Source organism: Garra rufa, unplaced genomic scaffold (assembly GCF_049309525.1).
Source record: "Garra rufa unplaced genomic scaffold, GarRuf1.0 hap1_unplaced_001, whole genome shotgun sequence".
NCBI lineage: Eukaryota > Metazoa > Chordata > Actinopteri > Cypriniformes > Cyprinidae > Garra > Garra rufa.
Genome location: NW_027394276.1, coordinates 17,492,482 through 17,564,570, shown reverse-complemented (window position 1 = coordinate 17,564,570; position 72,089 = coordinate 17,492,482).

The following is a 72,089-nucleotide window of genomic DNA, read 5'->3' as shown; positions in this document are numbered from 1 at the left end:
GCCTCTAACCACAGGTCACGTACGAAAAATAATGCCCAGTTTAAGCCATTCCACTACACTGAAGGGGTGGAGCGGAAAAAATGAAAATAAATACGGCCTTTTAAAATTTAAATGTTCCAGCGATTTCATTCTGTCAACCCCTTAGAACACACCAAGAGCTAATTTCAGGAGTTTGCAAGCAGTTTAATTTAAAACGGAGAGAGCTGCCTTCAGCCAGTGTTTTCTGTTGTACTGACATGAGAGTCAAGTCTCCGAGCTCTTGGTCTGCGAACTACATCACTAAGCCTCTTTTAAAAGCATTTAAATAAAAACACTCCAGCGACTGTACACAATGTAAACAGAATATCATTTTAAAGAGCTATATTAAGCGCATATGAGCTGTTTTATGTGGTTTACGAATGAGCTTCGGGGCTGGCGTTTCTTCGTCCGTGTTCACAAAACTACATATTTTAAAGGCATTAAAAATATATAAAATAAAAAAACACTCCAGCGATTAAACAATAATAGTAGATTAGTGTATTTAAAACGTTAAAATACTTGCTTATTTGTGCTGCATTTTTGTGGAAACGAATAAGCTAGTAAAGACTGTTTCATGAACATGGTCTCATCGTTTGAACCACGTTAGTTCAACAAAGTACGGCTGTTGTTAAAGACCTCACCAACTAATATTTTCTGCTATTTAACTGATTAGAGTTCTCAAAAAATTCAACTGTATTGAACAGAGCACCTAATCACTCATTTAATATTTTTTTCCCCCCTGTCATTTCGCTGTATTTTATGTTTGATTTAGCACGGGTTCCCTCTTACGTCATACTCCCCATACTCCAAAGTTCCCTTAGGCATTTGTGCGCATGCGCACTAACCATAAATGGTGCTTTATAGAGGACGCACAAAAATAGTGAATAAAATCATTTATATTCAGGTTAAAAGTAGGAAATAGCTTATACTGCATGTTAGCTTGCAAATTATACCCAAGGACATAATTTATTAAGCCATATGTCTTACTAACAAGAAACAATGCCTCTAACCACAGGTCACGTACGAAAAATAATGCCCAGTTTAAGCCATTCACCTCCACTGAAGGGGTGGAGCGGAAAAATGAAAATAAATACGGCCTTTTAAAATTTTAATGTTCCAGCGATTTCATTCTGTCAACCCCTTAGAACACACCAAGAGCTAATTTCAGGAGTTTGCAAGCAGTTTAATTTAAAACGGAGAGAGCTGCCTTCAGCCAGTGTTTTCTGTTGTAGCCTACTGACATGAGAGTCAAGGCTCCGAGCTCTCGGTCTGCGAACTACATCACTAAGCCACTTTTAAAAGCATTTAAATAAAAACACTCTAGCGACTGTACACAATGTAAACAGAATATCATTTTAAAGAGCTATAGTAAGCGCATATGAGCTGTTTTATGTGGTTTACGGATGAGCTTCGGGGCTGGCGTTTCTTCGTCCGTGTTCACAAAACTATATATTTTAAAGGCATTAAAAAAATATAAAATAAAAAAACACTCCAGCGATTGAACAATAATAGTAGATTAGTGTATTTAAAACGTTAAAATGCTTGCTTATTTGTGCTGCATTTTTGTGGAAACGAATAAGCTAGTAAAGACTGTTTCATGAATATGGTCTCATCGTTTGAACCACGTTAGATCAACAAAGTACGGCTGTTGTTAAAGACCTCACCAACTAATAACTTCTGCTATTTAACTGATTAGAGTTCTCAAAAAATGCAACTGTATTGAACAGAGCACCTAATCACTCATTTAATATTTTTTCCCCTGTCATTTCGCTGTATTTTATGTTTGATTTAGCACGGGCTCCCTCTTACGTCATACTCCCTCTTATATTAAAAAGTTCCCTTAGGCATTTGTGCGCATGCGCACTAACCATAAATGGTGCTTTATAGAGGACGCACAAAAATAGTGAATAAAATCATTTATATTCAGGTTAAAAGTAGGAAATAGCTTATACTGCATGTTAGCTTGCAAATTATACCCAAGGACATAATTTATTAAGCCATATGTCTTACTAACAAGAAACAATGCCTCTAACCACAGGTCACGTACAAAAAATAATGCCCAGTTTAAGCCATTCCACTCCACTGAAGGGGTGGAGCGGAAAAAATGAAAATAAATACGGCCTTTTAAAATTTAAATGTTCCAGCGATTTCATTCTGTCAACCCCTTAGAACACACCAAGAGCTAATTTCAGGAGTTTGCAAGCAGTTTAATTTAAAACGGAGAGAGCTGCCTTCAGCCAGTGTTTTCTGTTGTACTGACATGAGAGTCAAGTCTCCGAGCTCTCGGTCTGCGAACTACATCACTAAGCCTCTTTTAAAAGCATTTAAATAAAAACACTCCAGCGACTGTACACAATGTAAACAGAATATCATTTTAAAGAGCTATATTAAGCGCATATGAGCTGTTTTATGTGGTTTAAGGATGAGCTTCGGGCTGGTTTTTCTTCGTCCGTGTTCACAAAACTACATATTTTAAAGGCATTAAAAAAATATAAAATAAAAAAACACTCCAGCGATTGAACAATAATAGTAGATTAGTGTATTTAAAACATTAAAATGCTTGCTTATTTGTGCTGCATTTTTGTGGAAACGAATAAGCTAGTAAAGACTGTTTCATGAACATGGTCTCATCGTTTGAACCACGTTAGTTCAACAAAGTACGGCTGTTGTTAAAGACCTCACCAACTAATAGCTTCTGCTATTTAACTGATTAGAGTTCTCGAAAAATGCAACTGTATTGAACAGAGCACCTAATCACTCATTTAATATTTTTTCCCCCTGTCATTTCGCTGTATTTTATGTTTGATTTAGCACGGGCTCCCTCTTACGTCATACTCCCTCTTATACTCCAAAGTTCCCTTAGGCATTAGTGCGCATGCGCACTAATCATAAATGGTGCTTTATAGAGGACGCTCAAAAATAGTGGATAAAATCATTTATATTCAGGTTAAACGTAGGAAATAGCTTATACTGCATGTTAGCTTGCAAATTATACCCAAGGACATAATTTATTAAGCCATATGTCTTACTAACAAGAAACAATGCCTCTAACCACAGGTCACGTACGAAAAATAATGCCCAGTTTAAGCCATTCCACTACACTGAAGGGGTGGAGCGGAAAAAATGAAAATAAATACGGCCTTTTAAAATTTAAATGTTCCAGCGATTTCATTCTGTCAACCCCTTAGAACACACCAAGAGCTAATTTCAGGAGTTTGCAAGCAGTTTAATTTAAAACGGAGAGAGCTGCCTTCAGCCAGTGTTTTCTGTTGTACTGACATGAGAGTCAAGTCTCCGAGCTCTTGGTCTGCGAACTACATCACTAAGCCTCTTTTAAAAGCATTTAAATAAAAACACTCCAGCGACTGTACACAATGTAAACAGAATATCATTTTAAAGAGCTATATTAAGCGCATATGAGCTGTTTTATGTGGTTTACGAATGAGCTTCGGGGCTGGCGTTTCTTCGTCCGTGTTCACAAAACTACATATTTTAAAGGCATTAAAAATATATAAAATAAAAAAACACTCCAGCGATTAAACAATAATAGTAGATTAGTGTATTTAAAACGTTAAAATACTTGCTTATTTGTGCTGCATTTTTGTGGAAACGAATAAGCTAGTAAAGACTGTTTCATGAACATGGTCTCATCGTTTGAACCACGTTAGTTCAACAAAGTACGGCTGTTGTTAAAGACCTCACCAACTAATATTTTCTGCTATTTAACTGATTAGAGTTCTCAAAAAATTCAACTGTATTGAACAGAGCACCTAATCACTCATTTAATATTTTTTCCCCCCCTGTCATTTCGCTGTATTTTATGTTTGATTTAGCACGGGTTCCCTCTTACGTCATACTCCCCATACTCCAAAGTTCCCTTAGGCATTTGTGCGCATGCGCACTAACCATAAATGGTGCTTTATAGAGGACGCACAAAAATAGTGAATAAAATCATTTATATTCAGGTTAAAAGTAGGAAATAGCTTATACTGCATGTTAGCTTGCAAATTATACCCAAGGACATAATTTATTAAGCCATATGTCTTACTAACAAGAAACAATGCCTCTAACCACAGGTCACGTACGAAAAATAATGCCCAGTTTAAGCCATTCACCTCCACTGAAGGGGTGGAGCGGAAAAATGAAAATAAATACGGCCTTTTAAAATTTTAATGTTCCAGCGATTTCATTCTGTCAACCCCTTAGAACACACCAAGAGCTAATTTCAGGAGTTTGCAAGCAGTTTAATTTAAAACGGAGAGAGCTGCCTTCAGCCAGTGTTTTCTGTTGTAGCCTACTGACATGAGAGTCAAGGCTCCGAGCTCTCGGTCTGCGAACTACATCACTAAGCCACTTTTAAAAGCATTTAAATAAAAACACTCCAGCGACTGTACACAATGTAAACAGAATATCATTTTAAAGAGCTATATTAAGCGCATATGAGCTGTTTTATGTGGTTTACGGATGAGCTTCGGGGCTGGCGTTTCTTCGTCCGTGTTCACAAAACTAAATATTTTAAAGGCATTAAAAATATATAAAATAAAAAAACACTCCAGCGATTGAACAATAATAGTAGATTAGTGTATTTAAAACGTTAAAATGCTTGCTTATTTGCGCTGCATTTTTGTGGAAACGAATAAGCTAGTAAAGACTGTTTCATGAAAATGGTCTCATCGTTTGAATCACGTTAGTTCAACAAAGTACGGCTGTTGTTAAAGACCTCACCAACTAATAGCTTCTGCTATTTAACTGATTAGAGTTCTCGAAAAATGCAACTGTATTGAACAGAGCACCTAATCACTCATTTAATATTTTTTCCCCCTGTCATTTCGCTGTATTTTATGTTTGATTTAGCACGGGCTCCCTCTTACGTCATACTCCCTCTTATACTCCAAAGTTCCCTTAGGCATTAGTGCGCATGCGCACTAATCATAAATGGTGCTTTATAGAGGACGCTCAAAAATAGTGGATAAAATCATTTATATTCAGGTTAAACGTAGGAAATAGCTAATACTGCATGTTAGCTTGCAAATTATACCCAAGGACATAATTTATTAAGCCATATGTCTTACTAACAAGAAACAATGCCTCTAACCACAGGTCACGTACGAAAAATAATGCCCAGATTAAGCCATTCCACTACACTGAAGGGGTGGAGCGGAAAAAATGAAAATAAATACGGCCTTTTAAAATTTAAATGTTCCAGCGATTTCATTCTGTCAACCCCTTAGAACACACCAAGAGCTAATTTCAGGAGTTTGCAAGCAGTTTAATTTAAAACGGAGAGAGCTGCCTTCAGCCAGTGTTTTCTGTTGTACTGACATGAGAGTCAAGTCTCCGAGCTCTTGGTCTGCGAACTACATCACTAAGCCTCTTTTAAAAGCATTTAAATAAAAACACTCCAGCGACTGTACACAATGTAAACAGAATATCATTTTAAAGAGCTATATTAAGCGCATATGAGCTGTTTTATGTGGTTTACGAATGAGCTTCGGGGCTGGCGTTTCTTCGTCCGTGTTCACAAAACTACATATTTTAAAGGCATTAAAAATATATAAAATAAAAAAACACTCCAGCGATTGAACAATAATAGTAGATTAGTGTATTTAAAACGTTAAAATACTTGCTTATTTGTGCTGCATTTTTGTGGAAACGAATAAGCTAGTAAAGACTGTTTCATGAACATGGTCTCATCGTTTGAACCACGTTAGTTCAACAAAGTACGGCTGTTGTTAAAGACCTCACCAACTAATATTTTCTGCTATTTAACTGATTAGAGTTCTCAAAAAATTCAACTGTATTGAACAGAGCACCTAATCACTCATTTAATATTTTTTTTCCCCCTGTCATTTCGCTGTATTTTATGTTTGATTTAGCACGGGTTCCCTCTTACGTCATACTCCCCATACTCCAAAGTTCCCTTAGGCATTTGTGCGCATGCGCACTAACCATAAATGGTGCTTTATAGAGGACGCACAAAAATAGTGAATAAAATCATTTATATTCAGGTTAAAAGTAGGAAATAGCTTATACTGCATGTTAGCTTGCAAATTATACCCAAGGACATAATTTATTAAGCCATATGTCTTACTAACAAGAAACAATGCCTCTAACCACAGGTCACGTACGAAAAATAATGCCCAGTTTAAGCCATTCACCTCCACTGAAGGGGTGGAGCGGAAAAATGAAAATAAATACGGCCTTTTAAAATTTTAATGTTCCAGCGATTTCATTCTGTCAACCCCTTAGAACACACCAAGAGCTAATTTCAGGAGTTTGCAAGCAGTTTAATTTAAAACGGAGAGAGCTGCCTTCAGCCAGTGTTTTCTGTTGTAGCCTACTGACATGAGAGTCAAGGCTCCGAGCTCTCGGTCTGCGAACTACATCACTAAGCCACTTTTAAAAGCATTTAAATAAAAACACTCCAGCGACTGTACACAATGTAAACAGAATATCATTTTAAAGAGCTATATTAAGCGCATATGAGCTGTTTTATGTGGTTTACGGATGAGCTTCGGGGCTGGCGTTTCTTCGTCTGTGTTCACAAAACTAAATATTTTAAAGGCATTAAAAATATATAAAATAAAAAAACACTCCAGCGATTGAACAATAATAGTAGATTAGTGTATTTAAAACGTTAAAATGCTTGCTTATTTGCGCTGCATTTTTGTGGAAACGAATAAGCTAGTAAAGACTGTTTCATGAAAATGGTCTCATCGTTTGAATCACGTTAGTTCAACAAAGTACGGCTGTTGTTAAAGACCTCACCAACTAATAGCTTCTGCTATTTAACTGATTAGAGTTCTCGAAAAATGCAACTGTATTGAACAGAGCACCTAATCACTCATTTAATATTTTTTCCCCCTGTCATTTCGCTGTATTTTATGTTTGATTTAGCACGGGCTCCCTCTTACGTCATACTCCCTCTTATACTCCAAAGTTCCCTTAGGCATTAGTGCGCATGCGCACTAATCATAAATGGTGCTTTATAGAGGACGCTCAAAAATAGTGGATAAAATCATTTATATTCAGGTTAAACGTAGGAAATAGCTAATACTGCATGTTAGCTTGCAAATTATACCCAAGGACATAATTTATTAAGCCATATGTCTTACTAACAAGAAACAATGCCTCTAACCACAGGTCACGTACGAAAAATAATGCCCAGTTTAAGCCATTCCACTACACTGAAGGGGTGGAGCGGAAAAAATGAAAATAAATACGGCCTTTTAAAATTTAAATGTTCCAGCGATTTCATTCTGTCAACCCCTTAGAACACACCAAGAGCTAATTTCAGGAGTTTGCAAGCAGTTTAATTTAAAACGGAGAGAGCTGCCTTCAGCCAGTGTTTTCTGTTGTACTGACATGAGAGTCAAGTCTCCGAGCTCTTGGTCTGCGAACTACATCACTAAGCCTCTTTTAAAAGCATTTAAATAAAAACACTCCAGCGACTGTACACAATGTAAACAGAATATCATTTTAAAGAGCTATATTAAGCGCATATGAGCTGTTTTATGTGGTTTACGAATGAGCTTCGGGGCTGGCGTTTCTTCGTCCGTGTTCACAAAACTACATATTTTAAAGGCATTAAAAATATATAAAATAAAAAAACACTCCAGCGATTGAACAATAATAGTAGATTAGTGTATTTAAAACGTTAAAATACTTGCTTATTTGTGCTGCATTTTTGTGGAAACGAATAAGCTAGTAAAGACTGTTTCATGAACATGGTCTCATCGTTTGAACCACGTTAGTTCAACAAAGTACGGCTGTTGTTAAAGACCTCACCAACTAATATTTTCTGCTATTTAACTGATTAGAGTTCTCAAAAAATTCAACTGTATTGAACAGAGCACCTAATCACTCATTTAATATTTTTTTTCCCCCTGTCATTTCGCTGTATTTTATGTTTGATTTAGCACGGGTTCCCTCTTACGTCATACTCCCCATACTCCAAAGTTCCCTTAGGCATTTGTGCGCATGCGCACTAACCATAAATGGTGCTTTATAGAGGACGCACAAAAATAGTGAATAAAATCATTTATATTCAGGTTAAAAGTAGGAAATAGCTTATACTGCATGTTAGCTTGCAAATTATACCCAAGGACATAATTTATTAAGCCATATGTCTTACTAACAAGAAACAATGCCTCTAACCACAGGTCACGTACGAAAAATAATGCCCAGTTTAAGCCATTCACCTCCACTGAAGGGGTGGAGCGGAAAAATGAAAATAAATACGGCCTTTTAAAATTTTAATGTTCCAGCGATTTCATTCTGTCAACCCCTTAGAACACACCAAGAGCTAATTTCAGGAGTTTGCAAGCAGTTTAATTTAAAACGGAGAGAGCTGCCTTCAGCCAGTGTTTTCTGTTGTACTGACATGAGAGTCAAGGCTCGAGCTCTCGGTCTGCGAACTAAATCACTAAGCCACTTTTAAAAGCATTTAAATAAAAACACTCTAGCGACTGTACACAATGTAAACAGAATATCATTTTAAAGAGCTATAGTAAGCGCATATGAGCTGTTTTATGTGGTTTACGGATGAGCTTCGGGGCTGGCGTTTCTTCGTCCGTGTTCACAAAACTACATATTTTAAAGGCATTAAAAAAATATAAAATAAAAAAACACTCCAGCGATTGAACAATAATAGTAGATTAGTGTATTTAAAACGTTAAAATGCTTGCTTATTTGTGCTGCATTTTTGTGGAAACGAATAAGCTAGTAAAGACTGTTTCATGAATATGGTATCATCGTTTGAACCACGTTAGATCAACAAAGTACGGCTGTTGTTAAAGACCTCACCAACTAATAACTTCTGCTATTTAACTGATTAGAGTTCTCAAAAAATGCAACTGTATTGAACAGAGCACCTAATCACTCATTTAATATTTTTTTCCCCTGTCATTTCGCTGTATTTTATGTTTGATTTAGCACGGGCTCCCTCTTACGTCATACTCCCTCTTATATTAAAAAGTTCCCTTAGGCATTTGTGCGCATGCGCACTAACCATAAATGGTGCTTTATAGAGGACGCACAAAAATAGTGAATAAAATCATTTATATTCAGGTTAAAAGTAGGAAATAGCTTATACTGCATGTTAGCTTGCAAATTATACCCAAGGACATAATTTATTAAGCCATATGTCTTACTAACAAGAAACAATGCCTCTAACCACAGGTCACGTACGAAAAATAATGCCCAGTTTAAGCCATTCACCTCCACTGAAGGGGTGGAGCGGAAAAATGAAAATAAATACGGCCTTTTAAAATTTTAATGTTCCAGCGATTTCATTCTGTCAACCCCTTAGAACACACCAAGAGCTAATTTCAGGAGTTTGCAAGCAGTTTAATTTAAAACGGAGAGAGCTGCCTTCAGCCAGTGTTTTCTGTTGTACTGACATGAGAGTCAAGTCTCCGAGCTCTTGGTCTGCGAACTACATCACTAAGCCTCTTTTAAAAGCATTTAAATAAAAACACTCCAGCGACTGTACACAATGTAAACAGAATATCATTTTAAAGAGCTATATTAAGCGCATATGAGCTGTTTTATGTGGTTTACGAATGAGCTTCGGGGCTGGCGTTTCTTCGTCCGTGTTCACAAAACTACATATTTTAAAGGCATTAAAAATATATAAAATAAAAAAACACTCCAGCGATTAAACAATAATAGTAGATTAGTGTATTTAAAACGTTAAAATACTTGCTTATTTGTGCTGCATTTTTGTGGAAACGAATAAGCTAGTAAAGACTGTTTCATGAACATGGTCTCATCGTTTGAACCACGTTAGTTCAACAAAGTACGGCTGTTGTTAAAGACCTCACCAACTAATATTTTCTGCTATTTAACTGATTAGAGTTCTCAAAAAATTCAACTGTATTGAACAGAGCACCTAATCACTCATTTAATATTTTTTTCCCCCCTGTCATTTCGCTGTATTTTATGTTTGATTTAGCACGGGTTCCCTCTTACGTCATACTCCCCATACTCCAAAGTTCCCTTAGGCATTTGTGCGCATGCGCACTAACCATAAATGGTGCTTTATAGAGGACGCACAAAAATAGTGAATAAAATCATTTATATTCAGGTTAAAAGTAGGAAATAGCTTATACTGCATGTTAGCTTGCAAATTATACCCAAGGACATAATTTATTAAGCCATATGTCTTACTAACAAGAAACAATGCCTCTAACCACAGGTCACGTACGAAAAATAATGCCCAGTTTAAGCCATTCACCTCCACTGAAGGGGTGGAGCGGAAAAATGAAAATAAATACGGCCTTTTAAAATTTTAATGTTCCAGCGATTTCATTCTGTCAACCCCTTAGAACACACCAAGAGCTAATTTCAGGAGTTTGCAAGCAGTTTAATTTAAAACGGAGAGAGCTGCCTTCAGCCAGTGTTTTCTGTTGTAGCCTACTGACATGAGAGTCAAGGCTCCGAGCTCTCGGTCTGCGAACTACATCACTAAGCCACTTTTAAAAGCATTTAAATAAAAACACTCCAGCGACTGTACACAATGTAAACAGAATATCATTTTAAAGAGCTATATTAAGCGCATATGAGCTGTTTTATGTGGTTTACGGATGAGCTTCGGGGCTGGCGTTTCTTCGTCCGTGTTCACAAAACTAAATATTTTAAAGGCATTAAAAATATATAAAATAAAAAAACACTCCAGCGATTGAACAATAATAGTAGATTAGTGTATTTAAAACGTTAAAATGCTTGCTTATTTGTGCTGCATTTTTGTGGAAACGAATAAGCTAGTAAAGACTGTTTCATGAAAATGGTCTCATCGTTTGAATCACGTTAGTTCAACAAAGTACGGCTGTTGTTAAAGACCTCACCAACTAATAGCTTCTGCTATTTAACTGATTAGAGTTCTCGAAAAATGCAACTGTATTGAACAGAGCACCTAATCACTCATTTAATATTTTTTCCCCCTGTCATTTCGCTGTATTTTATGTTTGATTTAGCACGGGCTCCCTCTTACGTCATACTCCCTCTTATACTCCAAAGTTCCCTTAGGCATTAGTGCGCATGCGCACTAATCATAAATGGTGCTTTATAGAGGACGCTCAAAAATAGTGGATAAAATCATTTATATTCAGGTTAAACGTAGGAAATAGCTTATACTGCATGTTAGCTTGCAAATTATACCCAAGGACATAATTTATTAAGCCATATGTCTTACTAACAAGAAACAATGCCTCTAACCACAGGTCACGTACGAAAAATAATGCCCAGTTTAAGCCATTCCACTACACTGAAGGGGTGGAGCGGAAAAAATGAAAATAAATACGGCCTTTTAAAATTTAAATGTTCCAGCGATTTCATTCTGTCAACCCCTTAGAACACACCAAGAGCTAATTTCAGGAGTTTGCAAGCAGTTTAATTTAAAACGGAGAGAGCTGCCTTCAGCCAGTGTTTTCTGTTGTACTGACATGAGAGTCAAGTCTCCGAGCTCTTGGTCTGCGAACTACATCACTAAGCCTCTTTTAAAAGCATTTAAATAAAAACACTCCAGCGACTGTACACAATGTAAACAGAATATCATTTTAAAGAGCTATATTAAGCGCATATGAGCTGTTTTATGTGGTTTACGAATGAGCTTCGGGGCTGGCGTTTCTTCGTCCGTGTTCACAAAACTACATATTTTAAAGGCATTAAAAATATATAAAATAAAAAAACACTCCAGCGATTAAACAATAATAGTAGATTAGTGTATTTAAAACGTTAAAATACTTGCTTATTTGTGCTGCATTTTTGTGGAAACGAATAAGCTAGTAAAGACTGTTTCATGAACATGGTCTCATCGTTTGAACCACGTTAGTTCAACAAAGTACGGCTGTTGTTAAAGACCTCACCAACTAATATTTTCTGCTATTTAACTGATTAGAGTTCTCAAAAAATTCAACTGTATTGAACAGAGCACCTAATCACTCATTTAATATTGTTTTCCCCCCTGTCATTTCGCTGTATTTTATGTTTGATTTAGCACGGGTTCCCTCTTACGTCATACTCCCCATACTCCAAAGTTCCCTTAGGCATTTGTGCGCATGCGCACTAACCATAAATGGTGCTTTATAGAGGACGCACAAAAATAGTGAATAAAATCATTTATATTCAGGTTAAAAGTAGGAAATAGCTTATACTGCATGTTAGCTTGCAAATTATACCCAAGGACATAATTTATTAAGCCATATGTCTTACTAACAAGAAACAATGCCTCTAACCACAGGTCACGTACGAAAAATAATGCCCAGTTTAAGCCATTCACCTCCACTGAAGGGGTGGAGCGGAAAAATGAAAATAAATACGGCCTTTTAAAATTTTAATGTTCCAGCGATTTCATTCTGTCAACCCCTTAGAACACACCAAGAGCTAATTTCAGGAGTTTGCAAGCAGTTTAATTTAAAACGGAGAGAGCTGCCTTCAGCCAGTGTTTTCTGTTGTAGCCTACTGACATGAGAGTCAAGGCTCCGAGCTCTCGGTCTGCGAACTACATCACTAAGCCACTTTTAAAAGCATTTAAATAAAAACACTCCAGCGACTGTACACAATGTAAACAGAATATCATTTTAAAGAGCTATATTAAGCGCATATGAGCTGTTTTATGTGGTTTACGGATGAGCTTCGGGGCTGGCGTTTCTTCGTCCGTGTTCACAAAACTAAATATTTTAAAGGCATTAAAAATATATAAAATAAAAAAACACTCCAGCGATTGAACAATAATAGTAGATTAGTGTATTTAAAACGTTAAAATGCTTGCTTATTTGTGCTGCATTTTTGTGGAAACGAATAAGCTAGTAAAGACTGTTTCATGAAAATGGTCTCATCGTTTGAATCACGTTAGTTCAACAAAGTACGGCTGTTGTTAAAGACCTCACCAACTAATAGCTTCTGCTATTTAACTGATTAGAGTTCTCGAAAAATGCAACTGTATTGAACAGAGCACCTAATCACTCATTTAATATTTTTTCCCCCTGTCATTTCGCTGTATTTTATGTTTGATTTAGCACGGGCTCCCTCTTACGTCATACTCCCTCTTATACTCCAAAGTTCCCTTAGGCATTAGTGCGCATGCGCACTAATCATAAATGGTGCTTTATAGAGGACGCTCAAAAATAGTGGATAAAATCATTTATATTCAGGTTAAACGTAGGAAATAGCTTATACTGCATGTTAGCTTGCAAATTATACCCAAGGACATAATTTATTAAGCCATATGTCTTACTAACAAGAAACAATGCCTCTAACCACAGGTCACGTACGAAAAATAATGCCCAGTTTAAGCCATTCCACTACACTGAAGGGGTGGAGCGGAAAAAATGAAAATAAATACGGCCTTTTAAAATTTAAATGTTCCAGCGATTTCATTCTGTCAACCCCTTAGAACACACCAAGAGCTAATTTCAGGAGTTTGCAAGCAGTTTAATTTAAAACGGAGAGAGCTGCCTTCAGCCAGTGTTTTCTGTTGTACTGACATGAGAGTCAAGTCTCCGAGCTCTTGGTCTGCGAACTACATCACTAAGCCTCTTTTAAAAGCATTTAAATAAAAACACTCCAGCGACTGTACACAATGTAAACAGAATATCATTTTAAAGAGCTATATTAAGCGCATATGAGCTGTTTTATGTGGTTTACGAATGAGCTTCGGGGCTGGCGTTTCTTCGTCCGTGTTCACAAAACTACATATTTTAAAGGCATTAAAAATATATAAAATAAAAAAACACTCCAGCGATTAAACAATAATAGTAGATTAGTGTATTTAAAACGTTAAAATACTTGCTTATTTGTGCTGCATTTTTGTGGAAACGAATAAGCTAGTAAAGACTGTTTCATGAACATGGTCTCATCGTTTGAACCACGTTAGTTCAACAAAGTACGGCTGTTGTTAAAGACCTCACCAACTAATATTTTCTGCTATTTAACTGATTAGAGTTCTCAAAAAATTCAACTGTATTGAACAGAGCACCTAATCACTCATTTAATATTTTTTTCCCCCCTGTCATTTCGCTGTATTTTATGTTTGATTTAGCACGGGTTCCCTCTTACGTCATACTCCCCATACTCCAAAGTTCCCTTAGGCATTTGTGCGCATGCGCACTAACCATAAATGGTGCTTTATAGAGGACGCACAAAAATAGTGAATAAAATCATTTATATTCAGGTTAAAAGTAGGAAATAGCTTATACTGCATGTTAGCTTGCAAATTATACCCAAGGACATAATTTATTAAGCCATATGTCTTACTAACAAGAAACAATGCCTCTAACCACAGGTCACGTACGAAAAATAATGCCCAGTTTAAGCCATTCACCTCCACTGAAGGGGTGGAGCGGAAAAATGAAAATAAATACGGCCTTTTAAAATTTTAATGTTCCAGCGATTTCATTCTGTCAACCCCTTAGAACACACCAAGAGCTAATTTCAGGAGTTTGCAAGCAGTTTAATTTAAAACGGAGAGAGCTGCCTTCAGCCAGTGTTTTCTGTTGTAGCCTACTGACATGAGAGTCAAGGCTCCGAGCTCTCGGTCTGCGAACTACATCACTAAGCCACTTTTAAAAGCATTTAAATAAAAACACTCCAGCGACTGTACACAATGTAAACAGAATATCATTTTAAAGAGCTATATTAAGCGCATATGAGCTGTTTTATGTGGTTTACGGATGAGCTTCGGGGCTGGCGTTTCTTCGTCCGTGTTCACAAAACTAAATATTTTAAAGGCATTAAAAATATATAAAATAAAAAAACACTCCAGCGATTGAACAATAATAGTAGATTAGTGTATTTAAAACGTTAAAATGCTTGCTTATTTGTGCTGCATTTTTGTGGAAACGAATAAGCTAGTAAAGACTGTTTCATGAAAATGGTCTCATCGTTTGAATCACGTTAGTTCAACAAAGTACGGCTGTTGTTAAAGACCTCACCAACTAATAGCTTCTGCTATTTAACTGATTAGAGTTCTCGAAAAATGCAACTGTATTGAACAGAGCACCTAATCACTCATTTAATATTTTTTCCCCCTGTCATTTCGCTGTATTTTATGTTTGATTTAGCACGGGCTCCCTCTTACGTCATACTCCCTCTTATACTCCAAAGTTCCCTTAGGCATTAGTGCGCATGCGCACTAATCATAAATGGTGCTTTATAGAGGACGCTCAAAAATAGTGGATAAAATCATTTATATTCAGGTTAAACGTAGGAAATAGCTAATACTGCATGTTAGCTTGCAAATTATACCCAAGGACATAATTTATTAAGCCATATGTCTTACTAACAAGAAACAATGCCTCTAACCACAGGTCACGTACGAAAAATAATGCCCAGTTTAAGCCATTCCACTACACTGAAGGGGTGGAGCGGAAAAAATGAAAATAAATACGGCCTTTTAAAATTTAAATGTTCCAGCGATTTCATTCTGTCAACCCCTTAGAACACACCAAGAGCTAATTTCAGGAGTTTGCAAGCAGTTTAATTTAAAACGGAGAGAGCTGCCTTCAGCCAGTGTTTTCTGTTGTACTGACATGAGAGTCAAGTCTCCGAGCTCTTGGTCTGCGAACTACATCACTAAGCCTCTTTTAAAAGCATTTAAATAAAAACACTCCAGCGACTGTACACAATGTAAACAGAATATCATTTTAAAGAGCTATATTAAGCGCATATGAGCTGTTTTATGTGGTTTACGAATGAGCTTCGGGGCTGGCGTTTCTTCGTCCGTGTTCACAAAACTACATATTTTAAAGGCATTAAAAATATATAAAATAAAAAAACACTCCAGCGATTAAACAATAATAGTAGATTAGTGTATTTAAAACGTTAAAATACTTGCTTATTTGTGCTGCATTTTTGTGGAAACGAATAAGCTAGTAAAGACTGTTTCATGAACATGGTCTCATCGTTTGAACCACGTTAGTTCAACAAAGTACGGCTGTTGTTAAAGACCTCACCAACTAATATTTTCTGCTATTTAACTGATTAGAGTTCTCAAAAAATTCAACTGTATTGAACAGAGCACCTAATCACTCATTTAATATTTTTTTCCCCCCTGTCATTTCGCTGTATTTTATGTTTGATTTAGCACGGGTTCCCTCTTACGTCATACTCCCCATACTCCAAAGTTCCCTTAGGCATTTGTGCGCATGCGCACTAACCATAAATGGTGCTTTATAGAGGACGCACAAAAATAGTGAATAAAATCATTTATATTCAGGTTAAAAGTAGGAAATAGCTTATACTGCATGTTAGCTTGCAAATTATACCCAAGGACATAATTTATTAAGCCATATGTCTTACTAACAAGAAACAATGCCTCTAACCACAGGTCACGTACGAAAAATAATGCCCAGTTTAAGCCATTCACCTCCACTGAAGGGGTGGAGCGGAAAAATGAAAATAAATACGGCCTTTTAAAATTTTAATGTTCCAGCGATTTTATTCTGTCAACCCCTTAGAACACACCAAGAGCTAATTTCAGGAGTTTGCAAGCAGTTTAATTTAAAACGGAGAGAGCTGCCTTCAGCCAGTGTTTTCTGTTGTAGCCTACTGACATGAGAGTCAAGGCTCCGAGCTCTCGGTCTGCGAACTACATCACTAAGCCACTTTTAAAAGCATTTAAATAAAAACACTCCAGCGACTGTACACAATGTAAACAGAATATCATTTTAAAGAGCTATATTAAGCGCATATGAGCTGTTTTATGTGGTTTACGGATGAGCTTCGGGGCTGGCGTTTCTTCGTCCGTGTTCACAAAACTACATATTTTAAAGGCATTAAAAAAATATAAAATAAAAAAACACTCCAGCGATTGAACAATAATAGTAGATTAGTGTATTTAAAACGTTAAAATGCTTGCTTATTTGTGCTGCATTTTTGTGGAAACGAATAAGCTAGTAAAGACTGTTTCATGAATATGGTCTCATCGTTTGAACCACATTAGATCAACAAAGTACGGCTGTTGTTAAAGACCTCACCAACTAATAACTTCTGCTATTTAACTGATTAGAGTTCTCGAAAAATGCAACTGTATTGAACAGAGCACCTAATCACTCATTTAATATTTTTTCCCCCTGTCATTTCGCTGTATTTTATGTTTGATTTAGCACGGGCTCCCTCTTACGTCATACTCCCTCTTATACTCCAAAGTTCCCTTAGGCATTAGTGCGCATGCGCACTAATCATAAATGGTGCTTTATAGAGGACGCTCAAAAATAGTGGATAAAATCATTTATATTCAGGTTAAACGTAGGAAATAGCTTATACTGCATGTTAGCTTGCAAATTATACCCAAGGACATAATTTATTAAGCCATATGTCTTACTAACAAGAAACAATGCCTCTAACCACAGGTCACGTACGAAAAATAATGCCCAGTTTAAGCCATTCCACTACACTGAAGGGGTGGAGCGGAAAAAATGAAAATAAATACGGCCTTTTAAAATTTAAATGTTCCAGCGATTTCATTCTGTCAACCCCTTAGAACACACCAAGAGCTAATTTCAGGAGTTTGCAAGCAGTTTAATTTAAAACGGAGAGAGCTGCCTTCAGCCAGTGTTTTCTGTTGTACAGACATGAGAGTCAAGTCTCCGAGCTCTCGGTCTGCGAACTACATCACTAAGCCTCTTTTAAAAGCATTTAAATAAAAACACTCCAGCCACTGTACACAATGTAAACAGAATATCATTTTAAAGAGCTATATTAAGCGCATATGAGCTGTTTTATGTGGTTTACGGATGAGCTTCGGGGCTGGCGTTTCTTCGTCCGTGTTCACAAAACTACATATTTTAAAGGCATTAAAAATATATAAAATAAAAAAAAAACACTCCAGCGATTGAACAATAATAGTAGATTAGTGTATTTAAAACGTTAAAATGCTTGCTTATTTGTGCTGCATTTTTGTGGAAACGAATAAGCTAGTAAAGACTGTTTCATGAACATGGTCTCATCGTTTGAACCACGTTAGTTCAACAAAGTACGGCTGTTGTTAAAGACCTCACCAACTAATATTTTCTGCTATTTAACTGATTAGAGTTCTCAAAAAATTCAACTGTATTGAACAGAGCACCTAATCACTCATTTAATATTTTTTCCCCCCTGTCATTTCGCTGTATTTTATGTTTGATTTAGCACGGGCTCCCTCTTACGTCATACTCCCTCTTATATTAAAAAGTTCCCTTAGGCATTTGTGCGCATGCGCACTAACCATAAATGGTGCTTTATAGAGGACGCACAAAAATAGTGAATAAAATCATTTATATTCAGGTTAAAAGTAGGAAATAGCTTATACTGCATGTTAGCTTGCAAATTATACCCAAGGACATAATTTATTAAGCCATATGTCTTACTAACAAGAAACAATGCCTCTAACCACAGGTCACGTACAAAAAATAATGCCCAGATTAAGCCATTCACCTCCACTGAAGGGGTGGAGCGGAAAAATGAAAATAAATACGGCCTTTTAAAATTTTAATGTTCCAGCGATTTCATTCTGTCAACCCCTTAGAACACACCAAGAGCTAATTTCAGGAGTTTGCAAGCAGTTTAATTTAAAACGGAGAGAGCTGCCTTCAGCCAGTGTTTTCTATTGTAGCCTACTGACATGAGAGTCAAGGCTCCGAGCTCTCGGTCTGCGAACTACATCACTAAGCCACTTTTAAAAGCATTTAAATAAAAACACTCCAGCGACTGTACACAATGTAAACAGAATATAATTTTAAAGAGCTATATTAAGCGCATATGAGCTGTTTTATGTGGTTTACGGATGAGCTTCGGGCTGGTGTTTCTTCGTCCGTGTTCACAAAACTACATATTTTAAAGGCATTAAAAAAAAAAAAAAAAAAAAAAAAAAAAAAAAACACTCCAGCGATTGAACAATAATAGTAGATTAGTGTATTTAAAACGTTAAAATGCTTGCTTATTTGTGCTGCATTTTTGTGGAAACGAATAAGCTAGTAAAGACTGTTTCATGAATATGGTCTCATCGTTTGAACCACGTTAGATCAACAAAGTACGGCTGTTGTTAAAGACCTCACCAACTAATAACTTCTGCTATTTAACTGATTAGAGTTCTCAAAAAATGCAACTGTATTGAACAGAGCACCTAATCACTCATTTAATATTTTTTTCCCCTGTCATTTCGCTGTATTTTATGTTTGATTTAGCACGGGCTCCCTCTTACGTCATACTCCCTCTTATATTAAAAAGTTCCCTTAGGCATTTGTGCGCATGCGCACTAACCATAAATGGTGCTTTATAGAGGACGCACAAAAATAGTGAATAAAATCATTTATATTCAGGTTAAAAGTAGGAAATAGCTTATACTGCATGTTAGCTTGCAAATTATACCCAAGGACATAATTTATTAAGCCATATGTCTTACTAACAAGAAACAATGCCTCTAACCACAGGTCACGTACAAAAAATAATGCCCAGTTTAAGCCATTCACCTCCACCGAAGGGGTGGAGCGGAAAAATGAAAATAAATACGGCCTTTTAAAATTTTAATGTTCCAGCGATTTCATTCTGTCAACCCCTTAGAACACACCAAGAGCTAATTTCAGGAGTTTGCAAGCAGTTTAATTTAAAACGGAGAGAGCTGCCTTCAGCCAGTGTTTTCTGTTGTACTGACATGAGAGTCAAGTCTCCGAGCTCTTGGTCTGCGAACTACATCACTAAGCCTCTTTTAAAAGCATTTAAATAAAAACACTCCAGCGACTGTACACAATGTAAACAGAATATCATTTTAAAGAGCTATATTAAGCGCATATGAGCTGTTTTATGTGGTTTACGAATGAGCTTCGGGGCTGGCGTTTCTTCGTCCGTGTTCACAAAACTACATATTTTAAAGGCATTAAAAATATATAAAATAAAAAAACACTCCAGCGATTGAACAATAATAGTAGATTAGTGTATTTAAAACGTTAAAATGCTTGCTTATTTGTGCTGCATTTTTGTGGAAACGAATAAGCTAGTAAAGACTGTTTCATGAACATGGTCTCATCGTTTGAACCACGTTAGTTCAACAAAGTACGGCTGTTGTTAAAGACCTCACCAACTAATATTTTCTGCTATTTAACTGATTAGAGTTCTCAAAAAATTCAACTGTATTGAACAGAGCACCTAATCACTCATTTAATATTTTTTTCCCCCCTGTCATTTCGCTGTATTTTATGTTTGATTTAGCACGGGTTCCCTCTTACGTCATACTCCCCATACTCCAAAGTTCCCTTAGGTATTTGTGCGCATGCGCACTAACCATAAATGGTGCTTTATAGAGGACGCACAAAAATAGTGAATAAAATCATTTATATTCAGGTTAAAAGTAGGAAATAGCTTATACTGCATGTTAGCTTGCAAATTATACCCAAGGACATAATTTATTAAGCCATATGTCTTACTAACAAGAAACAATGCCTCTAACCACAGGTCACGTACGAAAAATAATGCCCAGTTTAAGCCATTCACCTCCACTGAAGGGGTGGAGCGGAAAAATGAAAATAAATACGGCCTTTTAAAATTTTAATGTTCCAGCGATTTCATTCTGTCAACCCCTTAGAACACACCAAGAGCTAATTTCAGGAGTTTGCAAGCAGTTTAATTTAAAACGGAGAGAGCTGCCTTCAGCCAGTGTTTTCTGTTGTACTGACATGAGAGTCAAGGCTCGAGCTCTCGGTCTGCGAACTAAATCACTAAGCCACTTTTAAAAGCATTTAAATAAAAACACTCTAGCGACTGTACACAATGTAAACAGAATATCATTTTAAAGAGCTATATTAAGCGCATATGAGCTGTTTTATGTGGTTTACGGATGAGCTTCGGGGCTGGCGTTTCTTCGACCGTGTTCACAAAACTACATATTTTAAAGGCATTAAAAATGTATAAAATAAAACATCACTTTAGCGATTGAACAATAATAGTAGATTAGTGTATTTAAAACGTTAAAATGCTTGCTTATTTGTGCTGCATTTTTGTGGAAACGAATAAGCTAGTAAAGACTGTTTCATGAATATGGTCTCATCGTTTGAACCACGTTAGATCAACAAAGTACGGCTGTTGTTAAAGACCTCACCAACTAATAACTTCTGCTATTTAACTGATTAGAGTTCTCAAAAAATGCAACTGTATTGAACAGAGCACCTAATCACTCATTTAATATTTTTTTCCCCTGTCATTTCGCTGTATTTTATGTTTGATTTAGCACGGGCTCCCTCTTACGTCATACTCCCTCTTATATTAAAAAGTTCCCTTAGGCATTTGTGCGCATGCGCACTAACCATAAATGGTGCTTTATAGAGGACGCACAAAAATAGTGAATAAAATCATTTATATTCAGGTTAAAAGTAGGAAATAGCTTATACTGCATGTTAGCTTGCAAATTATACCCAAGGACATAATTTATTAAGCCATATGTCTTACTAACAAGAAACAATGCCTCTAACCACAGGTCACGTACGAAAAATAATGCCCAGTTTAAGCCATTCACCTCCACTGAAGGGGTGGAGCGGAAAAATGAAAATAAATACGGCCTTTTAAAATTTTAATGTTCCAGCGATTTTATTCTGTCAACCCCTTAGAACACACCAAGAGCTAATTTCAGGAGTTTGCAAGCAGTTTAATTTAAAACGGAGAGAGCTGCCTTCAGCCAGTGTTTTCTGTTGTAGCCTACTGACATGAGAGTCAAGGCTCCGAGCTCTCGGTCTGCGAACTACATCACTAAGCCACTTTTAAAAGCATTTAAATAAAAACACTCCAGCGACTGTACACAATGTAAACAGAATATCATTTTAAAGAGCTATATTAAGCGCATATGAGCTGTTTTATGTGGTTTACGGATGAGCTTCGGGGCTGGCGTTTCTTCGTCCGTGTTCACAAAACTACATATTTTAAAGGCATTAAAAAAATATAAAATAAAAAAACACTCCAGCGATTGAACAATAATAGTAGATTAGTGTATTTAAAACGTTAAAATGCTTGCTTATTTGTGCTGCATTTTTGTGGAAACGAATAAGCTAGTAAAGACTGTTTCATGAATATGGTCTCATCGTTTGAACCACATTAGATCAACAAAGTACGGCTGTTGTTAAAGACCTCACCAACTAATAACTTCTGCTATTTAACTGATTAGAGTTCTCGAAAAATGCAACTGTATTGAACAGAGCACCTAATCACTCATTTAATATTTTTTCCCCCTGTCATTTCGCTGTATTTTATGTTTGATTTAGCACGGGCTCCCTCTTACGTCATACTCCCTCTTATACTCCAAAGTTCCCTTAGGCATTAGTGCGCATGCGCACTAATCATAAATGGTGCTTTATAGAGGACGCTCAAAAATAGTGGATAAAATCATTTATATTCAGGTTAAACGTAGGAAATAGCTTATACTGCATGTTAGCTTGCAAATTATACCCAAGGACATAATTTATTAAGCCATATGTCTTACTAACAAGAAACAATGCCTCTAACCACAGGTCACGTACGAAAAATAATGCCCAGTTTAAGCCATTCCACTCCACTGAAGGGGTGGAGCGGAAAAATGAAAATAAATACGGCCTTTTAAAATTTAAATGTTCCAGCGATTTCATTCTGTCAACCCCTTAGAACACACCAAGAGCTAATTTCAGGAGTTTGCAAGCAGTTTAATTTAAAACGGAGAGAGCTGCCTTCAGCCAGTGTTTTCTGTTGTACTGACATGAGAGTCAAGTCTCCGAGCTCTTGGTCTGCGAACTACATCACTAAGCCTCTTTTAAAAGCATTTAAATAAAAACACTCCAGCGACTGTACACAATGTAAACAGAATATCATTTTAAAGAGCTATATTAAGCGCATATGAGCTGTTTTATGTGGTTTACGAATGAGCTTCGGGGCTGGCGTTTCTTCGTCCGTGTTCACAAAACTACATATTTTAAAGGCATTAAAAATATATAAAATAAAAAAACACTCCAGCGATTGAACAATAATAGTAGATTAGTGTATTTAAAACGTTAAAATGCTTGCTTATTTGTGCTGCATTTTTGTGGAAACGAATAAGCTAGTAAAGACTGTTTCATGAACATGGTCTCATCGTTTGAACCACGTTAGTTCAACAAAGTACGGCTGTTGTTAAAGACCTCACCAACTAATATGTTCTGCTATTTAACTGATTAGAGTTCTCAAAAAATTCAACTGTATTGAACAGAGCACCTAATCACTCATTTAATATTTTTTTCCCCCCTGTCATTTCGCTGTATTTTATGTTTGATTTAGCACGGGTTCCCTCTTACGTCATACTCCCCATACTCCAAAGTTCCCTTAGGTATTTGTGCGCATGCGCACTAACCATAAATGGTGCTTTATAGAGGACGCACAAAAATAGTGAATAAAATCATTTATATTCAGGTTAAAAGTAGGAAATAGCTTATACTGCATGTTAGCTTGCAAATTATACCCAAGGACATAATTTATTAAGCCATATGTCTTACTAACAAGAAACAATGCCTCTAACCACAGGTCACGTACGAAAAATAATGCCCAGTTTAAGCCATTCACCTCCACTGAAGGGGTGGAGCGGAAAAATGAAAATAAATACGGCCTTTTAAAATTTTAATGTTCCAGCGATTTCATTCTGTCAACCCCTTAGAACACACCAAGAGCTAATTTCAGGAGTTTGCAAGCAGTTTAATTTAAAACGGAGAGAGCTGCCTTCAGCCAGTGTTTTCTGTTGTACTGACATGAGAGTCAAGGCTCGAGCTCTCGGTCTGCGAACTAAATCACTAAGCCACTTTTAAAAGCATTTAAATAAAAACACTCTAGCGACTGTACACAATGTAAACAGAATATCATTTTAAAGAGCTATATTAAGCGCATATGAGCTGTTTTATGTGGTTTACGGATGAGCTTCGGGGCTGGCGTTTCTTCGTCCGTGTTCACAAAACTACATATTTTAAAGGCATTAAAAATATATAAAATAAAAAAAAACACTCCAGCGATTGAACAATAATAGTAGATTAGTGTATTTAAAACGTTAAAATGCTTGCTTATTTGTGCTGCATTTTTGTGGAAACGAATAAGCTAGTAAAGACTGTTTCATGAACATGGTCTCATCGTTTGAACCACGTTAGTTCAACAAAGTACGGCTGTTGTTAAAGACCTCACCAACTAATATTTTCTGCTATTTAACTGATTAGAGTTCTCAAAAAATTCAACTGTATTGAACAGAGCACCTAATCACTCATTTAATATTTTTTCCCCCCTGTCATTTCGCTGTATTTTATGTTTGATTTAGCACGGGCTCCCTCTTACGTCATACTCCCTCTTATATTAAAAAGTTCCCTTAGGCATTTGTGCGCATGCGCACTAACCATAAATGGTGCTTTATAGAGGACGCACAAAAATAGTGAATAAAATCATTTATATTCAGGTTAAAAGTAGGAAATAGCTTATACTGCATGTTAGCTTGCAAATTATACCCAAGGACATAATTTATTAAGCCATATGTCTTACTAACAAGAAACAATGCCTCTAACCACAGGTCACGTACAAAAAATAATGCCCAGATTAAGCCATTCACCTCCACTGAAGGGGTGGAGCGGAAAAAATGAAAATAAATACGGCCTTTTAAAATTTTAATGTTCCAGCGATTTCATTCTGTCAACCCCTTAGAACACACCAAGAGCTAATTTCAGGAGTTTGCAAGCAGTTTAATTTAAAACGGAGAGAGCTGCCTTCAGCCAGTGTTTTCTATTGTAGCCTACTGACATGAGAGTCAAGGCTCCGAGCTCTCGGTCTGCGAACTACATCACTAAGCCACTTTTAAAAGCATTTAAATAAAAACACTCCAGCGACTGTACACAATGTAAACAGAATATAATTTTAAAGAGCTATATTAAGCGCATATGAGCTGTTTTATGTGGTTTACGGATGAGCTTCGGGGCTGGCGTTTCTTCGTCCGTGTTCACAAAACTACATATTTTAAAGGCATTAAAAAATATAAAATTAAAACACTCCAGCGATTGAACAATAATAGTAGATTAGTGTATTTAAAACGTTAAAATGCTTGCTTATTTGTGCTGCATTTTTGTGGAAACGAATAAGCTAGTAAAGACTGTTTCATGAATATGGTCTCATCGTTTGAACCACGTTAGATCAACAAAGTACGGCTGTTGTTAAAGACCTCACCAACTAATAACTTCTGCTATTTAACTGATTAGAGTTCTCAAAAATGCAACTGTATTGAACAGAGCACCTAATCACTCATTTAATATTTTTTCCCCTATCATTTCGCTGTATTTTATGTTTGATTTAGCACGGGTTCCCTCTTACGTCATACTCCCTCTTATACTCCAAAGTTCCCTTAGGCATTAGTGCGCATGCGCACTAATCATAAATGGTGCTTTATAGAGGACTCACAAAAATAGTGAATAAAATAATTTATATTCAGGTTAAACGTAGGAAATAGCTTATACTGCATGTTAGCTTGCAAATTATACCCAAGGACATAATTTATTAAGCCATATGTCTTACTAACAAGAAACAATGCCTCTAACCACAGGTCACGTACGAAAAATAATGCCCAGTTTAAGCCATTCCACTCCACTGAAGGGGTGGAGCGGAAAAAATGAAATTAAATACGGCCTTTTAAAATTTAAATGTTCCAGCGATTTCATTCTGTCAACCCCTTAGAACACACCAAGAGCTAATTTCAGGAGTTTGCAAGCAGTTTAATTTAAAACGGAGAGAGCTGCCTTCAGCCAGTGTTTTCTGTTGTAGCCTACTGACATGAGAGTCAAGTCTCCGATCTCTCGGTCTGCGAACTACATCACTAAGCCTCTTTTAAAAGCATTTAAATAAAAACACTCCAGCGACTGTACACAATGTAAACAGAATATCATTTTAAAGAGCTATATTAAGCGCATATGAGCTGTTTTATGTGGTTTACGAATGAGCTTCGGGGCTGGCGTTTCTTCGTCCGTGTTCACAAAACTACATATTTTAAAGGCATTAAAAATATATAAAATAAAAAAACACTCCAGCGATTGAACAATAATAGTAGATTAGTGTATTTAAAACGTTAAAATGCTTGCTTATTTGTGCTGCATTTTTGTGGAAACGAATAAGCTAGTAAAGACTGTTTCATGAACATGGTCTCATCGTTTGAACCACGTTAGTTCAACAAAGTACGGCTGTTGTTAAAGACCTCACCAACTAATATTTTCTGCTATTTAACTGATTAGAGTTCTCAAAAAATTCAACTGTATTGAACAGAGCACCTAATCACTCATTTAATATTTTTTTCCCCCCTGTCATTTCGCTGTATTTTATGTTTGATTTAGCACGGGTTCCCTCTTACGTCATACTCCCCATACTCCAAAGTTCCCTTAGGCATTTGTGCGCATGCGCACTAACCATAAATGGTGCTTTATAGAGGACGCACAAAAATAGTGAATAAAATCATTTATATTCAGGTTAAAAGTAGGAAATAGCTTATACTGCATGTTAGCTTGCAAATTATACCCAAGGACATAATTTATTAAGCCATATGTCTTACTAACAAGAAACAATGCCTCTAACCACAGGTCACGTACAAAAAATAATGCCCAGTTTAAGCCATTCACCTCCACCGAAGGGGTGGAGCGGAAAAATGAAAATAAATACGGCCTTTTAAAATTGTAATGTTCCAGCGATTTCATTCTGTCAACCCCTTAGAACACACCAAGAGCTAATTAATATTTTATTCCCCTGTCATTTCGCTGTATTTTATGTTTGATTTAGCACGGGCTCCCTCTTACGTCATACTCCCTCTTATATTAAAAAGTTCCCTTAGGCATTTGTGCGCATGCGCACTAACCATAAATGGTGCTTTATAGAGGACGCACAAAAATAGTGGATAAAATCATTTATATTCAGGTTAAACGTAGGAAATAGCTTATACTGCATGTTAGCTTGCAAATTATACCCAAGGACATAATTTATTGAGCCATATGTCTTACTAACAAGAAACAATGCCTCTAACCACAGGTCACGTGAACAGCTGACGCTGAAGCGTCAGCGGAAGCGTTCAGCCTCCTCGCGTGAAGACTGACGAGAGTAAAGACTTGCGACTTTTCCTGCGCGACTTCTCCGAGCAACGACACCGACAACGCACTTAAGTACTCCTTTCCTTTATTTCACTCTTCTTTCTGTCCTCCTCTATCATGTGTTTCCAACTCATTCCGGTGGTCTCTTCACACCGCACTAATATCACACGCACACGCCGACGCAATATATCTAACCTGCGTCCTATCGACACTTCTTCCACTGAACCTTTCTCTTTCACGGTTGGACTCTGGAACTGTCAATCAGCTGTCAACAAAACTGACTTCATTTCAGCATTTTCTGTGCAATCTGGTTTGAGCATTCTAGGCTTGACTGAGACCTGGATTCGTCCAGAAGACTCTGCAACCCCAGCTGCTCTTTCTAATAACTTCTCCTTCTCTCACACCCCTCGTCAGACTGGAAGGGGTGGGGGGACGGGACTTCTTATTTCTAACAACTGGAATTACTCAACCCATTCTCCTCTATGCAATTATAGTTCTTTTGAATCGCATACAATCACTGTAACATCTCCTATCGAACTCCACATTGTGGTAATCTACCGCCCTCCTACTCAACTTGGCATCTTCTTAGAAGAGCTGGATGGGCTGCTGTCCTCGTTTCCAGAGGATGGCAGCCCACTTCTAGTCTTTGGGGACCTCAACATTCACCTTGACAAACCCTATGCTGCTGACTTCAATTCACTTCTAGCTTCATTTGATCTACAACGTGTTATCACTACATGCACTCATAAATCTGGCAACCAACTTGATCTCATTTACATGCGAAATTGTATTTCAGACAACATTGTGGTCAAACCCCTACACATCTCTGACCACTTCTTCATTACATTTGACCTACATCTTGCTACTTGTGCACTACCAACCCCTCTACCTGTTACTTTTAGAAGAAACCTACGCTCTCTCTCACACTCCCATATTTCTTCTTTAGTATCCTCCTCCCTTCCCTCTCCTACTCACTTCTCATCCCTGGACACTAATGCAGCAACTGACACCTTATGCTCCACTCTTACCTCCTGTCTAGATGTTATATGCCCTCTCTCCTCCAGGCCAGCACGATCTGCTCCGACAACCCCTTGGTTATCCGATGTTCTTCGTGAGCATCGTTCCAAACTTAGGGCAGCTGAGAGAAAATGGCACAAATCTAAGGATCCATCCGACCTCAGTAAGTATCGGTCTATGCTCTCATCTTTCGCTACCCAAGTACATACAGCCAAATCTTCATACTTCCACAACAGGATCAACAATTCCCCGGACGCACGCAACCTTTTCAAAACATTTAATACACTGCTTTGTCCCCCTCCACCACCTCCCACAACTTCTATAACAGCTGATGATTTCGCCACATTTTTTACAGACAAAACTACATCGATCAATAATAAGTTCTCAGCTCCACACATACAGGAACTAAAATTGACCACAATCACGGCTGGAACCCCCCACTTCTCCTTCTGTCCTTGCTCGGAGGCAGAAGCAACCAAACTTTTCCTCTCCAGCCATCCGACGACATGTCCTCTAGATCCTATCCCCTCACACCTTCTCCAAGCAATCTCCCCTACAATCCTACCGGCGCTCACACACATCATCAACACATCTCTTCTCACAGGCACTTTTCCTACTTCATTTAAGCAGGCCCGGGTAACCCCACTGCTCAAAAAACCTACACTTAACTCTTCACTCATAGACAACTACAGACCTGTCTCCCTCCTTCCATTCATAGCAAAAACACTGGAACGGGCTGTTTTCAACCAGCTATCCTTATTCCTCTCACAGAACAATCTACTGGACTCTAACCAATCAGGGTTCAGAAGCGGCCATTCAACTGAGACTGCGCTACTGTCTGTCACTGAAGCCTTGCGGACGGCAAAAGCTGAGTCCAAATCATCGGTACTCATCTTGCTGGACCTATCTGCAGCTTTTGACACTGTGAATCACCAGATCCTCCTGTCCACCCTCTCAATGCTGGGTATTACAGGGACTTCACTTCGCTGGTTCAAATCCTACCTCTCTGGTAGGTCTTTCAGAGTGGCCTGGGGAGGCGAGGTATCCAAAACTCATCAACTGGTCACTGGGGTTCCTCAGGGTTCAGTTCTTGGACCTCTCCTCTTCTCCATATACACTACATCTCTGGGCCCCATCATACAGGCACATGGCTTCTCCTACCATAGCTATGCTGATGACACACAGCTCTATCTTTCTTTCAAACCAGACGATCCATCGGTAGCTGCACGGATCTCAGGTTGCCTGGCGGATATCTCTGCATGGATGAAGGAACACCATCTACAGCTCAACCTAGCAAAGACGGAACTCCTTATCTTTCCTGCCACTCCATCTCTACAGCATGACTTCTCCATCCAGCTAGGTTCATCAACAATTACCCCATCAACTTCAGCCAGAAATCTGGGTGTTATCTTTGACAACCAACTGACTTTCAAAGATCACATTGCTAAGACCGCTCGATCTTGCAGGTTTGCATTGTACAACATCAGAAAGATCAGGCCCTTCCTAACAGGGCATGCTACACAACTCCTCGTCCAGGCCCTGGTCATTTCCAGGCTGGACTACTGCAATGCTCTTTTAGCTGGTCTTCCAGCATGTACAATCAAGCCTCTACAAATGATTCAGAATGCAGCAGCACGACTGGTCTTCAACGAGCCCAAAAAGGCCCATGTCACACCTCTCTTCATATCCCTGCACTGGCTACCGGTTACAGCACGCATCAAATTCAAGACACTGATGCTGGCCTATAGGACAGCCACCGGATCATCACCTGCCTACCTCCATTCACTACTACACATCTACACTCCTTCCAGAAGACTGAGATCCTCTAGTGAAAGACGCCTCATTGTACCACCACAGAGAGGTATTAAATCACTGTCCAGAACATTCTCGTTCAACGTTCCTGCCTGGTGGAATGATCTTCCCACCCCTATCCGGAATGCAGACTCCTTAACAGCTTTCAAACGACTGCTGAAAACCCATCTTTTTCGACACTATCTGACTCAATAAAAAAAAAAAGCCTGTTTTTCCTCTCTTTCTTGATCTTCTCCTTCTAGCCTGCACTCTTCTAACAACGCCTGATATATGGTATTTTTGAACACTTCCTATGTTGATCTGCCTCCTTAGGATGAATCACTTGTTGTATTCCCAATTGTAAGTCGCTTTGGATAAAAGCGTCGGCTAAATGAATAAATGTAAAATGTAAATGTAAAATGTCACGTACGAAAAATAATGCCCAGTTTAAGCCATTCCACTCCACTGAAGGGGTGGAGCGGAAAAATTAAAATAAATACGGCCTTTTAAAATTTTAATGTTCCAGCGATTTCATTCTGTCAACCCCTTAGAACACACCAAGAGCTAATTTCAGGAGTTTGCAAGCAGTTTAATTTAAAACGGAGAGAGCTGCCTTCAGCCAGTGTTTTCTGTTGTACTGACATGAGAGTCAAGTCTCCGAGCTCTCGGTCTGCGAACTACATCACTAAGCCTCTTTTAAAAGAATTTAAATAAAAACACTCCAGCAACTGTACACAATGTAAACAGAATATAATTTTAAAGAGCTATTTTAAGCGCATGTGAGCTGTTTATGTGGTTTACGGATGAGCCTCGGGGCTGGTGTTTCTTTGTCCGTGTTCACAAAACTACATATTTTAAAGGCATTTAAAAAAAAAAAAAAAACACTCCAGCGATTGAACAATAATAGTAGATTAGTGTATTTAAAACGTTAAAATGCTTGCTTATTTGTGCTGCATTTTTGTGGAAACGAATAAGCTAGTAAAGACTGTTTCATGAACATAGTCTCATCGTTTTTTTTTTTTTTTTTTTTTTTTTTTTTTTTATTAGTTTATTTAACAGGGACAATGCAGTATAACATTGCTACAATTTCATGCAGCCGATGCTCTACATATAGGCTTCTAGCCAAAGGCTAATTTGCAGCCCCAGTCCCTGGTTAGGCTTAACCTGGATAAAATATACATATAATACAAAACCAAATAAAATAAAATGGAATAAACAGCTGAGACTCTGTACAACCATCAGTGTTCACATATCTGCTTTTGTTTGAACCACTTTTTCAGTTTTGTTTGAAAAATATTCAACTGTGTTTGCATTTTCAATTCAGCTGGCAAACTGTTCCATAACAATGTACCTTGAACTGTAAATGTAGATTGTGCAAATTTAGTTTTTCTCTGTGGTGCTATACAGTTCTGTGAAGTTGTACCTCTTGTAGTGATCCCCTTACTACTCTGTTTTGATAATAATTTGCATATAACTTCTGGCGCAAGATCATTTAAACATTTAAAAAAACATTTTAATAAGAGATGAATTTATAAAATTTTCAAAACTAAGCAAACTATGTTTTTGTAAAATGTTACAGTGATGCCATCTGGTTGGTTTCTTATCCAAAACTTTTAGTGTTTGTTTATATAAGGATCTAACAGGTTTAATAGTCAGTTGAGAAACCTGACTCCAGACAGTCACACAGTAAGATAAGTGTGAAAAAATCATTGCATGCATGTATAACTTGGCTGCTTTTAAAGAGATATATGGTCTAATCAAGTAAAAACAATTCAGATTTGTTCTGATTGTTCTACACAGCTTCTTAACATGCATATCAAATTTCAAATGAGAATCTAAAATAACACCTAAATATGTAAAATTATTAACTGTTTCAATTTCCTTTTGATTGATCTTAATTATAAAACCACTCATTTCCTTCTTTCTAATTGAAAAACACATTGAGACAGTTTGTGTACAATTCAGGGTCAAACAACTGTTCTGTAACCACTGTGACACACCAATCATTTCATTTGTTAATATTTCTGCAGCTAAACTTGGAGTCTTTGCAGATACATAAATGACTGTATCATCTGCATATAACTGACACTTTGTTTGCTTACAACAGTTTGGAAAATCATTAACATATAAAGAAAACAACAATGGGCCCAAAATTGACCCTTGAGGGAGACCCATCTTATTATTTTGTAAAGCTGATCTTGAATTATTAATTTTAACACACTGATCTCTGGATTCTAAATATGATCTAAACCAATTCATTGCCTGCTGGGAAAAGTTGACTTAATTTAATTTGTGTAGGAGAATTTCATGATTCACCGTATCAAATGCCTTTTTGAGATCTAAAAACACTGCACCTACTACATTACCTTTATCTAAAGATTCCTTAATAAATTCTGTGAGATAGCAGTTTGCCATTTCTGTTGAATACTTAGGCCTAAAACCAAACTGTTTAGAATAAAGTAAATCATGTTTTTCTAAATAATTGATAAGTTGTTCAGCTACCAACTTTTCCATAATTTTAGAAATTGCAGGAAGAATAGAAATTGGTCTATAATTCTGAACCTCATTAGCTGATCCTGCTTTGAAAATTGGAGTTACAATACTAGTTTTCCAATTTGAAGGGAATTTATTTTCTCTAATTGATAAATTTATCAGATTTACCAAGGGCTTTAGCAAGCAAGCACTATATGTTTTTACAAATGCAGTATCCATTCCAAATATATCCTTAGCCCTTGAGTTATTCAGTTGATTAATAATTTGAAGTATCTTATCTTCATCAACCTCAGAAATATGAAAGGATGAGGGTGTGCTATTTATTACATTTTGAGGTAGTTGTACAGTCTGTGGAAGAGCTTGCTATGTGTTTTAAAACTGAGTAAAATATCTATTAAATTCATTGGCAATTTCAGTGCTATCAGTACTTAATCTACCATTTATGTTCAGCTCCACTAAAGGTTTTCCTTGTATACCCTCTCTTTTAGAAAGTTTATTTATACACTTCCAAAGAGATGAGCTATTTCCTCCAGATTCTGTAATCAATTGCTCAAAATATGCAGTTTTTTCCTTCCTCATATCACTAATTACTTTATTTCTTAATGATTTAAAATGTATAATATCTGTCTGTGTTTTTGTAAGCAATGACTTTTTCAAAGCTATATCTCTCTTTTTCATTAATTGATAGATATCTGAATTTAACCATGGTAGAGATGCATTTTGTCTACATTTTAGCGGTTGTGTGTATTTTTGAATCGTTTTTTTCAATAGTTCTCATCACAGTTTCACTGTTTTTATCCAATTCACCAATTTGTAATACGTCATCCCAATTTATGTTTTTCATATCATTTTCAAATTCTAACATTTTCCTCTTAGGAATACCTACTCTTCCTGGTTTAGAAATTTGATGAAAATTATTCTGCAAACGTTTCTTTGTTAATTTCCTAACAACCAGGATCATGTTATGGTCAGACAAACCTGTCAAAAGATTATATGTTTTAATTACCCGTTCAGGTTTATTTGTAAATACCAAATCAATAAGAGTTTTACTTGTTTTTGTTATTCTTGTTGGTCCTTTTATTAACTGGTTAAATTTGTGTTTTGCCATAATTGATTTCAGTTTTTGCTTACTATGTTTGTCTGACCAATTTATGTTAAAATCTCCAAATATAACAGTTTCAATATGCCCATTTAAAAACTTCAACATTTCCTCTAAATTATTATAAAAAGACATATCATATGAAGGTGGATTATACAAGATCACAAGATTAAAATTCATTTTTGGGGACAATATAACATTTAACGCCAAACATTCTAATCCAGCAATATCTAGTTGTACCTCAAAACATTTAAAAGTATCCTTAATATAAATCATAACTCCCCCTCCTCTTCGTAATGGTCTATCCCTTCTATAACAACTATAGCCAGGAATATCAATCATGCATGATGGTATACTGGTAGACAACCAAGTTTCACTTAACGCTAAAAAGTCCAGGTTTGAGTTCATAAGCAGGTGTTCAATTTGATCCCTCTTTGATATAATACTTTGGATATTCAGGTGCCCCCCTAAAATACCCTTTGGTTTGAGTTTTGAATCCCAGATCACTCTGGCGTGATTCACAGTCTGAAATAATTTAAACTGTTTCTGTTTCTGTGCAGCATGGTTGATGGCTCCTTTTGTCTTTAAGTTTTCATGAAGTACTTGTAGTTCGCCTGTTTGTTTTGCTCCAGACAACATATCATTTTGTCCATGGAAAAGAGATTGTTTAGACTCACCACAGTTCTCTGAACCAGGGACAGGTTTACTACAGGGCTCTGATGTTTCAAACATGTATACATCCTGCAAGATATCCAAAGGTAGTTTGGCCAAACACCCAACATCTCCCAGTTTGTGCCCTGAAGGTCCACTGATCTCTGCCCCACAGTTCACTCTCCAGTTTGAATTGCACTCAATCAATCCACTTACTGGTTCAGTTATATGTTGATTTGTTGATGGTCATGGATTCATCTGTATATCACCGCTGAGCAAGAGAAGAATCAGTAGAACCTTTGCATTATACCATTTACTTCTCTTGACATACCGATGACTTTCTTTTCCTTTATGATGATGATGGTTACTTTGCCAGCAAATAGAGTAAATAATGTGGTATCCTTGGGTGAAGAAGTTCAATCTTGGTGTATCAACCATGGGCATGAGTTTGGCAGATGTAATCTGTGTTTCATATCCAGTAGCACTGATAGCAAAACCACATGGACTTATCAGGAACCACAAACAAAGCATCCACATAAAACAAGACTCATTATCCCTCTTTCCAATGTTTAAAATCCATCCTTGGCCGAAGATTTCTTTAGTGTTGATGAGGAATTGTTGAAAAATACCAAATAAGATCAAACATAATTGTAAAAAAAAGGTTAAACAAAGGAGCAAGTGTGGAGCCCAATAAACCACACCTGCACCCGGCGGCCATCTTGCATTCAAACACCACGTTAGTTCAACAAAGTACGGCTGTTGTTAAAGACCTCACCAACTAATAACTTCTGCTATTTAACTGATTAGAGTTCTCAAAAGATGCAACTGTATTGAACATAGCACCTAATCACTCATTTATTTATTTTTTCCCCCTGTCATTTCGCTGTATTTTATGTTTGATTTAGCACAGGTTCCCTCTTACGTCATACTCCCTCTTATACTCCAAAGTTCCCTTAGGCATTTGTGCGCATGCGCACTACTCATAAATGGTGCTTTATAGAGGACGCACAAAAATAGTGAATAAAATCATTTGGTTAAACGTAGGAAATAGCTTATACTGCATGTTAGCTTGCAAATTATACCCAAGGACATAATTTATTAAGCCATATGTATTACTAACAAGAAACAATGCCTCTAACCACAGGTCACGTACGAAAAATAATGCCCAGTTTAAGCCATTCCACTCCACTGAAGGGGTGGAGCGGAAAAAATGAAAATAAATTCGGCCTTTTAAAATTTAAATGTTCCAGCGATTTCATTCTGTCAACCCCTTAGAACACACCAAGAGCTAATTTCAGGAGTTTTCAAGCAGTTTAATTTAAAACGGAGAGAGCTGCCTTCAGCCAGTGTTTTCTGTTGTACTGACATGAGAGTCAAGTCTCCGAGCTCTCGGTCTGCGAACTACATCACTAAGCCACTTTTAAAAGCATTTAAATAAAAACACTCCAGCGACTGTACACAATGTAAACAGAATATCATTTTAAAGAGCTATATTAAGCGCATATGAGCTGTTTTATGTGGTTTACGGATGAGCTTCGGGGCTGGCGTTTCTTCGTCCGTGTTCACAAAACTACATATTTTAAAGGCATTAAAAAAATATAAAATAAAAAAACACTCCAGCGATTGAACAATAATAGTAGATTAGTGTATTTAAAACGTTAAAATGCTTGCTTATTTGTGCTGCATTTTTGTGGAAACGAATAAGCTAGTAAAGACTGTTTCATGAATATGGTCTCATCGTTTGAACCACATTAGATCAACAAAGTACGGCTGTTGTTAAAGACCTCACCAACTAATAACTTCTGCTATTTAACTGATTAGAGTTCTCAAAAAATGCAACTGTATTGAACAGAGCACCTAATCACTCATTTAATATTTTTTCCCCCTGTCATTTCGCTGTATTTTATGTTTGATTTAGCACGGGCTCCCTCTTACGTCATACTCCCTCTTATACTCCAAAGTTCCCTTAGGCATTAGTGCGCATGCGCACTAATCATAAATGGTGCTTTATAGAGGACGCTCAAAAATAGTGGATAAAATCATTTATATTCAGGTTAAACGTAGGAAATAGCTTATACTGCATGTTAGCTTGCAAATTATACCCAAGGACATAATTTATTAAGCCATATGTCTTACTAACAAGAAACAATGCCTCTAACCACAGGTCACGTACGAAAAATAATGCCCAGTTTAAGCCATTCCACTACACTGAAGGGGTGGAGCGGAAAAAATGAAAATAAATACGGCCTTTTAAAATTTAAATGTTCCAGCGATTTCATTCTGTCAACCCCTTAGAACACACCAAGAGCTAATTTCAGGAGTTTGCAAGCAGTTTAATTTAAAACGGAGAGAGCTGCCTTCAGCCAGTGTTTTCTGTTGTACTGACATGAGAGTCAAGTCTCCGAGCTCTCGGTCTGCGAACTACATCACTAAGCCTCTTTTAAAAGCATTTAAATAAAAACACTCCAGCCACTGTACACAATGTAAACAGAATATCATTTTAAAGAGCTATATTAAGCGCATATGAGCTGTTTTATGTGGTTTACGGATGAGCTTCGGGGCTGGCGTTTCTTCGTCCGTGTTCACAAAACTACATATTTTAAAGGCATTAAAAATATATAAAATAAAAAAAAAAACACTCCAGCGATTGAACAATAATAGTAGATTAGTGTATTTAAAACGTTAAAATGCTTGCTTATTTGTGCTGCATTTTTGTGGAAACGAATAAGCTAGTAAAGACTGTTTCATGAACATGGTCTCATCGTTTGAACCACGTTAGTTCAACAAAGTACGGCTGTTGTTAAAGACCTCACCAACTAATATTTTCTGCTATTTAACTGATTAGAGTTCTCAAAAAATTCAACTGTATTGAACAGAGCACCTAATCACTCATTTAATATTTTTTCCCCCCTGTCATTTCGCTGTATTTTATGTTTGATTTAGCACGGGCTCCCTCTTACGTCATACTCCCTCTTATATTAAAAAGTTCCCTTAGGCATTTGTGCGCATGCGCACTAACCATAAATGGTGCTTTATAGAGGACGCACAAAAATAGTGAATAAAATCATTTATATTCAGGTTAAAAGTAGGAAATAGCTTATACTGCATGTTAGCTTGCAAATTATACCCAAGGACATAATTTATTAAGCCATATGTCTTACTAACAAGAAACAATGCCTCTAACCACAGGTCACGTACAAAAAATAATGCCCAGATTAAGCCATTCACCTCCACTGAAGGGGTGGAGCGGAAAAATGAAAATAAATACGGCCTTTTAAAATTTTAATGTTCCAGCGATTTCATTCTGTCAACCCCTTAGAACACACCAAGAGCTAATTTCAGGAGTTTGCAAGCAGTTTAATTTAAAACGGAGAGAGCTGCCTTCAGCCAGTGTTTTCTGTTGTACTGACATGAGAGTCAAGTCTCCGAGCTCTTGGTCTGCGAACTACATCACTAAGCCTCTTTTAAAAGCATTTAAATAAAAACACTCCAGCGACTGTACACAATGTAAACAGAATATCATTTTAAAGAGCTATATTAAGCGCATATGAGCTGTTTTATGTGGTTTACGAATGAGCTTCGGGGCTGGCGTTTCTTCGTCCGTGTTCACAAAACTACATATTTTAAAGGCATTAAAAATATATAAAATAAAAAAACACTCCAGCGATTGAACAATAATAGTAGATTAGTGTATTTAAAACGTTAAAATGCTTGCTTATTTGTGCTGCATTTTTGTGGAAACGAATAAGCTAGTAAAGACTGTTTCATGAACATGGTCTCATCGTTTGAACCACGTTAGTTCAACAAAGTACGGCTGTTGTTAAAGACCTCACCAACTAATATTTTCTGCTATTTAACTGATTAGAGTTCTCAAAAAATTCAACTGTATTGAACAGAGCACCTAATCACTCATTTAATATTTTTTTCCCCCCTGTCATTTCGCTGTATTTTATGTTTGATTTAGCACGGGTTCCCTCTTACGTCATACTCCCCATACTCCAAAGTTCCCTTAGGTATTTGTGCGCATGCGCACTAACCATAAATGGTGCTTTATAGAGGACGCACAAAAATAGTGAATAAAATCATTTATATTCAGGTTAAAAGTAGGAAATAGCTTATACTGCATGTTAGCTTGCAAATTATACCCAAGGACATAATTTATTAAGCCATATGTCTTACTAACAAGAAACAATGCCTCTAACCACAGGTCACGTACGAAAAATAATGCCCAGTTTAAGCCATTCACCTCCACTGAAGGGGTGGAGCGGAAAAATGAAAATAAATACGGCCTTTTAAAATTTTAATGTTCCAGCGATTTCATTCTGTCAACCCCTTAGAACACACCAAGAGCTAATTTCAGGAGTTTGCAAGCAGTTTAATTTAAAACGGAGAGAGCTGCCTTCAGCCAGTGTTTTCTGTTGTACTGACATGAGAGTCAAGGCTCGAGCTCTCGGTCTGCGAACTAAATCACTAAGCCACTTTTAAAAGCATTTAAATAAAAACACTCTAGCGACTGTACACAATGTAAACAGAATATCATTTTAAAGAGCTATATTAAGCGCATATGAGCTGTTTTATGTGGTTTACGGATGAGCTTCGGGGCTGGCGTTTCTTCGACCGTGTTCACAAAACTACATATTTTAAAGGCATTAAAAATGTATAAAATAAAACATCACTTTAGCGATTGAACAATAATAGTAGATTAGTGTATTTAAAACGTTAAAATGCTTGCTTATTTGTGCTGCATTTTTGTGGAAACGAATAAGCTAGTAAAGACTGTTTCATGAATATGGTCTCATCGTTTGAACCACGTTAGATCAACAAAGTACGGCTGTTGTTAAAGACCTCACCAACTAATAACTTCTGCTATTTAACTGATTAGAGTTCTCAAAAAATGCAACTGTATTGAACAGAGCACCTAATCACTCATTTAATATTTTTTTCCCCTGTCATTTCGCTGTATTTTATGTTTGATTTAGCACGGGCTCCCTCTTACGTCATACTCCCTCTTATATTAAAAAGTTCCCTTAGGCATTTGTGCGCATGCGCACTAACCATAAATGGTGCTTTATAGAGGACGCACAAAAATAGTGAATAAAATCATTTATATTCAGGTTAAAAGTAGGAAATAGCTTATACTGCATGTTAGCTTGCAAATTATACCCAAGGACATAATTTATTAAGCCATATGTCTTACTAACAAGAAACAATGCCTCTAACCACAGGTCACGTACGAAAAATAATGCCCAGTTTAAGCCATTCACCTCCACTGAAGGGGTGGAGCGGAAAAATGAAAATAAATACGGCCTTTTAAAATTTTAATGTTCCAGCGATTTCATTCTGTCAACCCCTTAGAACACACCAAGAGCTAATTTCAGGAGTTTGCAAGCAGTTTAATTTAAAACGGAGAGAGCTGCCTTCAGCCAGTGTTTTCTGTTGTACTGACATGAGAGTCAAGGCTCGAGCTCTCGGTCTGCGAACTAAATCACTAAGCCACTTTTAAAAGCATTTAAATAAAAACACTCTAGCGACTGTACACAATGTAAACAGAATATCATTTTAAAGAGCTATATTAAGCGCATATGAGCTGTTTTATGTGGTTTACGGATGAGCTTCGGGGCTGGCGTTTCTTCGACCGTGTTCACAAAACTACATATTTTAAAGGCATTAAAAATGTATAAAATAAAACATCACTTTAGCGATTGAACAATAATAGTAGATTAGTGTATTTAAAACGTTAAAATGCTTGCTTATTTGTGCTGCATTTTTGTGGAAACGAATAAGCTAGTAAAGACTGTTTCATGAATATGGTCTCATCGTTTGAACCACGTTAGATCAACAAAGTACGGCTGTTGTTAAAGACCTCACCAACTAATAACTTCTGCTATTTAACTGATTAGAGTTCTCAAAAAATGCAACTGTATTGAACAGAGCACCTAATCACTCATTTAATATTTTTTTCCCCTGTCATTTCGCTGTATTTTATGTTTGATTTAGCACGGGCTCCCTCTTACGTCATACTCCCTCTTATATTAAAAAGTTCCCTTAGGCATTTGTGCGCATGCGCACTAACCATAAATGGTGCTTTATAGAGGACGCACAAAAATAGTGAATAAAATCATTTATATTCAGGTTAAAAGTAGGAAATAGCTTATACTGCATGTTAGCTTGCAAATTATACCCAAGGACATAATTTATTAAGCCATATGTCTTACTAACAAGAAACAATGCCTCTAACCACAGGTCACGTACGAAAAATAATGCCCAGTTTAAGCCATTCACCTCCACTGAAGGGGTGGAGCGGAAAAATGAAAATAAATACGGCCTTTTAAAATTTTAATGTTCCAGCGATTTTATTCTGTCAACCCCTTAGAACACACCAAGAGCTAATTTCAGGAGTTTGCAAGCAGTTTAATTTAAAACGGAGAGAGCTGCCTTCAGCCAGTGTTTTCTGTTGTAGCCTACTGACATGAGAGTCAAGGCTCCGAGCTCTCGGTCTGCGAACTACATCACTAAGCCACTTTTAAAAGCATTTAAATAAAAACACTCCAGCGACTGTACACAATGTAAACAGAATATCATTTTAAAGAGCTATATTAAGCGCATATGAGCTGTTTTATGTGGTTTACGGATGAGCTTCGGGGCTGGCGTTTCTTCGTCCGTGTTCACAAAACTACATATTTTAAAGGCATTAAAAAAATATAAAATAAAAAAACACTCCAGCGATTGAACAATAATAGTAGATTAGTGTATTTAAAACGTTAAAATGCTTGCTTATTTGTGCTGCATTTTTGTGGAAACGAATAAGCTAGTAAAGACTGTTTCATGAATATGGTCTCATCGTTTGAACCACATTAGATCAACAAAGTACGGCTGTTGTTAAAGACCTCACCAACTAATAACTTCTGCTATTTAACTGATTAGAGTTCTCGAAAAATGCAACTGTATTGAACAGAGCACCTAATCACTCATTTAATATTTTTTCCCCCTGTCATTTCGCTGTATTTTATGTTTGATTTAGCACGGGCTCCCTCTTACGTCATACTCCCTCTTATACTCCAAAGTTCCCTTAGGCATTAGTGCGCATGCGCACTAATCATAAATGGTGCTTTATAGAGGATGCTCAAAAATAGTGGATAAAATCATTTATATTCAGGTTAAACGTAGGAAATAGCTTATACTGCATGTTAGCTTGCAAATTATACCCAAGGACATAATTTATTAAGCCATATGTCTTACTAACAAGAAACAATGCCTCTAACCACAGGTCACGTACGAAATATAATGCCCAGTTTAAGCCATTCCACTACACTGAAGGGGTGGAGCGGAAAAAATGAAAATAAATACGGCCTTTTAAAATTTAAATGTTCCAGCGATTTCATTCTGTCAACCCCTTAGAACACACCAAGAGCTAATTTCAGGAGTTTTCAAGCAGTTTAATTTAAAACGGAGAGAGCTGCCTTCAGCCAGTGTTTTCTGTTGTACTGACATGAGAGTCAAGTCTCCGAGCTCTCGGTCTGCGAACTACATCACTAAGCCACTTTTAAAAGCATTTAAATAAAAACACTCCAGCGACTGTACACAATGTAAACAGAATATCATTTTAAAGAGCTATATTAAGCGCATATGAGCTGTTTTATGTGGTTTACGGATGAGCTTCGGGCTGGTGTTTCTTCGTCCGTGTTCACAAAACTACATATTTTAAAGGCATTAAAAAAAAATAAAAAAAAATAAATAAAAAAAATAAAAAAAATAAAAAAAAAACACTCCAGCGATTGAACAATAATAGTAGATTAGTGTATTTAAAACGTTAAAATGCTTGCTTATTTGTGCTGCATTTTTGTGGAAACGAATAAGCTAGTAAAGACTGTTTCATGAATATGGTCTCATCGTTTGAACCACGTTAGATCAACAAAGTACGGCTGTTGTTAAAGACCTCACCAACTAATAACTTCTGCTATTTAACTGATTAGAGTTCTCAAAAAATGCAACTGTATTGAACAGAGCACCTAATCACTCATTTAATATTTTTTTCCCCTGTCATTTCGCTGTATTTTATGTTTGATTTAGCACGGGCTCCCTCTTACCTCATACTCCCTCTTATATTAAAAAGTTCCCTTAGGCATTTGTGCGCATGCGCACTAACCATAAATGGTGCTTTATAGAGGACGCACAAAAATAGTGAATAAAATCATTTATATTCAGGTTAAAAGTAGGAAATAGCTTATACTGCATGTTAGCTTGCAAATTATACCCAAGGACATAATTTATTAAGCCATATGTCTTACTAACAAGAAACAATGCCTCTAACCACAGGTCACGTACGAAAAATAATGCCCAGTTTAAGCCATTCACCTCCACTGAAGGGGTGGAGCGGAAAAATGAAAATAAATACGGCCTTTTAAAAATTTAATGTTCCAGCGATTTCATTCTGTCAACCCCTTAGAACACACCAAGAGCTAATTTCAGGAGTTTGCAAGCAGTTTAATTTAAAACGGAGAGAGCTGCCTTCAGCCAGTGTTTTCTGTTGTAGCCTACTGACATGAGAGTCAAGGCTCCGAGCTCTCGGTCTGCGAACTACATCACTAAGCCACTTTTAAAAGCATTTAAATAAAAACACTCCAGCGACTGTACACAATGTAAACAGAATATCATTTTAAAGAGCTATATTAAGCGCATATGAGCTGTTTTATGTGGTTTACGGATGAGCTTCGGGGCTGGCGTTTCTTCGTCCGTGTTCACAAAACTAAATATTTTAAAGGCATTAAAAATATATAAAATAAAAAAACACTCCAGCGATTGAACAATAATAGTAGATTAGTGTATTTAAAACGTTAAAATGCTTGCTTATTTGTGCTGCATTTTTGTGGAAACGAATAAGCTAGTAAAGACTGTTTCATGAAAATGGTCTCATCGTTTGAATCACGTTAGTTCAACAAAGTACGGCTGTTGTTAAAGACCTCACCAACTAATAGCTTCTGCTATTTAACTGATTAGAGTTCTCGAAAAATGCAACTGTATTGAACAGAGCACCTAATCACTCATTTAATATTTTTTCCCCCTGTCATTTCGCTGTATTTTATGTTTGATTTAGCACGGGCTCCCTCTTACGTCATACTCCCTCTTATACTCCAAAGTTCCCTTAGGCATTAGTGCGCATGCGCACTAATCATAAATGGTGCTTTATAGAGGACGCTCAAAAATAGTGGATAAAATCATTTATATTCAGGTTAAACGTAGGAAATAGCTTATACTGCATGTTAGCTTGCAAATTATACCCAAGGACATAATTTATTAAGCCATATGTCTTACTAACAAGAAACAATGCCTCTAACCACAGGTCACGTACGAAAAATAATGCCCAGTTTAAGCCATTCCACTACACTGAAGGGGTGGAGCGGAAAAAATGAAAATAAATACGGCCTTTTAAAATTTAAATGTTCCAGCGATTTCATTCTGTCAACCCCTTAGAACACACCAAGAGCTAATTTCAGGAGTTTGCAAGCAGTTTAATTTAAAACGGAGAGAGCTGCCTTCAGCCAGTGTTTTCTGTTGTACTGACATGAGAGTCAAGTCTCCGAGCTCTTGGTCTGCGAACTACATCACTAAGCCTCTTTTAAAAGCATTTAAATAAAAACACTCCAGCGACTGTACACAATGTAAACAGAATATCATTTTAAAGAGCTATATTAAGCGCATATGAGCTGTTTTATGTGGTTTACGAATGAGCTTCGGGGCTGGCGTTTCTTCGTCCGTGTTCACAAAACTACATATTTTAAAGGCATTAAAAAAAAATAAAAAAAAATAAATAAAAAAAATAAAAAAAATAAAAAAAAAACACTCCAGCGATTGAACAATAATAGTAGATTAGTGTATTTAAAACGTTAAAATGCTTGCTTATTTGTGCTGCATTTTTGTGGAAACGAATAAGCTAGTAAAGACTGTTTCATGAATATGGTCTCATCGTTTGAACCACGTTAGATCAACAAAGTACGGCTGTTGTTAAAGACCTCACCAACTAATAACTTCTGCTATTTAACTGATTAGAGTTCTCAAAAAATGCAACTGTATTGAACAGAGCACCTAATCACTCATTTAATATTTTTTTCCCCTGTCATTTCGCTGTATTTTATGTTTGATTTAGCACGGGCTCCCTCTTACGTCATACTCCCTCTTATATTAAAAAGTTCCCTTAGGCATTTGTGCGCATGCGCACTAACCATAAATGGTGCTTTATAGAGGACGCACAAAAATAGTGAATAAAATCATTTATATTCAGGTTAAAAGTAGGAAATAGCTTATACTGCATGTTAGCTTGCAAATTATACCCAAGGACATAATTTATTAAGCCATATGTCTTACTAACAAGAAACAATGCCTCTAACCACAGGTCACGTACGAAAAATAATGCCCAGTTTAAGCCATTCACCTCCACTGAAGGGGTGGAGCGGAAAAATGAAAATAAATACGGCCTTTTAAAAATTTAATGTTCCAGCGATTTCATTCTGTCAACCCCTTAGAACACACCAAGAGCTAATTTCAGGAGTTTGCAAGCAGTTTAATTTAAAACGGAGAGAGCTGCCTTCAGCCAGTGTTTTCTGTTGTAGCCTACTGACATGAGAGTCAAGGCTCCGAGCTCTCGGTCTGCGAACTACATCACTAAGCCACTTTTAAAAGCATTTAAATAAAAACACTCCAGCGACTGTACACAATGTAAACAGAATATCATTTTAAAGAGCTATATTAAGCGCATATGAGCTGTTTTATGTGGTTTACGGATGAGCTTCGGGGCTGGCGTTTCTTCGTCCGTGTTCACAAAACTAAATATTTTAAAGGCATTAAAAATATATAAAATAAAAAAACACTCCAGCGATTGAACAATAATAGTAGATTAGTGTATTTAAAACGTTAAAATGCTTGCTTATTTGTGCTGCATTTTTGTGGAAACGAATAAGCTAGTAAAGACTGTTTCATGAAAATGGTCTCATCGTTTGAATCACGTTAGTTCAACAAAGTACGGCTGTTGTTAAAGACCTCACCAACTAATAGCTTCTGCTATTTAACTGATTAGAGTTCTCGAAAAATGCAACTGTATTGAACAGAGCACCTAATCACTCATTTAATATTTTTTCCCCCTGTCATTTCGCTGTATTTTATGTTTGATTTAGCACGGGCTCCCTCTTACGTCATACTCCCTCTTATACTCCAAAGTTCCCTTAGGCATTAGTGCGCATGCGCACTAATCATAAATGGTGCTTTATAGAGGACGCTCAAAAATAGTGGATAAAATCATTTATATTCAGGTTAAACGTAGGAAATAGCTTATACTGCATGTTAGCTTGCAAATTATACCCAAGGACATAATTTATTAAGCCATATGTCTTACTAACAAGAAACAATGCCTCTAACCACAGGTCACGTACGAAAAATAATGCCCAGTTTAAGCCATTCCACTACACTGAAGGGGTGGAGCGGAAAAAATGAAAATAAATACGGCCTTTTAAAATTTAAATGTTCCAGCGATTTCATTCTGTCAACCCCTTAGAACACACCAAGAGCTAATTTCAGGAGTTTGCAAGCAGTTTAATTTAAAACGGAGAGAGCTGCCTTCAGCCAGTGTTTTCTGTTGTACTGACATGAGAGTCAAGTCTCCGAGCTCTTGGTCTGCGAACTACATCACTAAGCCTCTTTTAAAAGCATTTAAATAAAAACACTCCAGCGACTGTACACAATGTAAACAGAATATCATTTTAAAGAGCTATATTAAGCGCATATGAGCTGTTTTATGTGGTTTACGAATGAGCTTCGGGGCTGGCGTTTCTTCGTCCGTGTTCACAAAACTACATATTTTAAAGGCATTAAAAATATATAAAATAAAAAAACACTCCAGCGATTGAACAATAATAGTAGATTAGTGTATTTAAAACGTTAAAATACTTGCTTATTTGTGCTGCATTTTTGTGGAAACGAATAAGCTAGTAAAGACTGTTTCATGAACATGGTCTCATCGTTTGAACCACGTTAGTTCAACAAAGTACGGCTGTTGTTAAAGACCTCACCAACTAATATTTTCTGCTATTTAACTGATTAGAGTTCTCAAAAAATTCAACTGTATTGAACAGAGCACCTAATCACTCATTTAATATTTTTTTTCCCCCTGTCATTTCGCTGTATTTTATGTTTGATTTAGCACGGGTTCCCTCTTACGTCATACTCCCCATACTCCAAAGTTCCCTTAGGCATTTGTGCGCATGCGCACTAACCATAAATGGTGCTTTATAGAGGACGCACAAAAATAGTGAATAAAATCATTTATATTCAGGTTAAAAGTAGGAAATAGCTTATACTGCATGTTAGCTTGCAAATTATACCCAAGGACATAATTTATTAAGCCATATGTCTTACTAACAAGAAACAATGCCTCTAACCACAGGTCACGTACGAAAAATAATGCCCAGTTTAAGCCATTCACCTCCACTGAAGGGGTGGAGCGGAAAAATGAAAATAAATACGGCCTTTTAAAATTTTAATGTTCCAGCGATTTCATTCTGTCAACCCCTTAGAACACACCAAGAGCTAATTTCAGGAGTTTGCAAGCAGTTTAATTTAAAACGGAGAGAGCTGCCTTCAGCCAGTGTTTTCTGTTGTAGCCTACTGACATGAGAGTCAAGGCTCCGAGCTCTCGGTCTGCGAACTACATCACTAAGCCACTTTTAAAAGCATTTAAATAAAAACACTCCAGCGACTGTACACAATGTAAACAGAATATCATTTTAAAGAGCTATATTAAGCGCATATGAGCTGTTTTATGTGGTTTACGGATGAGCTTCGGGGCTGGCGTTTCTTCGTCCGTGTTCACAAAACTAAATATTTTAAAGGCATTAAAAATATATAAAATAAAAAAACACTCCAGCGATTGAACAATAATAGTAGATTAGTGTATTTAAAACGTTAAAATGCTTGCTTATTTGTGCTGCATTTTTGTGGAAACGAATAAGCTAGTAAAGACTGTTTCATGAAAATGGTCTCATCGTTTGAATCACGTTAGTTCAACAAAGTACGGCTGTTGTTAAAGACCTCACCAACTAATAGCTTCTGCTATTTAACTGATTAGAGTTCTCGAAAAATGCAACTGTATTGAACAGAGCACCTAATCACTCATTTAATATTTTTTCCCCCTGTCATTTCGCTGTATTTTATGTTTGATTTAGCACGGGCTCCCTCTTACGTCATACTCCCTCTTATACTCCAAAGTTCCCTTAGGCATTAGTGCGCATGCGCACTAATCATAAATGGTGCTTTATAGAGGACGCTCAAAAATAGTGGATAAAATCATTTATATTCAGGTTAAACGTAGGAAATAGCTTATACTGCATGTTAGCTTGCAAATTATACCCAAGGACATAATTTATTAAGCCATATGTCTTACTAACAAGAAACAATGCCTCTAACCACAGGTCACGTATGAAAAATAATGCCCAGTTTAAGCCATTCCACTACACTGAAGGGGTGGAGCGGAAAAAATGAAAATAAATACGGCCTTTTAAAATTTAAATGTTCCAGCGATTTCATTCTGTCAACCCCTTAGAACACACCAAGAGCTAATTTCAGGAGTTTGCAAGCAGTTTAATTTAAAACGGAGAGAGCTGCCTTCAGCCAGTGTTTTCTGTTGTACTGACATGAGAGTCAAGTCTCCGAGCTCTTGGTCTGCGAACTACATCACTAAGCCTCTTTTAAAAGCATTTAAATAAAAACACTCCAGCGACTGTACACAATGTAAACAGAATATCATTTTAAAGAGCTATATTAAGCGCATATGAGCTGTTTTATGTGGTTTACGAATGAGCTTCGGGGCTGGCGTTTCTTCGTCCGTGTTCACAAAACTACATATTTTAAAGGCATTAAAAATATATAAAATAAAAAAACACTCCAGCGATTGAACAATAATAGTAGATTAGTGTATTTAAAACGTTAAAATACTTGCTTATTTGTGCTGCATTTTTGTGGAAACGAATAAGCTAGTAAAGACTGTTTCATGAACATGGTCTCATCGTTTGAACCACGTTAGTTCAACAAAGTACGGCTGTTGTTAAAGACCTCACCAACTAATATTTTCTGCTATTTAACTGATTAGAGTTCTCAAAAAATTCAACTGTATTGAACAGAGCACCTAATCACTCATTTAATATTTTTTTTCCCCCTGTCATTTCGCTGTATTTTATGTTTGATTTAGCACGGGTTCCCTCTTACGTCATACTCCCCATACTCCAAAGTTCCCTTAGGCATTTGTGCGCATGCGCACTAACCATAAATGGTGCTTTATAGAGGACGCACAAAAATAGTGAATAAAATCATTTATATTCAGGTTAAAAGTAGGAAATAGCTTATACTGCATGTTAGCTTGCAAATTATACCCAAGGACATAATTTATTAAGCCATATGTCTTACTAACAAGAAACAATGCCTCTAACCACAGGTCACGTACGAAAAATAATGCCCAGTTTAAGCCATTCACCTCCACTGAAGGGGTGGAGCGGAAAAATGAAAATAAATACGGCCTTTTAAAATTTTAATGTTCCAGCGATTTCATTCTGTCAACCCCTTAGAACACACCAAGAGCTAATTTCAGGAGTTTGCAAGCAGTTTAATTTAAAACGGAGAGAGCTGCCTTCAGCCAGTGTTTTCTGTTGTAGCCTACTGACATGAGAGTCAAGGCTCCGAGCTCTCGGTCTGCGAACTACATCACTAAGCCACTTTTAAAAGCATTTAAATAAAAACACTCCAGCGACTGTACACAATGTAAACAGAATATCATTTTAAAGAGCTATATTAAGCGCATATGAGCTGTTTTATGTGGTTTACGGATGAGCTTCGGGGCTGGCGTTTCTTCGTCCGTGTTCACAAAACTAAATATTTTAAAGGCATTAAAAATATATAAAATAAAAAAACACTCCAGCGATTGAACAATAATAGTAGATTAGTGTATTTAAAACGTTAAAATGCTTGCTTATTTGTGCTGCATTTTTGTGGAAACGAATAAGCTAGTAAAGACTGTTTCATGAAAATGGTCTCATCGTTTGAATCACGTTAGTTCAACAAAGTACGGCTGTTGTTAAAGACCTCACCAACTAATAGCTTCTGCTATTTAACTGATTAGAGTTCTCGAAAAATGCAACTGTATTGAACAGAGCACCTAATCACTCATTTAATATTTTTTCCCCCTGTCATTTCGCTGTATTTTATGTTTGATTTAGCACGGGCTCCCTCTTACGTCATACTCCCTCTTATACTCCAAAGTTCCCTTAGGCATTAGTGCGCATGCGCACTAATCATAAATGGTGCTTTATAGAGGACGCTCAAAAATAGTGGATAAAATCATTTATATTCAGGTTAAACGTAGGAAATAGCTTATACTGCATGTTAGCTTGCAAATTATACCCAAGGACATAATTTATTAAGCCATATGTCTTACTAACAAGAAACAATGCCTCTAACCACAGGTCACGTACGAAAAATAATGCCCAGTTTAAGCCATTCCACTACACTGAAGGGGTGGAGCGGAAAAAATGAAAATAAATACGGCCTTTTAAAATTTAAATGTTCCAGCGATTTCATTCTGTCAACCCCTTAGAACACACCAAGAGCTAATTTCAGGAGTTTGCAAGCAGTTTAATTTAAAACGGAGAGAGCTGCCTTCAGCCAGTGTTTTCTGTTGTACTGACATGAGAGTCAAGTCTCCGAGCTCTTGGTCTGCGAACTACATCACTAAGCCTCTTTTAAAAGCATTTAAATAAAAACACTCCAGCGACTGTACACAATGTAAACAGAATATCATTTTAAAGAGCTATATTAAGCGCATATGAGCTGTTTTATGTGGTTTACGAATGAGCTTCGGGGCTGGCGTTTCTTCGTCCGTGTTCACAAAACTACATATTTTAAAGGCATTAAAAATATATAAAATAAAAAAACACTCCAGCGATTAAACAATAATAGTAGATTAGTGTATTTAAAACGTTAAAATACTTGCTTATTTGTGCTGCATTTTTGTGGAAACGAATAAGCTAGTAAAGACTGTTTCATGAACATGGTCTCATCGTTTGAACCACGTTAGTTCAACAAAGTACGGCTGTTGTTAAAGACCTCACCAACTAATATTTTCTGCTATTTAACTGATTAGAGTTCTCAAAAAATTCAACTGTATTGAACAGAGCACCTAATCACTCATTTAATATTTTTTTCCCCCCTGTCATTTCGCTGTATTTTATGTTTGATTTAGCACGGGTTCCCTCTTACGTCATACTCCCCATACTCCAAAGTTCCCTTAGGCATTTGTGCGCATGCGCACTAACCATAAATGGTGCTTTATAGAGGACGCACAAAAATAGTGAATAAAATCATTTATATTCAGGTTAAGAGTAGGAAATAGCTTATACTGCATGTTAGCTTGCAAATTATACCCAAGGACATAATTTATTAAGCCATATGTCTTACTAACAAGAAACAATGCCTCTAACCACAGGTCACGTACGAAAAATAATGCCCAGTTTAAGCCATTCACCTCCACTGAAGGGGTGGAGCGGAAAAATGAAAATAAATACGGCCTTTTAAAATTTTAATGTTCCAGCGATTTCATTCTGTCAACCCCTTAGAACACACCAAGAGCTAATTTCAGGAGTTTGCAAGCAGTTTAATTTAAAACGGAGAGAGCTGCCTTCAGCCAGTGTTTTCTGTTGTAGCCTACTGACATGAGAGTCAAGGCTCCGAGCTCTCGGTCTGCGAACTACATCACTAAGCCACTTTTAAAAGCATTTAAATAAAAACACTCCAGCGACTGTACACAATGTAAACAGAATATCATTTTAAAGAGCTATATTAAGCGCATATGAGCTGTTTTATGTGGTTTACGGATGAGCTTCGGGGCTGGCGTTTCTTCGTCCGTGTTCACAAAACTAAATATTTTAAAGGCATTAAAAATATATAAAATAAAAAAACACTCCAGCGATTGAACAATAATAGTAGATTAGTGTATTTAAAACGTTAAAATGCTTGCTTATTTGTGCTGCATTTTTGTGGAAACGAATAAGCTAGTAAAGACTGTTTCATGAAAATGGTCTCATCGTTTGAATCACGTTAGTTCAACAAAGTACGGCTGTTGTTAAAGACCTCACCAACTAATAGCTTCTGCTATTTAACTGATTAGAGTTCTCGAAAAATGCAACTGTATTGAACAGAGCACCTAATCACTCATTTAATATTTTTTCCCCCTGTCATTTCGCTGTATTTTATGTTTGATTTAGCACGGGCTCCCTCTTACGTCATACTCCCTCTTATACTCCAAAGTTCCCTTAGGCATTAGTGCGCATGCGCACTAATCATAAATGGTGCTTTATAGAGGACGCTCAAAAATAGTGGATAAAATCATTTATATTCAGGTTAAACGTAGGAAATAGCTAATACTGCATGTTAGCTTGCAAATTATACCCAAGGACATAATTTATTAAGCCATATGTCTTACTAACAAGAAACAATGCCTCTAACCACAGGTCACGTACGAAAAATAATGCCCAGTTTAAGCCATTCCACTACACTGAAGGGGTGGAGCGGAAAAAATGAAAATAAATACGGCCTTTTAAAATTTAAATGTTCCAGCGATTTCATTCTGTCAACCCCTTAGAACACACCAAGAGCTAATTTCAGGAGTTTGCAAGCAGTTTAATTTAAAACGGAGAGAGCTGCCTTCAGCCAGTGTTTTCTGTTGTACTGACATGAGAGTCAAGTCTCCGAGCTCTTGGTCTGCGAACTACATCACTAAGCCTCTTTTAAAAGCATTTAAATAAAAACACTCCAGCGACTGTACACAATGTAAACAGAATATCATTTTAAAGAGCTATATTAAGCGCATATGAGCTGTTTTATGTGGTTTACGAATGAGCTTCGGGGCTGGCGTTTCTTCGTCCGTGTTCACAAAACTACATATTTTAAAGGCATTAAAAATATATAAAATAAAAAAACACTCCAGCGATTGAACAATAATAGTAGATTAGTGTATTTAAAACGTTAAAATACTTGCTTATTTGTGCTGCATTTTTGTGGAAACGAATAAGCTAGTAAAGACTGTTTCATGAACATGGTCTCATCGTTTGAACCACGTTAGTTCAACAAAGTACGGCTGTTGTTAAAGACCTCACCAACTAATATTTTCTGCTATTTAACTGATTAGAGTTCTCAAAAAATTCAACTGTATTGAACAGAGCACCTAATCACTCATTTAATATTTTTTTTCCCCCCTGTCATTTCGCTGTATTTTATGTTTGATTTAGCACGGGTTCCCTCTTACGTCATACTCCCCATACTCCAAAGTTCCCTTAGGCATTTGTGCGCATGCGCACTAACCATAAATGGTGCTTTATAGAGGACGCACAAAAATAGTGAATAAAATCATTTATATTCAGGTTAAAAGTAGGAAATAGCTTATACTGCATGTTAGCTTGCAAATTATACCCAAGGACATAATTTATTAAGCCATATGTCTTACTAACAAGAAACAATGCCTCTAACCACAGGTCACGTACGAAAAATAATGCCCAGTTTAAGCCATTCACCTCCACTGAAGGGGTGGAGCGGAAAAATGAAAATAAATACGGCCTTTTAAAATTTTAATGTTCCAGCGATTTCATTCTGTCAACCCCTTAGAACACACCAAGAGCTAATTTCAGGAGTTTGCAAGCAGTTTAATTTAAAACGGAGAGAGCTGCCTTCAGCCAGTGTTTTCTGTTGTAGCCTACTGACATGAGAGTCAAGGCTCCGAGCTCTCGGTCTGCGAACTACATCACTAAGCCACTTTTAAAAGCATTTAAATAAAAACACTCCAGCGACTGTACACAATGTAAACAGAATATCATTTTAAAGAGCTATATTAAGCGCATATGAGCTGTTTTATGTGGTTTACGGATGAGCTTCGGGGCTGGCGTTTCTTCGTCCGTGTTCACAAAACTAAATATTTTAAAGGCATTAAAAATATATAAAATAAAAAAACACTCCAGCGATTGAACAATAATAGTAGATTAGTGTATTTAAAACGTTAAAATGCTTGCTTATTTGTGCTGCATTTTTGTGGAAACGAATAAGCTAGTAAAGACTGTTTCATGAAAATGGTCTCATCGTTTGAATCACGTTAGTTCAACAAAGTACGGCTGTTGTTAAAGACCTCACCAACTAATAGCTTCTGCTATTTAACTGATTAGAGTTCTCGAAAAATGCAACTGTATTGAACAGAGCACCTAATCACTCATTTAATATTTTTTCCCCCTGTCATTTCGCTGTATTTTATGTTTGATTTAGCACGGGCTCCCTCTTACGTCATACTCCCTCTTATACTCCAAAGTTCCCTTAGGCATTAGTGCGCATGCGCACTAATCATAAATGGTGCTTTATAGAGGACGCTCAAAAATAGTGGATAAAATCATTTATATTCAGGTTAAACGTAGGAAATAGCTAATACTGCATGTTAGCTTGCAAATTATACCCAAGGACATAATTTATTAAGCCATATGTCTTACTAACAAGAAACAATGCCTCTAACCACAGGTCACGTACGAAAAATAATGCCCAGTTTAAGCCATTCCACTACACTGAAGGGGTGGAGCGGAAAAAATGAAAATAAATACGGCCTTTTAAAATTTAAATGTTCCAGCGATTTCATTCTGTCAACCCCTTAGAACACACCAAGAGCTAATTTCAGGAGTTTGCAAGCAGTTTAATTTAAAACGGAGAGAGCTGCCTTCAGCCAGTGTTTTCTGTTGTACTGACATGAGAGTCAAGTCTCCGAGCTCTTGGTCTGCGAACTACATCACTAAGCCTCTTTTAAAAGCATTTAAATAAAAACACTCCAGCGACTGTACACAATGTAAACAGAATATCATTTTAAAGAGCTATATTAAGCGCATATGAGCTGTTTTATGTGGTTTACGAATGAGCTTCGGGGCTGGCGTTTCTTCGTCCGTGTTCACAAAACTACATATTTTAAAGGCATTAAAAATATATAAAATAAAAAAACACTCCAGCGATTGAACAATAATAGTAGATTAGTGTATTTAAAACGTTAAAATACTTGCTTATTTGTGCTGCATTTTTGTGGAAACGAATAAGCTAGTAAAGACTGTTTCATGAACATGGTCTCATCGTTTGAACCACGTTAGTTCAACAAAGTACGGCTGTTGTTAAAGACCTCACCAACTAATATTTTCTGCTATTTAACTGATTAGAGTTCTCAAAAAATTCAACTGTATTGAACAGAGCACCTAATCACTCATTTAACATTTTTTTTCCCCCTGTCATTTCGCTGTATTTTATGTTTGATTTAGCACGGGTTCCCTCTTACGTCATACTCCCCATACTCCAAAGTTCCCTTAGGCATTTGTGCGCATGCGCACTAACCATAAATGGTGCTTTATAGAGGACGCACAAAAATAGTGAATAAAATCATTTATATTCAGGTTAAAAGTAGGAAATAGCTTATACTGCATGTTAGCTTGCAAATTATACCCAAGGACATAATTTATTAAGCCATATGTCTTACTAACAAGAAACAATGCCTCTAACCACAGGTCACGTACGAAAAATAATGCCCAGTTTAAGCCATTCACCTCCACTGAAGGGGTGGAGCGGAAAAATGAAAATAAATACGGCCTTTTAAAATTTTAATGTTCCAGCGATTTCATTCTGTCAACCCCTTAGAACACACCAAGAGCTAATTTCAGGAGTTTGCAAGCAGTTTAATTTAAAACGGAGAGAGCTGCCTTCAGCCAGTGTTTTCTGTTGTACTGACATGAGAGTCAAGGCTCGAGCTCTCGGTCTGCGAACTAAATCACTAAGCCACTTTTAAAAGCATTTAAATAAAAACACTCTAGCGACTGTACACAATGTAAACAGAATATCATTTTAAAGAGCTATAGTAAGCGCATATGAGCTGTTTTATGTGGTTTACGGATGAGCTTCGGGGCTGGCGTTTCTTCGTCCGTGTTCACAAAACTATATATTTTAAAGGCATTAAAAAAATATAAAATAAAAAAAACACTCCAGCGATTGAACAATAATAGTAGATTAGTGTATTTAAAACGTTAAAATGCTTGCTTATTTGTGCTGCATTTTTGTGGAAACGAATAAGCTAGTAAAGACTGTTTCATGAATATGGTCTCATCGTTTGAACCACGTTAGATCAACAAAGTACGGCTGTTGTTAAAGACCTCACCAACTAATAACTTCTGCTATTTAACTGATTAGAGTTCTCAAAAAATGCAACTGTATTGAACAGAGCACCTAATCACTCATTTAATATTTTTTTCCCCTGTCATTTCGCTGTATTTTATGTTTGATTTAGCACGGGCTCCCTCTTACGTCATACTCCCTCTTATATTAAAAAGTTCCCTTAGGCATTTGTGCGCATGCGCACTAACCATAAATGGTGCTTTATAGAGGACGCACAAAAATAGTGAATAAAATCATTTATATTCAGGTTAAAAGTAGGAAATAGCTTATACTGCATGTTAGCTTGCAAATTATACCCAAGGACATAATTTATTAAGCCATATGTCTTACTAACAAGAAACAATGCCTCTAACCACAGGTCACGTACGAAAAATAATGCCCAGTTTAAGCCATTCACCTCCACTGAAGGGGTGGAGCGGAAAAATGAAAATAAATACGGCCTTTTAAAATTTTAATGTTCCAGCGATTTCATTCTGTCAACCCCTTAGAACACACCAAGAGCTAATTTCAGGAGTTTGCAAGCAGTTTAATTTAAAACGGAGAGAGCTGCCTTCAGCCAGTGTTTTCTGTTGTAGCCTACTGACATGAGAGTCAAGGCTCCGAGCTCTCGGTCTGCGAACTACATCACTAAGCCACTTTTAAAAGCATTTAAATAAAAACACTCCAGCGACTGTACACAATGTAAACAGAATATCATTTTAAAGAGCTATATTAAGCGCATATGAGCTGTTTTATGTGGTTTACGGATGAGCTTCGGGGCTGGCGTTTCTTCGTCCGTGTTCACAAAACTAAATATTTTAAAGGCATTAAAAATATATAAAATAAAAAAACACTCCAGCGATTAAACAATAATAGTAGATTAGTGTATTTAAAACGTTAAAATGCTTGCTTATTTGTGCTGCATTTTTGTGGAAACGAATAAGCTAGTAAAGACTGTTTCATGAACATGGTCTCATCGTTTGAACCACGTTAGTTCAACAAAGTACGGCTGTTGTTAAAGACCTCACCAACTAATATTTTCTGCTATTTAACTGATTAGAGTTCTCAAAAAATTCAACTGTATTGAACAGAGCACCTAATCACTCATTTAATATTTTTTTCCCCTGTCATTTCGCTGTATTTTATGTTTGATTTAGCACGGGCTCCCTCTTACGTCATACTCCCTCTTATATTAAAAAGTTCCCTTAGGCATTTGTGCGCATGCGCACTAACCATAAATGGTGCTTTATAGAGGACGCACAAAAATAGTGAATAAAATAATTTATATTCAGGTTAAACGTAGGAAATAGCTTATACTGCATGTTAGCTTGCAAATTATACCCAAGGACATAATTTATTAAGCCATATGTCTTACTAACAAGAAACAATGCCTCTAACCACAGGTCACGTACAAAAAATAATGCCCAGTTTAAGCCATTCCACTCCACTGAAGGGGTGGAGCGGAAAAAATGAAAATAAATACGGCCTTTTAAAATTTAAATGTTCCAGCGATTTCATTCTGTCAACCCCTTAGAACACACCAAGAGCTAATTTCAGGAGTTTGCAAGCAGTTTAATTTAAAACGGAGAGAGCTGCCTTCAGCCAGTGTTTTCTGTTGTACTGACATGAGAGTCAAGTCTCCGAGCTCTCGGTCTGCGAACTACATCACTAAGCCTCTTTTAAAAGCATTTAAATAAAAACACTCCAGCGACTGTACACAATGTAAACAGAATATCATTTTAAAGAGCTATATTAAGCGCATATGAGCTGTTTTATGTGGTTTAAGGATGAGCTTCGGGCTGGTTTTTCTTCGTCCGTGTTCACAAAACTACATATTTTAAAGGCATTAAAAAAATATAAAATAAAAAAACACTCCAGCGATTGAACAATAATAGTAGATTAGTGTATTTAAAACATTAAAATGCTTGCTTATTTGTGCTGCATTTTTGTGGAAACGAATAAGCTAGTAAAGACTGTTTCATGAACATGGTCTCATCGTTTGAACCACGTTAGTTCAACAAAGTACGGCTGTTGTTAAAGACCTCACCAACTAATAGCTTCTGCTATTTAACTGATTAGAGTTCTCGAAAAATGCAACTGTATTGAACAGAGCACCTAATCACTCATTTAATATTTTTTCCCCCTGTCATTTCGCTGTATTTTATGTTTGATTTAGCACGGGCTCCCTCTTACGTCATACTCCCTCTTATACTCCAAAGTTCCCTTAGGCATTAGTGCGCATGCGCACTAATCATAAATGGTGCTTTATAGAGGACGCTCAAAAATAGTGGATAAAATCATTTATATTCAGGTTAAACGTAGGAAATAGCTTATACTGCATGTTAGCTTGCAAATTATACCCAAGGACATAATTTATTAAGCCATATGTCTTACTAACAAGAAACAATGCCTCTAACCACAGGTCACGTACGAAAAATAATGCCCAGTTTAAGCCATTCCACTACACTGAAGGGGTGGAGCGGAAAAAATGAAAATAAATACGGCCTTTTAAAATTTAAATGTTCCAGCGATTTCATTCTGTCAACCCCTTAGAACACACCAAGAGCTAATTTCAGGAGTTTGCAAGCAGTTTAATTTAAAACGGAGAGAGCTGCCTTCAGCCAGTGTTTTCTGTTGTACTGACATGAGAGTCAAGTCTCCGAGCTCTTGGTCTGCGAACTACATCACTAAGCCTCTTTTAAAAGCATTTAAATAAAAACACTCCAGCGACTGTACACAATGTAAACAGAATATCATTTTAAAGAGCTATATTAAGCGCATATGAGCTGTTTTATGTGGTTTACGAATGAGCTTCGGGGCTGGCGTTTCTTCGTCCGTGTTCACAAAACTACATATTTTAAAGGCATTAAAAATATATAAAATAAAAAAACACTCCAGCGATTAAACAATAATAGTAGATTAGTGTATTTAAAACGTTAAAATACTTGCTTATTTGTGCTGCATTTTTGTGGAAACGAATAAGCTAGTAAAGACTGTTTCATGAACATGGTCTCATCGTTTGAACCACGTTAGTTCAACAAAGTACGGCTGTTGTTAAAGACCTCACCAACTAATATTTTCTGCTATTTAACTGATTAGAGTTCTCAAAAAATTCAACTGTATTGAACAGAGCACCTAATCACTCATTTAATATTTTTTTCCCCCCTGTCATTTCGCTGTATTTTATGTTTGATTTAGCACGGGTTCCCTCTTACGTCATACTCCCCATACTCCAAAGTTCCCTTAGGCATTTGTGCGCATGCGCACTAACCATAAATGGTGCTTTATAGAGGACGCACAAAAATAGTGAATAAAATCATTTATATTCAGGTTAAAAGTAGGAAATAGCTTATACTGCATGTTAGCTTGCAAATTATACCCAAGGACATAATTTATTAAGCCATATGTCTTACTAACAAGAAACAATGCCTCTAACCACAGGTCACGTACGAAAAATAATGCCCAGTTTAAGCCATTCACCTCCACTGAAGGGGTGGAGCGGAAAAATGAAAATAAATACGGCCTTTTAAAATTTTAATGTTCCAGCGATTTCATTCTGTCAACCCCTTAGAACACACCAAGAGCTAATTTCAGGAGTTTGCAAGCAGTTTAATTTAAAACGGAGAGAGCTGCCTTCAGCCAGTGTTTTCTGTTGTAGCCTACTGACATGAGAGTCAAGGCTCCGAGCTCTCGGTCTGCGAACTACATCACTAAGCCACTTTTAAAAGCATTTAAATAAAAACACTCCAGCGACTGTACACAATGTAAACAGAATATCATTTTAAAGAGCTATATTAAGCGCATATGAGCTGTTTTATGTGGTTTACGGATGAGCTTCGGGGCTGGCGTTTCTTCGTCCGTGTTCACAAAACTAAATATTTTAAAGGCATTAAAAATATATAAAATAAAAAAACACTCCAGCGATTGAACAATAATAGTAGATTAGTGTATTTAAAACGTTAAAATGCTTGCTTATTTGTGCTGCATTTTTGTGGAAACGAATAAGCTAGTAAAGACTGTTTCATGAAAATGGTCTCATCGTTTGAATCACGTTAGTTCAACAAAGTACGGCTGTTGTTAAAGACCTCACCAACTAATAGCTTCTGCTATTTAACTGATTAGAGTTCTCGAAAAATGCAACTGTATTGAACAGAGCACCTAATCACTCATTTAATATTTTTTCCCCCTGTCATTTCGCTGTATTTTATGTTTGATTTAGCACGGGCTCCCTCTTACGTCATACTCCCTCTTATACTCCAAAGTTCCCTTAGGCATTAGTGCGCATGCGCACTAATCATAAATGGTGCTTTATAGAGGACGCTCAAAAATAGTGGATAAAATCATTTATATTCAGGTTAAACGTAGGAAATAGCTAATACTGCATGTTAGCTTGCAAATTATACCCAAGGACATAATTTATTAAGCCATATGTCTTACTAACAAGAAACAATGCCTCTAACCACAGGTCACGTACGAAAAATAATGCCCAGTTTAAGCCATTCCACTACACTGAAGGGGTGGAGCGGAAAAAATGAAAATAAATACGGCCTTTTAAAATTTAAATGTTCCAGCGATTTCATTCTGTCAACCCCTTAGAACACACCAAGAGCTAATTTCAGGAGTTTGCAAGCAGTTTAATTTAAAACGGAGAGAGCTGCCTTCAGCCAGTGTTTTCTGTTGTACTGACATGAGAGTCAAGTCTCCGAGCTCTTGGTCTGCGAACTACATCACTAAGCCTCTTTTAAAAGCATTTAAATAAAAACACTCCAGCGACTGTACACAATGTAAACAGAATATCATTTTAAAGAGCTATATTAAGCGCATATGAGCTGTTTTATGTGGTTTACGAATGAGCTTCGGGGCTGGCGTTTCTTCGTCCGTGTTCACAAAACTACATATTTTAAAGGCATTAAAAATATATAAAATAAAAAAACACTCCAGCGATTAAACAATAATAGTAGATTAGTGTATTTAAAACGTTAAAATACTTGCTTATTTGTGCTGCATTTTTGTGGAAACGAATAAGCTAGTAAAGACTGTTTCATGAACATGGTCTCATCGTTTGAACCACGTTAGTTCAACAAAGTACGGCTGTTGTTAAAGACCTCACCAACTAATATTTTCTGCTATTTAACTGATTAGAGTTCTCAAAAAATTCAACTGTATTGAACAGAGCACCTAATCACTCATTTAATATTTTTTTCCCCCCTGTCATTTCGCTGTATTTTATGTTTGATTTAGCACGGGTTCCCTCTTACGTCATACTCCCCATACTCCAAAGTTCCCTTAGGCATTTGTGCGCATGCGCACTAACCATAAATGGTGCTTTATAGAGGACGCACAAAAATAGTGAATAAAATCATTTATATTCAGGTTAAAAGTAGGAAATAGCTTATACTGCATGTTAGCTTGCAAATTATACCCAAGGACATAATTTATTAAGCCATATGTCTTACTAACAAGAAACAATGCCTCTAACCACAGGTCACGTACGAAAAATAATGCCCAGTTTAAGCCATTCACCTCCACTGAAGGGGTGGAGCGGAAAAATGAAAATAAATACGGCCTTTTAAAATTTTAATGTTCCAGCGATTTCATTCTGTCAACCCCTTAGAACACACCAAGAGCTAATTTCAGGAGTTTGCAAGCAGTTTAATTTAAAACGGAGAGAGCTGCCTTCAGCCAGTGTTTTCTGTTGTAGCCTACTGACATGAGAGTCAAGGCTCCGAGCTCTCGGTCTGCGAACTACATCACTAAGCCACTTTTAAAAGCATTTAAATAAAAACACTCCAGCGACTGTACACAATGTAAACAGAATATCATTTTAAAGAGCTATATTAAGCGCATATGAGCTGTTTTATGTGGTTTACGGATGAGCTTCGGGGCTGGCGTTTCTTCGTCCGTGTTCACAAAACTAAATATTTTAAAGGCATTAAAAATATATAAAATAAAAAAACACTCCAGCGATTGAACAATAATAGTAGATTAGTGTATTTAAAACGTTAAAATGCTTGCTTATTTGTGCTGCATTTTTGTGGAAACGAATAAGCTAGTAAAGACTGTTTCATGAAAATGGTCTCATCGTTTGAATCACGTTAGTTCAACAAAGTACGGCTGTTGTTAAAGACCTCACCAACTAATAGCTTCTGCTATTTAACTGATTAGAGTTCTCGAAAAATGCAACTGTATTGAACAGAGCACCTAATCACTCATTTAATATTTTTTCCCCCTGTCATTTCGCTGTATTTTATGTTTGATTTAGCACGGGCTCCCTCTTACGTCATACTCCCTCTTATACTCCAAAGTTCCCTTAGGCATTAGTGCGCATGCGCACTAATCATAAATGGTGCTTTATAGAGGACGCTCAAAAATAGTGGATAAAATCATTTATATTCAGGTTAAACGTAGGAAATAGCTAATACTGCATGTTAGCTTGCAAATTATACCCAAGGACATAATTTATTAAGCCATATGTCTTACTAACAAGAAACAATGCCTCTAACCACAGGTCACGTACGAAAAATAATGCCCAGTTTAAGCCATTCCACTACACTGAAGGGGTGGAGCGGAAAAAATGAAAATAAATACGGCCTTTTAAAATTTAAATGTTCCAGCGATTTCATTCTGTCAACCCCTTAGAACACACCAAGAGCTAATTTCAGGAGTTTGCAAGCAGTTTAATTTAAAACGGAGAGAGCTGCCTTCAGCCAGTGTTTTCTGTTGTACTGACATGAGAGTCAAGTCTCCGAGCTCTTGGTCTGCGAACTACATCACTAAGCCTCTTTTAAAAGCATTTAAATAAAAACACTCCAGCGACTGTATACAATGTAAACAGAATATCATTTTAAAGAGCTATATTAAGCGCATATGAGCTGTTTTATGTGGTTTACGAATGAGCTTCGGGGCTGGCGTTTCTTCGTCCGTGTTCACAAAACTACATATTTTAAAGGCATTAAAAATATATAAAATAAAAAAACACTCCAGCGATTGAACAATAATAGTAGATTAGTGTATTTAAAACGTTAAAATACTTGCTTATTTGTGCTGCATTTTTGTGGAAACGAATAAGCTAGTAAAGACTGTTTCATGAACATGGTCTCATCGTTTGAACCACGTTAGTTCAACAAAGTACGGCTGTTGTTAAAGACCTCACCAACTAATATTTTCTGCTATTTAACTGATTAGAGTTCTCAAAAAATTCAACTGTATTGAACAGAGCACCTAATCACTCATTTAATATTTTTTTTCCCCCTGTCATTTCGCTGTATTTTATGTTTGATTTAGCACGGGTTCCCTCTTACGTCATACTCCCCATACTCCAAAGTTCCCTTAGGCATTTGTGCGCATGCGCACTAACCATAAATGGTGCTTTATAGAGGACGCACAAAAATAGTGAATAAAATCATTTATATTCAGGTTAAAAGTAGGAAATAGCTTATACTGCATGTTAGCTTGCAAATTATACCCAAGGACATAATTTATTAAGCCATATGTCTTACTAACAAGAAACAATGCCTCTAACCACAGGTCACGTACGAAAAATAATGCCCAGTTTAAGCCATTCACCTCCACTGAAGGGGTGGAGCGGAAAAATGAAAATAAATACGGCCTTTTAAAATTTTAATGTTCCAGCGATTTCATTCTGTCAACCCCTTAGAACACACCAAGAGCTAATTTCAGGAGTTTGCAAGCAGTTTAATTTAAAACGGAGAGAGCTGCCTTCAGCCAGTGTTTTCTGTTGTACTGACATGAGAGTCAAGGCTCGAGCTCTCGGTCTGCGAACTAAATCACTAAGCCACTTTTAAAAGCATTTAAATAAAAACACTCTAGCGACTGTACACAATGTAAACAGAATATCATTTTAAAGAGCTATAGTAAGCGCATATGAGCTGTTTTATGTGGTTTACGGATGAGCTTCGGGGCTGGCGTTTCTTCGTCCGTGTTCACAAAACTACATATTTTAAAGGCATTAAAAAAATATAAAATAAAAAAACACTCCAGCGATTGAACAATAATAGTAGATTAGTGTATTTAAAACGTTAAAATGCTTGCTTATTTGTGCTGCATTTTTGTGGAAACGAATAAGCTAGTAAAGACTGTTTCATGAATATGGTATCATCGTTTGAACCACGTTAGATCAACAAAGTACGGCTGTTGTTAAAGACCTCACCAACTAATAACTTCTGCTATTTAACTGATTAGAGTTCTCAAAAAATGCAACTGTATTGAACAGAGCACCTAATCACTCATTTAATATTTTTTTCCCCTGTCATTTCGCTGTATTTTATGTTTGATTTAGCACGGGCTCCCTCTTACGTCATACTCCCTCTTATATTAAAAAGTTCCCTTAGGCATTTGTGCGCATGCGCACTAACCATAAATGGTGCTTTATAGAGGACGCACAAAAATAGTGAATAAAATCATTTATATTCTGGTTAAAAGTAGGAAATAGCTTATACTGCATGTTAGCTTGCAAATTATACCCAAGGACATAATTTATTAAGCCATATGTCTTACTAACAAGAAACAATGCCTCTAACCACAGGTCACGTACGAAAAATAATGCCCAGTTTAAGCCATTCACCTCCACTGAAGGGGTGGAGCGGAAAAATGAAAATAAATACGGCCTTTTAAAATTTTAATGTTCCAGCGATTTCATTCTGTCAACCCCTTAGAACACACCAAGAGCTAATTTCAGGAGTTTGCAAGCAGTTTAATTTAAAACGGAGAGAGCTGCCTTCAGCCAGTGTTTTCTGTTGTACTGACATGAGAGTCAAGTCTCCGAGCTCTTGGTCTGCGAACTACATCACTAAGCCTCTTTTAAAAGCATTTAAATAAAAACACTCCAGCGACTGTACACAATGTAAACAGAATATCATTTTAAAGAGCTATATTAAGCGCATATGAGCTGTTTTATGTGGTTTACGAATGAGCTTCGGGGCTGGCGTTTCTTCGTCCGTGTTCACAAAACTACATATTTTAAAGGCATTAAAAATATATAAAATAAAAAAACACTCCAGCGATTAAACAATAATAGTAGATTAGTGTATTTAAAACGTTAAAATACTTGCTTATTTGTGCTGCATTTTTGTGGAAACGAATAAGCTAGTAAAGACTGTTTCATGAACATGGTCTCATCGTTTGAACCACGTTAGTTCAACAAAGTACGGCTGTTGTTAAAGACCTCACCAACTAATATTTTCTGCTATTTAACTGATTAGAGTTCTCAAAAAATTCAACTGTATTGAACAGAGCACCTAATCACTCATTTAATATTTTTTCCCCCCCTGTCATTTCGCTGTATTTTATGTTTGATTTAGCACGGGTTCCCTCTTACGTCATACTCCCCATACTCCAAAGTTCCCTTAGGCATTTGTGCGCATGCGCACTAACCATAAATGGTGCTTTATAGAGGACGCACAAAAATAGTGAATAAAATCATTTATATTCAGGTTAAAAGTAGGAAATAGCTTATACTGCATGTTAGCTTGCAAATTATACCCAAGGACATAATTTATTAAGCCATATGTCTTACTAACAAGAAACAATGCCTCTAACCACAGGTCACGTACGAAAAATAATGCCCAGTTTAAGCCATTCACCTCCACTGAAGGGGTGGAGCGGAAAAATGAAAATAAATACGGCCTTTTAAAATTTTAATGTTCCAGCGATTTCATTCTGTCAACCCCTTAGAACACACCAAGAGCTAATTTCAGGAGTTTGCAAGCAGTTTAATTTAAAACGGAGAGAGCTGCCTTCAGCCAGTGTTTTCTGTTGTAGCCTACTGACATGAGAGTCAAGGCTCCGAGCTCTCGGTCTGCGAACTACATCACTAAGCCACTTTTAAAAGCATTTAAATAAAAACACTCCAGCGACTGTACACAATGTAAACAGAATATCATTTTAAAGAGCTATATTAAGCGCATATGAGCTGTTTTATGTGGTTTACGGATGAGCTTCGGGGCTGGCGTTTCTTCGTCCGTGTTCACAAAACTAAATATTTTAAAGGCATTAAAAATATATAAAATAAAAAAACACTCCAGCGATTGAACAATAATAGTAGATTAGTGTATTTAAAACGTTAAAATGCTTGCTTATTTGTGCTGCATTTTTGTGGAAACGAATAAGCTAGTAAAGACTGTTTCATGAAAATGGTCTCATCGTTTGAATCACGTTAGTTCAACAAAGTACGGCTGTTGTTAAAGACCTCACCAACTAATAGCTTCTGCTATTTAACTGATTAGAGTTCTCGAAAAATGCAACTGTATTGAACAGAGCACCTAATCACTCATTTAATATTTTTTCCCCCTGTCATTTCGCTGTATTTTATGTTTGATTTAGCACGGGCTCCCTCTTACGTCATACTCCCTCTTATACTCCAAAGTTCCCTTAGGCATTAGTGCGCATGCGCACTAATCATAAATGGTGCTTTATAGAGGACGCTCAAAAATAGTGGATAAAATCATTTATATTCAGGTTAAACGTAGGAAATAGCTTATACTGCATGTTAGCTTGCAAATTATACCCAAGGACATAATTTATTAAGCCATATGTCTTACTAACAAGAAACAATGCCTCTAACCACAGGTCACGTACGAAAAATAATGCCCAGTTTAAGCCATTCCACTACACTGAAGGGGTGGAGCGGAAAAAATGAAAATAAATACGGCCTTTTAAAATTTAAATGTTCCAGCGATTTCATTCTGTCAACCCCTTAGAACACACCAAGAGCTAATTTCAGGAGTTTGCAAGCAGTTTAATTTAAAACGGAGAGAGCTGCCTTCAGCCAGTGTTTTCTGTTGTACTGACATGAGAGTCAAGTCTCCGAGCTCTTGGTCTGCGAACTACATCACTAAGCCTCTTTTAAAAGCATTTAAATAAAAACACTCCAGCGACTGTACACAATGTAAACAGAATATCATTTTAAAGAGCTATATTAAGCGCATATGAGCTGTTTTATGTGGTTTACGAATGAGCTTCGGGGCTGGCGTTTCTTCGTCCGTGTTCACAAAACTACATATTTTAAAGGCATTAAAAATATATAAAATAAAAAAACACTCCAGCGATTAAACAATAATAGTAGATTAGTGTATTTAAAACGTTAAAATACTTGCTTATTTGTGCTGCATTTTTGTGGAAACGAATAAGCTAGTAAAGACTGTTTCATGAACATGGTCTCATCGTTTGAACCACGTTAGTTCAACAAAGTACGGCTGTTGTTAAAGACCTCACCAACTAATATTTTCTGCTATTTAACTGATTAGAGTTCTCAAAAAATTCAACTGTATTGAACAGAGCACCTAATCACTCATTTAATATTTTTTCCCCCCCTGTCATTTCGCTGTATTTTATGTTTGATTTAGCACGGGTTCCCTCTTACGTCATACTCCCTCTTATATTAAAAAGTTCCCTTAGGCATTTGTGCGCATGCGCACTAACCATAAATGGTGCTTTATAGAGGACGCACAAAAATAGTGAATAAAATCATTTATATTCAGGTTAAAAGTAGGAAATAGCTTATACTGCATGTTAGCTTGCAAATTATACCCAAGGACATAATTTATTAAGCCATATGTCTTACTAACAAGAAACAATGCCTCTAACCACAGGTCACGTACGAAAAATAATGCCCAGTTTAAGCCATTCACCTCCACTGAAGGGGTGGAGCGGAAAAATGAAAATAAATACGGCCTTTTAAAATTTTAATGTTCCAGCGATTTCATTCTGTCAACCCCTTAGAACACACCAAGAGCTAATTTCAGGAGTTTGCAAGCAGTTTAATTTAAAACGGAGAGAGCTGCCTTCAGCCAGTGTTTTCTGTTGTAGCCTACTGACATGAGAGTCAAGGCTCCGAGCTCTCGGTCTGCGAACTACATCACTAAGCCACTTTTAAAAGCATTTAAATAAAAACACTCCAGCGACTGTACACAATGTAAACAGAATATCATTTTAAAGAGCTATATTAAGCGCATATGAGCTGTTTTATGTGGTTTACGGATGAGCTTCGGGGCTGGCGTTTCTTCGTCCGTGTTCACAAAACTAAATATTTTAAAGGCATTAAAAATATATAAAATAAAAAAACACTCCAGCGATTGAACAATAATAGTAGATTAGTGTATTTAAAACGTTAAAATGCTTGCTTATTTGTGCTGCATTTTTGTGGAAACGAATAAGCTAGTAAAGACTGTTTCATGAAAATGGTCTCATCGTTTGAATCACGTTAGTTCAACAAAGTACGGCTGTTGTTAAAGACCTCACCAACTAATAGCTTCTGCTATTTAACTGATTAGAGTTCTCGAAAAATGCAACTGTATTGAACAGAGCACCTAATCACTCATTTAATATTTTTTCCCCCTGTCATTTCGCTGTATTTTATGTTTGATTTAGCACGGGCTCCCTCTTACGTCATACTCCCTCTTATACTCCAAAGTTCCCTTAGGCATTAGTGCGCATGCGCACTAATCATAAATGGTGCTTTATAGAGGACGCTCAAAAATAGTGGATAAAATCATTTATATTCAGGTTAAACGTAGGAAATAGCTTATACTGCATGTTAGCTTGCAAATTATACCCAAGGACATAATTTATTAAGCCATATGTCTTACTAACAAGAAACAATGCCTCTAACCACAGGTCACGTACGAAAAATAATGCCCAGTTTAAGCCATTCCACTACACTGAAGGGGTGGAGCGGAAAAAATGAAAATAAATACGGCCTTTTAAAATTTAAATGTTCCAGCGATTTCATTCTGTCAACCCCTTAGAACACACCAAGAGCTAATTTCAGGAGTTTGCAAGCAGTTTAATTTAAAACGGAGAGAGCTGCCTTCAGCCAGTGTTTTCTGTTGTACTGACATGAGAGTCAAGTCTCCGAGCTCTTGGTCTGCGAACTACATCACTAAGCCTCTTTTAAAAGCATTTAAATAAAAACACTCCAGCGACTGTACACAATGTAAACAGAATATCATTTTAAAGAGCTATATTAAGCGCATATGAGCTGTTTTATGTGGTTTACGAATGAGCTTCGGGGCTGGCGTTTCTTCGTCCGTGTTCACAAAACTACATATTTTAAAGGCATTAAAAATATATAAAATAAAAAAACACTCCAGCGATTAAACAATAATAGTAGATTAGTGTATTTAAAACGTTAAAATACTTGCTTATTTGTGCTGCATTTTTGTGGAAACGAATAAGCTAGTAAAGACTGTTTCATGAACATGGTCTCATCGTTTGAACCACGTTAGTTCAACAAAGTACGGCTGTTGTTAAAGACCTCACCAACTAATATTTTCTGCTATTTAACTGATTAGAGTTCTCAAAAAATTCAACTGTATTGAACAGAGCACCTAATCACTCATTTAATATTTTTTTCCCCCCTGTCATTTCGCTGTATTTTATGTTTGATTTAGCACGGGTTCCCTCTTACGTCATACTCCCCATACTCCAAAGTTCCCTTAGGCATTTGTGCGCATGCGCACTAACCATAAATGGTGCTTTATAGAGGACGCACAAAAATAGTGAATAAAATCATTTATATTCAGGTTAAAAGTAGGAAATAGCTTATACTGCATGTTAGCTTGCAAATTATACCCAAGGACATAATTTATTAAGCCATATGTCTTACTAACAAGAAACAATGCCTCTAACCACAGGTCACGTACGAAAAATAATGCCCAGTTTAAGCCATTCACCTCCACTGAAGGGGTGGAGCGGAAAAATGAAAATAAATACGGCCTTTTAAAATTTTAATGTTCCAGCGATTTCATTCTGTCAACCCCTTAGAACACACCAAGAGCTAATTTCAGGAGTTTGCAAGCAGTTTAATTTAAAACGGAGAGAGCTGCCTTCAGCCAGTGTTTTCTGTTGTAGCCTACTGACATGAGAGTCACGGCTCCGAGCTCTCGGTCTGCGAACTACATCACTAAGCCACTTTTAAAAGCATTTAAATAAAAACACTCCAGCGACTGTACACAATGTAAACAGAATATCATTTTAAAGAGCTATATTAAGCGCATATGAGCTGTTTTATGTGGTTTACGGATGAGCTTCGGGGCTGGCGTTTCTTCGTCCGTGTTCACAAAACTAAATATTTTAAAGGCATTAAAAATATATAAAATAAAAAAACACTCCAGCGATTGAACAATAATAGTAGATTAGTGTATTTAAAACGTTAAAATGCTTGCTTATTTGTGCTGCATTTTTGTGGAAACGAATAAGCTAGTAAAGACTGTTTCATGAAAATGGTCTCATCGTTTGAATCACGTTAGTTCAACAAAGTACGGCTGTTGTTAAAGACCTCACCAACTAATAGCTTCTGCTATTTAACTGATTAGAGTTCTCGAAAAATGCAACTGTATTGAACAGAGCACCTAATCACTCATTTAATATTTTTTCCCCCTGTCATTTCGCTGTATTTTATGTTTGATTTAGCACGGGCTCCCTCTTACGTCATACTCCCTCTTATACTCCAAAGTTCCCTTAGGCATTAGTGCGCATGCGCACTAATCATAAATGGTGCTTTATAGAGGACGCTCAAAAATAGTGGATAAAATCATTTATATTCAGGTTAAACGTAGGAAATAGCTAATACTGCATGTTAGCTTGCAAATTATACCCAAGGACATAATTTATTAAGCCATATGTCTTACTAACAAGAAACAATGCCTCTAACCACAGGTCACGTACGAAAAATAATGCCCAGTTTAAGCCATTCCACTACACTGAAGGGGTGGAGCGGAAAAAATGAAAATAAATACGGCCTTTTAAAATTTAAATGTTCCAGCGATTTCATTCTGTCAACCCCTTAGAACACACCAAGAGCTAATTTCAGGAGTTTGCAAGCAGTTTAATTTAAAACGGAGAGAGCTGCCTTCAGCCAGTGTTTTCTGTTGTACTGACATGAGAGTCAAGTCTCCGAGCTCTTGGTCTGCGAACTACATCACTAAGCCTCTTTTAAAAGCATTTAAATAAAAACACTCCAGCGACTGTACACAATGTAAACAGAATATCATTTTAAAGAGCTATATTAAGCGCATATGAGCTGTTTTATGTGGTTTACGAATGAGCTTCGGGGCTGGCGTTTCTTCGTCCGTGTTCACAAAACTACATATTTTAAAGGCATTAAAAATATATAAAATAAAAAAACACTCCAGCGATTAAACAATAATAGTAGATTAGTGTATTTAAAACGTTAAAATACTTGCTTATTTGTGCTGCATTTTTGTGGAAACGAATAAGCTAGTAAAGACTGTTTCATGAACATGGTCTCATCGTTTGAACCACGTTAGTTCAACAAAGTACGGCTGTTGTTAAAGACCTCACCAACTAATATTTTCTGCTATTTAACTGATTAGAGTTCTCAAAAAATTCAACTGTATTGAACAGAGCACCTAATCACTCATTTAATATTTTTTTCCCCCCTGTCATTTCGCTGTATTTTATGTTTGATTTAGCACGGGTTCCCTCTTACGTCATACTCCCCATACTCCAAAGTTCCCTTAGGCATTTGTGCGCATGCGCACTAACCATAAATGGTGCTTTATAGAGGACGCACAAAAATAGTGAATAAAATCATTTATATTCAGGTTAAAAGTAGGAAATAGCTTATACTGCATGTTAGCTTGCAAATTATACCCAAGGACATAATTTATTAAGCCATATGTCTTACTAACAAGAAACAATGCCTCTAACCACAGGTCACGTACGAAAAATAATGCCCAGTTTAAGCCATTCACCTCCACTGAAGGGGTGGAGCGGAAAAATGAAAATAAATACGGCCTTTTAAAATTTTAATGTTCCAGCGATTTCATTCTGTCAACCCCTTAGAACACACCAAGAGCTAATTTCAGGAGTTTGCAAGCAGTTTAATTTAAAACGGAGAGAGCTGCCTTCAGCCAGTGTTTTCTGTTGTAGCCTACTGACATGAGAGTCAAGGCTCCGAGCTCTCGGTCTGCGAACTACATCACTAAGCCACTTTTAAAAGCATTTAAATAAAAACACTCCAGCGACTGTACACAATGTAAACAGAATATCATTTTAAAGAGCTATATTAAGCGCATATGAGCTGTTTTATGTGGTTTACGGATGAGCTTCGGGGCTGGCGTTTCTTCGTCCGTGTTCACAAAACTAAATATTTTAAAGGCATTAAAAATATATAAAATAAAAAAACACTCCAGCGATTGAACAATAATAGTAGATTAGTGTATTTAAAACGTTAAAATGCTTGCTTATTTGTGCTGCATTTTTGTGGAAACGAATAAGCTAGTAAAGACTGTTTCATGAAAATGGTCTCATCGTTTGAATCACGTTAGTTCAACAAAGTACGGCTGTTGTTAAAGACCTCACCAACTAATAGCTTCTGCTATTTAACTGATTAGAGTTCTCGAAAAATGCAACTGTATTGAACAGAGCACCTAATCACTCATTTAATATTTTTTCCCCCTGTCATTTCGCTGTATTTTATGTTTGATTTAGCACGGGCTCCCTCTTACGTCATACTCCCTCTTATACTCCAAAGTTCCCTTAGGCATTAGTGCGCATGCGCACTAATCATAAATGGTGCTTTATAGAGGACGCTCAAAAATAGTGGATAAAATCATTTATATTCAGGTTAAACGTAGGAAATAGCTAATACTGCATGTTAGCTTGCAAATTATACCCAAGGACATAATTTATTAAGCCATATGTCTTACTAACAAGAAACAATGCCTCTAACCACAGGT